At 33.7% G+C, this 72,089-nt stretch overlaps 4 protein-coding genes and 2 long non-coding RNA genes across 13 annotated transcripts; 3 read left to right on the top strand and 3 right to left on the bottom strand.

Annotated features, from left to right (window-relative positions):
* The first annotated feature begins 14,854 nt into the window (after positions 1 to 14,854).
* On the top strand, positions 14,855 to 25,693 carry LOC113690951 (putative protein FAR1-RELATED SEQUENCE 10). Its single transcript, XM_072050502.1, is given in 8 exon segments — positions 14,855 to 15,103; positions 17,754 to 17,843; positions 19,025 to 19,117; positions 19,723 to 19,745; positions 22,404 to 23,183; positions 23,186 to 23,529; positions 23,609 to 24,052; positions 24,730 to 25,693. Coding segments are annotated over 6 exon segments (2,241 nt in total). The 5' UTR covers positions 14,855 to 15,103; positions 17,754 to 17,843; positions 19,025 to 19,073; the 3' UTR covers positions 25,336 to 25,693.
* Positions 25,694 to 30,304: 4,611 nt separating this feature from the next.
* Positions 30,305 to 32,064, top strand: LOC113690014 (uncharacterized). Its single transcript, XR_003448292.2, has 3 exons — positions 30,305 to 30,481; positions 31,398 to 31,551; positions 31,731 to 32,064. It is a non-coding gene; the product is annotated as an uncharacterized lncRNA (long non-coding RNA).
* Positions 32,065 to 39,344: 7,280 nt separating this feature from the next.
* Positions 39,345 to 42,099, top strand: LOC113690412 (large ribosomal subunit protein uL10-like). The gene is made up of 5 exons (XM_027208301.2): positions 39,345 to 39,871; positions 40,130 to 40,198; positions 41,007 to 41,105; positions 41,333 to 41,725; positions 41,818 to 42,099. Exons 1-5 carry the CDS (start codon positions 39,614 to 39,616, stop codon positions 41,965 to 41,967), a joined length of 969 nt encoding a protein of 322 aa, XP_027064102.1. The 5' UTR covers positions 39,345 to 39,613; the 3' UTR covers positions 41,968 to 42,099.
* LOC113690413 (probable phosphopantothenoylcysteine decarboxylase) lies at positions 41,197 to 48,787 on the bottom strand. 7 transcript variants are annotated; one of them, XR_011814949.1, is made up of 7 exons: positions 48,624 to 48,785; positions 46,476 to 46,727; positions 45,651 to 45,995; positions 44,607 to 44,926; positions 42,519 to 42,637; positions 42,065 to 42,203; positions 41,197 to 41,914 (listed from the first exon to the last, which is right to left on the bottom strand). XR_011814949.1 is itself a non-coding variant. In XM_027208309.2 (5 exons), the coding sequence occupies exons 2-4, from the start codon at positions 46,509 to 46,511 to the stop codon at positions 44,636 to 44,638; spliced, it is 672 nt and encodes a 223-aa protein (XP_027064110.1). In that variant the 5' UTR covers positions 46,512 to 46,727; positions 48,624 to 48,787; the 3' UTR covers positions 42,601 to 44,089; positions 44,607 to 44,635. The 7 variants fall into 7 exon arrangements, 2 of the variants coding, with proteins under 2 accessions (XP_027064110.1, XP_027064111.1); XR_011814947.1 differs by having other exon boundaries at positions 41,197 to 42,203; XR_011814948.1 differs by lacking the exon at positions 42,065 to 42,203.
* Positions 48,788 to 49,937: 1,150 nt separating this feature from the next.
* Positions 49,938 to 55,695, bottom strand: LOC113690415 (constitutive photomorphogenesis protein 10-like). Of its 2 annotated transcripts, none has more exons than XM_027208315.2 (5): positions 55,536 to 55,695; positions 52,484 to 52,787; positions 51,374 to 51,447; positions 50,488 to 50,635; positions 49,938 to 50,381 (listed from the first exon to the last, which is right to left on the bottom strand). In XM_027208315.2, the coding sequence occupies exons 2-5, from the start codon at positions 52,749 to 52,751 to the stop codon at positions 50,284 to 50,286; spliced, it is 588 nt and encodes a 195-aa protein (XP_027064116.1). In that variant the 5' UTR covers positions 52,752 to 52,787; positions 55,536 to 55,695; the 3' UTR covers positions 49,938 to 50,283. The 2 variants fall into 2 exon arrangements, with proteins under 2 accessions (XP_027064116.1, XP_027064117.1); XM_027208316.2 differs by having other exon boundaries at positions 50,531 to 50,635.
* A 2,733-nt stretch (positions 55,696 to 58,428) lies between these two features.
* LOC113688875 (uncharacterized) lies at positions 58,429 to 62,461 on the bottom strand. The gene is made up of 3 exons (XR_003448135.2): positions 62,236 to 62,461; positions 60,369 to 60,448; positions 58,429 to 59,019 (listed from the first exon to the last, which is right to left on the bottom strand). It is a non-coding gene; the product is annotated as an uncharacterized lncRNA (long non-coding RNA).
* Between the last annotated feature and the right edge of the window lie 9,628 nt (positions 62,462 to 72,089).

Genomic DNA, 72,089 nt, shown 5'->3' with positions numbered 1-72,089 from the left:
CCACATTGAGAAGTAATCTACTGTAGGCAAGATGAAAATATGTCCACCAAAAGATTTTGAAAGCGGTCCAATTATATCTAATTTCTAAGTATCGAATGGCTAAGAAAGCCACAGTTGGGTGCAATGAATCAGGAGGTTGATGAATGAAATTGCATGAAATTGACAAGTTTGACATCTTTTAACAAAGTCAATACAATTTTTTGCCATCATTGGTCAGTAGTATCCTATTTTTTTAATGCAAAAGTGTAATTTAGGAATATGTTGATGAGCACCACTATCCCAGAGTGTGCTTTCTCCATTACTTGCATAATTTCATCTTCTACAAGACATCATAGAAACACTCCATCAAATGATCTTCGATAAAGTATTTTCATGTAGTAAATGAAATGTTGCGCTCGACGACATACGTCAACTCTTTTCTTGAGATCTTTTGATAATTTTTTATGATTACAATAATCAATAATGGGATATGCTATTCCTCCTTTTCAATCTCTTGGACAGAAATATGATAGATATTTTCTTCCTTACCATTATCTTTTTTGCCAAACATCAAAGGTGTAATTCAATTTTGACATATTGAAATTTAATTTCAATGAGAAGGTAAAGTGAGTACGGAAGCCAATATTATCGAAGAGTCAGCTTGTTAGTTAAATCTTCTCGAGATATGTTCTATGGCAACAATGCATAAGCATCACATGAGTTGTTTTGCATAATTATAATATGAGATCAATTCAGACTTCTTAACATTATAAACACCAAGAAAATGATTTACCAATAATTTGAAATCATCGTAAATTCTAAGATGTAACTATTTCTTGTCTATAGTCATTTCAAGTTCAAGAATTAATGTTTGATATTTGGCCACATTGTTTGAGCATTGACATGTCAAAGTAAAAGAATACGGCAATTTGTCGGCTTGAAAAATATAAAAGATGACTCTCGCACCGGCTTTATCACGATAAGCAGGTCTATCGAAATGTATCAACCATGAAAATTCAACCATAAACACTTTTTCATCAAAAAATTTATCAATCAACTCCCACCCAACATGTATGAGATAATTAGCTAAGAAATCAGCCAATACTTATCCTTTGACGACCTTTATATGTATATAAACAATTTCAAATTGTTGAAATTGAAGTATCATCTTGTAAGATGGTCAGACAACACAGATCTTGTCATGATATATTTAATGGAATTAGTCTTGGATATGAGTCGAATAGTATGTGTTTGGAAGTAATGCTTCAATTTATGGATAACAAATATGAGTGCCAAACATAATTTTTAATATGTGAATAACTCAACTCATTTGATGCCATTATCCAACTCAAGTAATACAGTACATTCTCCTTATATTCATTATTTTCTTGAGTAAGTAAGACCCCAACTGATAGTTCTTGAGCGAAAATATACATAATTAATGGCTTCCAAAAGTTGGCACAACTAACACAAGAGAATTCATGAGATAAATTTTAATATTTACAAAAGTATTTTTACACACTTCATTCCATTTGAAAGACACCCATTTTTTATTGGACGACTAAACGATTGACATCGTCCGATCAAATTAGAAATAAACCTCTAGATGTAAGCCAATTTTTCTTGAAAACTGTTTAATTCATAGATGTTACGTGATTCGGGAATATTTACAATGACTTCAATTTTAGATTGATCAACCTCTATTCCACATTAATAAACGATAAAATCGAGAAACTTGTCAAAAGCGACTCCAAATGCACATTTTAAAGGATTGATTTTCAGTTGATATTTTCAAAGGCGTTGAAAAACTGTTCAAAAGTCTTAGATGTGATTTTCTCGCATCTTTGATTTGAGCATGAGATCGTCAACGCAGTACTCCACATTTCGATAAAGCATATTATCAAAAAAATTTTGCATTGCTCTTTGGTATGTTGCTCTGACATTTTTCAACAAAAATGGCATCACTTTATAGTAATAAATTTTTTTGAGATTGCGAAAAGCAGTGAATTCGTTTTTGACTATCATGCGTATTTGATTATAGTCAGGGACCTATTCAGGAAAGATAGTGCTTCATGACCCGTTGTAGCACCTACTGTCAACTTTGTGATGGGTAGTAAAAAATAATCTTTCAAATAAGTTTCATTTAAATCTCAAAAATCTATGCACACTTGAATTTGTCCATTTTCCATTTTCACATGGTCGATACTTGAAATCCATATTGGGTATTTTATTTCTTGTATGGATCTAGTTTCAATCAATTTTATTTATCTTATTCTCTATCAAAACAATTAACTCAGGTCGAAAGCCTCTTTGAACTTGCTTGATGAGTTTTATGTTTCGCTTGACAGATAAATTATAAACAGCGATCCTTGGATCTAAATTAAGCATTTTTGAGTAATTCCAAACAAAGACATTCTTGAAGTCAAGTAGCAAATAGATATAATTCTTTTCTTGTTCAAGAGTCATCCAAAAATTTATGTAGATTGGGTGAGGATCATCACTTGTGCCGAAATTAATCACTTTTAGCACATCAGCTACAGCTTTTACTCCGTGATCAAATTCGGAGAGAGCATCACTCACATTTTCTTCTTCTTTAGGATTTTTGATCGTAATATGATGATAGGAAGCGTGCTTTCTTGATCTTGCTCTAAAAAATGATCTTGATTCTTGTATTAAACAAGTCTCCATAGTGTATGAAGAAATTGGAGACTCATTTTTTCGAAACATTTTTCTTTATCAGAGCAGGACTTTCTTCTTCCTTGACAGCTTGCTACCCTTGTTTTTGGTTGCCTAATCTCTCATGGATAGGTCGTTTCAAATTTTTTGGTTGTGGGTTAAGTCTGTCAAATATAGAAATATGCTTCGGCTTATTTTCTAATCTATCAAAGATAGATCTCTTTTAACTTGTAATCTCATTTTCTTCCTTCATATAATTACAATTTACCTTTTGATCGCTAGACGAACATGTGAAGATGGTTGATAGCCAAGACCCATTGACAAATTTTCAATATTATAATCTCTTTCTTTTAACATTTGTACATAAAAGTCAGTCCATGAGCTTTCTTACCAGTCACCTCAGAAAGGAGTTTGCCCAATACATTCTTCTCATTTGGGTTATACCCAATTTTAGTAAGAAATTTATATGCATTTAAATCAAAATTTTCTTGAGTCTATGTTACTGGTAATGAGTGATGTTCTACTACATATTCCCTTTTAGGAATGACTAATCCTTTCTCCCTTTTAACAGTTTCTATTTTGTTGAGTGGAACATTTCAATGTATCACATCTGACAAAAAGAAATTGGCCTTTTTTTCTCTTTGATTTTAAGACATAATGTAAAACATGTACTTTGAAATCTTAAATTTCTTTCCTCATTGATTCTTTTTTTTTACTTCTTTTTGAAAATAAAATTTGGTGTCAGCAAAGTGTCCTTCCATTTCAGTAAAGGACTTATCATCAGAAATAACTTTCATGACTATATCATTTCGATAATATTTTAAAACATTAATGAAAAGTAGATGGTATAATTTCATCTCATAAATTTATAATCTTCCCAAGAGCATGTTGTAAGAGATTTTGGTATCAATAATATGAAATAACGCACTTACAGACAACTCGCCAATAAATAATTCAAACTTTATGAGACGAATTGCTCTTTACCTCCCTTAGTTAAATCCTTGAATCATGAGGCAGTTTTGGGAGAGATTATCATTTTAAATCTTAAACTTTTATATAGCATGCACGACCATGATGTTGATAGCAGATCCTCCATCAATAACTGTTTGATTTATCTTCTGCTCTCGAATATATCCACTAATAAATAAGGATAGATTGTTGGTTTTGGAACCAACTATCAAATCATCATTATAAAAAATAATAGTTGTTGTACAATCTACAAGTGATTTATCATTAATTTTGCACAATCTAGAATCGATATGATATACCTTACCAGCGATGGAGAAGTTGGTGCTCTCAAACCAAGAACGTGTTGGAAAGTCTTTTTGGCAGAATTTATATTTTTGGACCGAAAGAACAGGAAGCGGGCTATGAATGTATATTGTGATGCTGAAATTCAAGCACTGCAAGTCGATATGATATACCTTATCAGTGACAGAGAAGTTGGTGCTCTCGAACCAGAAACGCATTGGAAAAACATCAAGGAAGGAGTACTATCGATCGTGGCATTTCCTCTGAGCTACTTGTTCCGGATGCATAGGATGCTACCTCCTCCGAAATTCTTCAGATATGCAATAATTCGGATGGAGTTGATAGGGAATGGTTGACCCCTGGGGCAGCAAGACAAAATTCTTGTGGATCGCATGATCAGAAATGACATTCCCAATGTTAATGTTCTAATAAATGATCTACTGGAATTAGCTGATATTGGTAGGCGCTTTCTCATGATCTACCATTTGATCGGCAAGGAACACTACCGAATTTTGAGTCAGAGCCCGAATGTTCAGAGTTTTCAAAATTTTCAGGACCAGCATTTTCAAGATTTTCTTTCCACTGTGTCCACAGTTTTTGTTATACACACTTGCCGATTTTGAGTTGACGGAGTTGTTTGCGAGCTATTTTTCTGGGTTAACTATTGGTTTTCCAAATGAATATAGTGCTGACAACATAGCTAACAAATTGTACAAAGTCCCATAAAAGTATGAAGTCGTAGACAAGCTGTAAAAAGTCATATACAATATCATCAATTCTATCAATTTTGTTAACTTCCAATAACATAGAAATGTGTTAATCGTTTTCCTTTCAAAAATGTAGGGATATTGCAAGGTTTTGAGGATTTTTAAAAATTCTCCATCCAATTTTATTGACTTTGGTAGGATGGTAGGATATTGCAGGGTTATTTTTTTGTATGGATATTGTAGGGTTATGATGATATCTGTTTTGAACTCATCTTAAATCTGTTGAATTATAGTTGGTTATCTATTTTTTATTTGATTTAAAAAAAAGACTTGTACCAAATATAAGCATGTCGTCCACATATAAACTAATTATCACATACTGTTCATTTATAAGTTTAGTATATACACATTTATCCACTTCTATAGATGAAAATCTATCTCTTATCAAAATTTGATTAAATTTCTTATGCCGCTGTTTAAAAGCATGTTTTAGATCATAAAGAGATTTAACTAATTTACAAATCTTATTTTCTTGTCTAGATGTACGTGATAAAATTTCAAATTTGCAAAAAAATTATAAAACAAGAAAAATATATGACAAATAAGAATTATATGAATCGTAAGAAAAGATGTGACTTACAATCTCAGGGATTTTCTCAAACTTGTAGAGAGATTCCTTCGATTTTTCTTTTCAAATGCTAGGCTAAGGGTTTTGCAACTTATTCTTGGATCAACAGCTAATTTCTTTAAATCTTGTTATGGAAGATTTGAAGAGCTTGACAAAGTTAATAGAAGATACTTAAAGATTCAAGTCTTAATATATAGAAGAGTTGAAGAACTTGAAGAAGCAGGCCTTTATAGCTTGGAGTTTCAAAAGACTTGAATGTATGAGATGTGTGGTGTCTAGTTTTGATAGAGAATCCCCCTATTTATAGTTGTAGTATGAGGTAGAGGTTGAGAACTTATGCACCTCCTTGTTTCCCTTGCAAGACATACAGTCATATAAGAACTGTGTCACTTGAATATTATCTCCTTATTTTGTAAAGAGATAATACTTATATGTATTTCCTTGATTGGCCAATTGGAAATTGGCCAATTGGAAAAGAATTGTGACATGGCGCAATTTCATTGGATGAACCTTTGCAGTATATAAAACATATATAAAGACTAAATAATTCTAAATATTATCTCTTTAATAAGAGATAAATATTGAGATATTTAATATTCTCAGTCACGAGACATGTGATATGGCACGATTTAATTGGTAGAAATGTTTCAACTCTTTTAATTGGTTGGAACACCTCATCTTGAAATATGGCAGAATACTATTGACTATTTAATAGCCAACCTTCAAAATGTACATAACATATGGCAATATCCAATTGAATAACAATAAACTATATAAATAATTTATAGACCAATGAAAATATTTAGAATTAATTAAAATTCCATTATCTACACCAGGCACAACACATCTCTCAGATTAAATCATATAATTTTTTCTTCTAAGTCACCATTTAAAGAAAGTTGTTTTGAAATCCATATAATGAACAAAGAGTTTGTGGATAGAATTGAAAGTAAATAGAATATGAATGAAAGAAATTCTTGTTACCGATGCAAATGTGTCAAAATAGTTAACAATTATATTTGAGAAAATTCTTTTGCTACTAAACGAGTGTTGTTTTTCTATAGAGCCATCAGGATTGTGTTTTCTTTTAAAAATTCATTTGCAATCAATAAGTTTTCCACTAGGAGGTAAATCTACTAAAGTCTATGTTTTGTTTTTTATAATAGAATCAATTTTATTTTTAATTGCTTCTTTCCAAATTTTCCCTTCAGAAGAAGAAATAGCATCAAAATAAATTAAAGGATCATTATCAATAAAAAAAATGTTGAAAATCATTTCCACAAGAAAATTCTTTTCTCTGCCTTTTACTCCTCTTCAATTCTTCATTAGAGGTTATTTCTTTATTTATTTCAACAGGTGCATGAGATATTTTATTTGACAATGAAAAAATATGTTTAAAGAACCCAACATTCTTTGTCTCAATAATTGTGTTACAATCAAACACATCGAGGAAAGTGGACACAAAATATTGGACAGAGGATCCCATCTGTCTCGGAGACGTCTCGGCTAAGTTCTTGGTGATTCATTATTTCGAAATCATCTCATCCCGGTATCGAATCGGGAAGCCCCGTTCTAGTGACGACTCGGCCGAGTCTTTGAACCAAGGACTACCAGTTAGTGGCGGTGGCTGGCCCGAGAGAGTGGAACATAACTGATTTTTGCAGGCGTACAAATGTGTGCCCTTTATTTTCGGTATATTATTTGCATGGCTTGGCTTGGCTATAAAAGTCCAGCAAATTTGTTCATTTCTTCATTCTCTCTTGCTTACGCTCAACAAAAACTTATGGCTTTCAAGCGTGTATTCTGTCTTTCCAAACTCTTCCTTCCTCCCGGAGTGATGTCCTGTCATTCCGGTACTAGGAGACGCTGGTACAAAGCCACCACGGCACCCCGCTCTTTCACGTGGCTGCATTATGGGCTCAAAACTTTGATCAGACGTCAAGATGGGCCAACTTGCGTACCAATTGCCGTCTGTGGTGCATTGGAAATGACATACCTGATCCATCGCAGGCAGAAGATTCTGCTCTCTGAACATGAACTTATCAAGTACAGTGTCGTTGGCTCCTCCTCATTGGTTCTGGCATGGGTTTCAAAGTATGGAGTAAGCCTCCGGAACGACTATCTCCAAGGAAAACAGGAATTTTATAAAATTGAGGGAAAAGTAGTGAATGCTTTGCACACAATGGTAATAGTTGGATGGGCGTTGAATGACAAAAATGAAGTGTAATTCATGGTGCTCAATTCTTGGGGACCTAACTGGGGCAAGAACGGATATGGCTGGATTCATCAATCGTGCATAGAACTTGTTAAGAGTGCCTATACTCTATCCTGATTGCAGAGTCATTGCTTGAGTGGTGTATAATATGACTTTCATGATATGTGCTATAGGTTTAATTCCTTAGAAGGAAGTTGGTTGTATGGCTATCGTTCTTTGCTTATGAGCAGTGATGGAGTCAGGATTTTTTTAAAAAAAAAATTTTAGAACAATCAAAATTTTCTTAATATGCTATATTCAAAATTTTTAAAAAAAAAATCAAACACATCACTTCTTAAAACAAGAAACCTATATGCAACACTATATTTAGTATATCCAATAAATATACAATCAAAAGTTTTAGAAGCTAATTTTCTTTTTTTAGATTTAAACAATAATACTTTAGCAAGACATCCCCACACTTTTACATATTTTAAATTTGGTTTATAATGTTTTCATAACTCATAAGGTGTTTTACCAGTTTTTGTACGTGACATACAAATAATATAGTTTCTCCCCACAAATTATCAAGAGCATGAGAGCTAACTAACATGGAGTTCATCATTTCTTTTAGTATTATGTTTTTCCTTTTAGCTACTCCATTAGATTCTGGTGAATAAGAAAGTGTTATTTCATGTATTATGCCTTCATGCTCACAAAATTGATATAAAACTAAATATTCACCTCCTCTATTAGATCCAATTCTTTTTATCTTCTTATTAAGTTGATTTCTACTTCAAACTTATAAGATAAAAAGGCATTGTGAGTACCATCTTTATTTCTAAGTAAGTAAAGTTTGGTGTATCTAGAATAATTATCTATAAAAATAATATAATATATTTTGTCATTCTAGTCATAGTTTGTTTTACATCACCTAAATCTGTGTGAATTAAATTTAATAATTCAGTTTCTCTTTGGACAGATATACAACTTTCTTTGTTATTTTAGTTTCTGCATATATTTCACATTTAGCCATGTTATTATTAATATAAGAAATTAGGCCACATGATTACATTTTCTTGATATTTCAATATTAACCTGTCCTAATCTAGCATGCCATAAAGAAATTGAATCAACGATAAAAGTAGAAGAAGAAAGATTTTCATTGATCACATAGGAAATGTTAAGTGCAAAGAGTCCTTGATTGTAATAACCTTTGCCCACAAACACATTATTTTTTATCATTACAATTTTGTCAGATTCAAATCACACTTTCACCTTAACTTTTCCTAACAAAGCTATGGAAATCAGATTTGTCCGAATGTTTGGCATATGTAGCACATTATTAAGGGCTAAATTTTTTTCCGAAATGAGTTTTAAGAGCACTTTCTCCTTATCCAGAACTTTAGTAATTCGCGAGTCTCCAAAGTAGACCACCTTTTCATCATCCCCCTATTGGAGTATAGGAGGTAAATGCTTCTTGATTTGCACATATGTACTGAGCAGCCCCAGAGCATATCATCCATTCTTTCACAATGACTGTAGTGTTTACTTGAGAGATGACTGCAACAATTATTTCATCTCCTTCGACTATAGCTTTGTCACCTTTCTTTTTATATTTACACTAAGTAGCACGATGTCCTGACTTTTCAAAAACATAGCAAATGCTTTTTTTTTTTTCTTAAAGTTGGGATTATTAGGCTTGTGATTTTAAGACTTATTTGTGTATCTCTTATTGTTGCTTTGTACTAGGTTAGATTTGAGGGTCATCTCCTTGACTTTGACAGCTCTTAATTCCTTCCTGTTGGAATCTTCAGTGAGGGTGTATTTCACAATTTCCTCAATGGTGTAATTCTTCTACTTGTGCTTCAGGTTATTTTTGTAGTTGATCCATGATTTGGGTAACTTTTCAATTAGCATGCTTATAGCAAATTTCGAGGGCAGACTGATATCTTCATTTTTCAATTCTTCAAGCAATATTTGGTACTCTGTGATTTGAGCCTTCATTTCCTTGTCGTCAGTCATCTGTACTTTCCTATGACAAATTTTTGTTTGGTTGCGTCTTCAATAGTAAACTTTGTTATCAGAGTTTCCCAGTTAGTTTTGGCTTCCTTGCAGTTAAAGCACACATCAAACTATTTATTAGAAAGCATTTGTAAAATAGTATGTCAACATACCTTGTTGGCATATTGCCATAACTCTTATGACTTGGCATCCACAGTTGTAGCAGGTTGAGCATCAGCAGTGCATAGGCAACTCCATAGATGTCGATCAATGAGTGTACACATTCTTGCCACTTTGTAAAGTTTTCATTAGCAAAACCTTCAATTTTGAAGACATCCGAAAAAGGCTTAGTGAATGGGAATGCGACTGCAACTGATGCTAGTGACAGCTGCGATGTGCTAACATTATCCAAGGTTATAGTTTCTTAGATTGTTGGGAAATAATCTGAACAATATTAAAGCAATAATAATAATGAAATGGACTGAAAATTGAGTGGTGCAAAATAGCATTGTCCTAATAAACTATTACTAGTGGTTGAAATATTTCTCCAGAATTAAACAATCCTTTTTCTTATTAATAAGCAGAAACTGGAACAACAGTTGTAACAATCTAGCAAAAGAGTAGAAGAAAGAATTTGGAGAGGGATAACTGCAGTAAAATAGAAGAAAAGAAAAGAATGTAGAGGTAGTGCACTTTCTAAACTAGAAGAGCCTAGTATTTATAAGCTCCAAAAAGTAAGAAACATTGCAGTCTTGATTTTTTGTAGCATTCAGTTGCAGATAAAATTTTATGCATTGGAGGAAAATGTGTAGGAAATTTGTTGCTGATATAGTTTGTGGAAAGAGTTAAAAGTCTATCCATTGAAGTAAAATAAATAGTTGCAAGAAAGAGTCAAAACTCTATCTATTCAGGTAGGATAAATTGTTGCAAAACAAAATAATTTAAAATGAAACTGGACCATCCTTAACCCCATGCGTAGGAGGGGTGCAAATCCACCAGTTTACATTGGATTGACCCAACTCAACTTCCCTCTTGTGTGCGCTAGGCATACTAATTCTCGACACCTCACAAGCCCAGTAAGAAGTTAAGCTTTATAAAATGATTGGAAGTCTCTTTGGTTTTTCAATATGGGATAAAATCTTTTGAAAGACACAACTATTTATAACAAATTTTCATTGTTAATAGAGCTTATTTCTTGAGTAAATTATTTAGCACTTTTGCCATTACAATCACGATTAGTTGGCCATTAGTTGTGATTATCTAAAGGTATTATTTGATAAATAGCCATGGTAATTCAATACTAGTTCTTGGAAGTGTTAAATCTAAAAAGTTAATTCACAAATGTATGGTTATACCTTTGTGGCTTTGGTAACTTGTTTTACGTAATTTTATTGAGTTTAATGAATTTGTAGCTAGTTACCTATCATGTTAATAGGTGTGGGATATTTATAGGTATGGTTGATATATCAACAAAAGCATGTGAAAATTGCACCATAACTAGTCAAGATAATGAACTCATTTAATCGGTTATTTTGTTTGCATGAGTAGATAGGAATTGCATAATCCTAGGCACATTTTCTTGTCAATTTTACTACTTTTATTACATGTTAGTAGGATAAATTTACTTGTTTTATTTGTGGATTTTAAATAATAGAAGAGTCCAAATACCACCGGTAGTTAATAATGTTTCCTATGGAATCGACACCTAATATTCTCTATAACGATCTGCATATTTGCAGAAAACGGGATATTTAGATTTTAAAAATTTGATGTGAAGTAAAAGTCTCGTCACCAAAAATGAAAACCAAAGAGACATCTCTCTAATTAACTTTTAACACCATCAATTCTTTCAAATTCGGCTAACTAAATTAACTATATAAAATATTTAACAAGCTTGTCCCCGCGAATGGACCAATCATTAATCAAAATTTCAAACTTATAACCAAATGGATCCACATAATCAATATATTTTTCTTTTTTCCTTTTCTCCCTTTCTTCCTTTTTTTTCTTATGAATTCCGCTGCACTTGAGCTTTTTCAAATTTTGACAAGAGGAATGTACTTAATGCTTAACTATTCAAACCTTTTGATGCGAACTCCAATATCTCTTAAATAGAGGAGCCAGTTACTCAACTTTTACCGCTCAAGAATCATATACTCATAATTACCATCACTGTTTGACACGAAAGTCAACTTGTATCCAATGAAGACCCCCGATTACTGGACAACAACAACTAGCAGGGTATAGTCAAATTGATAAACTGAGCATATAAGTACAAAAAAAAAAACACACACACACACACAAGGCTAATTTAGATCCCATTAATACTGAGAACTAAGATTAACAATCAGTCCAAATTGACAAGAAAAATGCTTCCATCTCAAAATCACTTTTGTTTTTCTCAAAGCACAAATGCACAATAATATCATTTGATATGAAAGGCATAGTTAACATCAAGTTCAGATTGAGAAGAAGAAAATAGAAACAACCATTTTGGTGTTTTGGGGAGAGGGGGGAGGGGAGGGAGGGGGGTTGTAGACTGATAATAGAACATGAGGGATTTGAACTTGGAGGAGAGCAAGAAAAGATTAGGATGAGAAAACTGAAAAGCGATAGGCGCAAGAAGAATGGAGATGAGGGTATCACTTGTGGCTGCAGGAAGGAGAGAACCTGGAGGTTGGAGGGCGAGGGAGGGAATGGTCTATTTTTTTTTATCAATAAAACTATTGGGTCCTATTCAAAATATTAAAAATCGATAAAACAGGCATTTGTAAGTATGAGGTCACATATGTTTGTAACGTTAGAGTAATTCAAAAAAAATTTCACTTTTCTTCTTTGACACACTACCCACCACCATCACTCATCACCCTTCACTACCACTGCCACCACCCTCCCTTGTCCACCACCACCATCCTTCTCTCTCCTTATCTCTCTTTCCTCTCTCTTCTTCTCCTTTCTCCCTTCTCCTCGCTCTTTTTCTCTTTCTCATCTCCTTCCATCCTCCTCTCCTCCCCTTACCCACTACCCCCTTCCCTCCCTTCCTTTGCCCCCTAGACCCACCTTCTCTTCCATTGGCCGCGACATTGCTAGTCGCAACCAGAAATGGAGTTTAGGGGGTAGGGGAAGAGAGGGGAAGAAGGATGAATGAGAAGGAAAGAGTAGGAAGATGGAGGCGAAAAGAAGGGCTGGTGGCAGTGGGTGGTGTAAATATTTTCAAAAATACCCTAAAAGAGTTATGAATTCTAAGAATATCCCAAAATGCAATACAAAATTCCCCTAAAAATACACTTTAAAACACTCAAAAGTATTTATAGTAAAGTTATATATGTTTATATATATATATATAGTTATAGTAAAATTTTTGAAAAATACCCCAAAAATAGCTAATCCAAGTAAAGCCTAAGCAACCAACTCCCTCTAGAGGAGTTGGCCACCACATTAATTGTGGGGTGTGAGGTCAAGGGTTCAAACCTTACCTGATGGTGGTTCAGTCCCCGTCAGATTCCCCCGACTCAGTTGGGCCACCCCGTAAAGTAGGTTCCCCCCGGTAGGAGGTGAGAGGAAGAAGATTTTATTTGGGTAGGGCCCATTCAATTTAGAAGGACACATGTAAAGGTAACTTTGGTATTTTATGAAAAAATGTTCTGACGAAAAATACTTGCTCTAACAATACCGTTGGCCAAGGTTGATTGATTAGGGGAGGACATTTAAATGTACCTATGGATCAAAGACAAAACCTTAAGTTCAAGACTCACCCCATCTCAATATTGAGACATTTTTTTTAGATTCCAATTTTTTAGAGATAGAAGTAAGGATTATATCCAGATAATATGCTAGTGGATGAATTTATATATGTATTATTTCAATTCAAAATATACCCTTGTTGAATGTGAGTGAGATTTAGAAAAGTTATTTTTTAAATAGTAAAATTGAAAAATACGTGTTATTACCTTTAAAATGACTTTTATATTAGAAAATCCAAAAATGAAAGCATGCTATTAACACTAAGGTGGATGAGTACAATATCTAAGACGATTAAACATCATGACAATTCTATTATGATTCTTATTTATCTAAACATCATGATGCTATCGTAATTATTATTCATCTAAATCTAAATCTAAGTCCAAACTTTATGATTCAATTGTAATTTTTAAAATAAGAGAAGGTCTAAGTGAAATTATGGAAAACCTCAGGGGGAGGGATGTTTCTAAAATTATCCTTTCTCAAAATTTAGGGTTATTATCACTTTATCCCCTTAACGTTCGATGCCACTATCAATTTCCTCCTTAATGTTATCTTTTAGTCACTTTACCCCTAAGACTAGCGGTCAAACTTAACGGAGTTTATTAATTAAAGTAAAAAGACAAGTTTAGCCTTTAAAGTTACTATCACTTTACCCCCCTATTTACCCCTAACTAGCGGTCAAACTTAACGGAGTTTATTAATTAAAGTAAAAAGACAAGTTTAGCCCTTAAAGTTACTATCACTTTACCCCTATAAACTATAACCTCATTATTAATTTATCCCATAGAGTTATTTTTTAGGCAATTTATCCCACCATTAAACCAATTTAGCAAGTTGAAAAATTTTAGAAGAAAGTACCCTCCTTTTTATATAATAAAAATAATTAAAAAATTTAGAGTGACTCTTCTCCTCTTTAGTATAAAAAAAATCAAAGTATTAATCTCTTTCTTTTTTGCAATCTTATTAATATTTAAAAAAATAAAAAGATCGGGAGGGGAAGGGAGGGGGGAGAGAGAGATAGAGAGAGAGAGCTCAATTCTTTTTAAAAAAAACAAATAAGAAAGAATTAAATACTTTTATTATTTAAAATTATTTTATTTTATTGTTTACTACTAGATTTCAATTCTAATCCCAATAACCATAAATTAATACGATAATGTTAGACTTTTTATTTTTTTCTTTGCAAAATCTAATTTTCTGTCTCCTACTTTCCTATCTCTTTTTCTTTTCTTAATATTAATAAGTGTAAAAAAAGAAATTTGAGAAAACTCTTTTATTTTTATATATTTGGATCTCTTAAAGTGAAAAAAAAGAAGAATAATCATTCCAACTTTTTTATTTTTAATTTTATATATAAGGGTAAATATATTTAAATTTTTTTTATCATACTAGTTAGATTAACGATGAAGTAAAATGTTTATAAAATAATATTAGAAATTAAAGTGATTATATCACTATAATTTAAAGAAATAAAGTAGTAATAACAATGTAATAATGCTATAGAATAAAAGGGTTATTTTGTTCAAAATTTCTTAACGTGTTGAGTTGAATTATTTATAGGGGTAAAGTAACTAAAAAATAACGTTAGGGGGTAAACTGATAGTAGCGATATAGTTGAAGGGGGTAAAGTGATAATAACCCCAAAATTTAATTTAATTCAAGAACTTACTTTTAAGCCGCACCGTCTCTCTGCCTCCGTCCTTACTCCTACCAAAACTCCGGCCATCCGCTGCTGCCGACCGTTGCTTCTGCACTTCATTCTACTTAGAAACAATCTTTGCTCTTTCAACATTTTTACGCCCTTGTCGGAACAGTTGAATACATCCCACCTGCAACTAGTTTGATTACAATAAAAGCTAAAATTCAGGCTACTCTCAGGCCAAGTGAATCAAGAAATTGATCTTAATCCTGAAGGCGGTCCGTGATTTTCTCTTTTTTTTCTGCAAAAATCAAATTTGTTAGGTAAAATTTCATACTCTACATTACTTCTAAAATTTTAAATTCAATAAAAATTTTGGTTCTTGGTTTTTTTTTCTGTTCTTTAGCATGTATGTTGATTGGATTAGCTTTTGCCTCTTAATTATGTGCTCTTCAGCTAATGAATAAGTTGTGCTCCTCAAGCCCCCCACCCCTTCTTTTAAGGATTTGGTTGTGGAAGTAGAACTCTTCTTTTTTTTTTTTTTTGGGTTCAGTGATTGGTTGTCTTTGGGTTCTCTTCGAATCTTTTTTTTCCTTGTATTTTAGCATCTGCATAATTTGTGTAGGGTAATTTGGCTTATTTGATTATAGAATTAAAACCCCATTTGTAAAATTTGTGTATTATTATTATTATTTTTTCTCTTTCTCCGGTAATAAGAATCTAATGAAAAGTAGCTGGTTCATGTTACATCAATAACAGGCTTCGAAAAAGTGAGTTTGGTTGGAATAATTGATCATTTCTCTGATTATTCATCGATTATGTCATTTCTTTTGGTGATGCTTTCTTATGCAGTTATTATGATAAATCTCCATCTAATGATTCACGATATGTTATTTGTGTTAACTTTTCATCAGGTTGAGTTTTGGGCCATTGTAACTACTTTGTTCACACATGTCTATGCTTTGTATATTGTGCAGTGTCGATATAGCCATGGATTAGCGTCACTTGAATTGGATTACTGGTTGTTGGATTTTTGCTTGACAAATTAGATTTTTTTTAACACATTTACTGTTTTAAGATTTCAGGCCCGTCCTTGATTTCTTTTCTGTCATAATTTGGATTAAGAGGTAAAGGATATAGCAGTTAGTTTCAGTTCTATGCTTCTGAGAGTTTGTGTGAACAAGTAATGCTCAGAGGGTAGAAAAGAAAGTGAGTGAAAAATTATAATGATGTGGCCTATACTTGGTAAAAAGTCAGCCAGTCTGCCCTGTTTTAATCGGCATGAGATAATCTGAATTTCTGTATGTTCGATAATTTGCTTCTAGGTGTGTTTATTTTACTGTACTTGTTTGTGCTCTTCTGACGATTTTTCTTCACCTTCTAACTTGTCATTTGTTCCCAACAAGCAAACTAAAGAATGCATTTTTCATGTTCAGAATGTAATGCAGTTTCTTGTGATGTCTTTTAAATCCATCATGACTGATATAAGCATGCAAACTGCACTTCCTGGTATCCGCTGTAGAGACAGCATAATGATGAAATTTGAACTACTTTATGTTCTTATATGCATTCTTTACACCTATCTTGATGTTATTTGAGACATTTTTTATTTTAACCATTCCTTGTTTTTTCACCCTCCCTTTTGGATTTAGTCAGATATTGATCAGAATGGTGTTATTTAGTTGAATTACTTGAGGATGTTGGATGAATCAGAACTTAAACAGCAATGTTCTGCCTATAAAACCGCCACTCTGATATGCGTTCGTGTAAACAACATATTTGACTAGATGAAAAAAAAAATACTGAATGTATTCTTTTAAACCTAGAAAACAGGCATAGTTGTATACACACAGCAATCACTTGTCAAGAATATTGAGACAATTGTAAGTATTTAAGATGGATGGGAATGACTAAGTGTGGCATTCTGCTGTTAGTGTACTGGTCAAATAATGGAGCTTAGTTAGCCATTGGGTTGTTCGGTGTCCACTTGTCGAGAATATTGAGAGAATTGTAAGTATTTAAGATGGATAGGAATGACTAAGAATGGCATTCTGCTGTTAGTGTACTGGTCAAATAATGGAGCTTAGTTAGCCATTGGGTTGTTCGGTGTCCCTATCAGGGCATAAGAGACATTGCCATTTTGATATTCTTAATGTCCAGCAAAAACTCTATATTCTGTGAAGGGTTTGCTGGAATTGCATATCTAAAAGGTGGGGGAAAAAATTGGAGAGACTTTCCATGTTTAGGAAAAAGCTTGAAAAGAACACAGATTATTTGATTAGTTTGGAAGAATGAATTGTTCTTACAATCAGTGATAATTTGTTCTTTGTGGATTCTGTATTTTTGTCACATTTTTCTAGTTGAAAAAGGATATAGCACTTTCCTTTTAAACTGGATTTCTCCTGGCATGAGGTTACAGTAAATATGGTTGCAACAAGAACATGGATAGCTTCAGGTCTTATATACGTAGCTGAATCCTGGAATTTTACAGCACAAGTATCACAACTATTTTTCCTTCTTTTTTTTTCCCACTTTGATAAGGTTGGAGTAACATATGAAACTTGTATTCATTTTTGGAAATGTCATCAAGTAGCAAATGTTTTTCTTGCCGCTTGCCTAGGGAGTTTGTGTTGGAAATGTTTTTTCTTGCTGCCTCCCTTGGGAGTTTGTTTATGTTTTCTTATTTACTTAATTCCCGTACTCTCCATTGTTTCTTTTTGTCTCCTTGGTCACCTATGTAGATACCTAATGGGTATTGAAACATGAAAAGTAACTTTTGTTTTCAAACCTTCTTATTCTGGATGGTGTTTGGTAATCATTTACTTTTTTCTCTCACAAGTCCGTCTATCTTGTTTACTGAGTGGTAACCAATCTCCAATCTTTCAAATTTGTTTGTTAGCTAATGTCAGATACTATTTGTCTTGGCAGTTGGCACAGAGTTAAGGAACTCTCAAAGTTATAAAGCTGGAGCTAACTCGCCCTATGGGAGATCCATTTGAAATGGAAAAATCATATAAGGTGTGCTACTCTAGGCTTCCTTTCTTACATCAGCCAACTGCCTTCACTTCTTACATCAAGAACTAACCATAAAAAGTTCAATTTGCAATGGTAGACTTTTGTTAAGAGTTCAAACATGAGAAAAGTGTTTTTTTTTACCAGATATTCTTGGCAAAAAAGGTGATTTATCATTAATAGAAACAAAAGCCAACTAACAAATGATTCGAAAACAAATGTTGGAGCAAAAACAGGAAAAAACATGTTGAGTAATTGTTAGTGTTATTCATGCTTGTATGCTTTTTGAAAGTAAAAGCACCATGTTATGTATCTGCAATGTGCTTTTATTTTTTTCCTTGTTTTTTCTATGATAAGCAGATAACTTTAGGTAGGGTAATAGGTAAAAATGGTTTTTTATATTATAAAGCCGCAACATAATAATCTGGTTAATGGAGTCTTAAATTAATAGCAGAAATTCATATATAGTGGCACAATGGATGGCTTCAAGAAAGACTTCATATTGTTGTTTGATCATCATACGTGTTTTGAGGTGTAGAATATAAAGTGGGGAAAAGATGAGTGGGGAATTATAGTTCATGTGTATTTCTCGTGCAAGATTTCTTCAATCAGTCCTGTTATCCTTTTGCTGTGGAATGGATATTCGTCATAGCGATTTCTTTTATGATTGCATCTGTGGCAATGCATTAGAGCTTTCAATATAAGATATTCCTGCTCTAGTTGGATTCATAGATTTAGTTTCACAACTTCCCAATTTCGCAATTTCTCATTCAAATATTTGCTGTGCCCTAAGCTCCTAGCCCTATACTGACCTGACTTCAGAGTTCAAGTGTAATTTTTTTTTCTTTTTAGGTTTTCCTTCAGTTTGTTGATTTTTTTTTTGGTGATTATAGTTATTTAGCTTTGTGTATTCTTGGATTTGCATGTGCTTATTAGTTTGAAATGTGGTTTTGTAATTCAGGGATAATGCTACAGTTTTGATAAGGGCAACCTCTCATTTATTTGCTCAATTCCCCAAGAAACAAAAGGTTGAAATTGAAAAACAGTTATGCTGCCTATGCACACAAATTTTGATGCTTCTGTGTTAATTAAGGCAGGTCTTTTTTGGCTATAATGTTGTCTGATTGTTATGCATGAAGAAGAGAAAGATGAGTGGGGACTGGGGAATTATAGTTAAATTGATGCAGGTGTACAAGTCCCTTTCTTCAATCAGTTATCTCTTCCCCTTGCTGTGGAATGGCTATGCCTCAATTGTTCTTTCATACAGATTTCTTGTACGAGTAAGTTTGTTGCCATGCCTTAGAATTTTTCATATAAAAGATTTCTGATTTAGTTTATTCTCACAGATTTAGTTCCTAGTTCTGTAGGTGTTTTCGATTCAACTGTTTCTTCCGTTTCATCTGCTTAATTAGGGCCCTTATTTTAGGAGTTTTTTTCCGCTTTTCAACTAGGTACTAATTATGTTTTGCTTTAACTTCATACATGGTCTTAGTGAGTTTGAACAATTATTGTTACTATTATGCCCTCACCGATGCTTATTTAACAGTTCTTAATTTTCTGTTTGCTAGTTATTTCTCCTTTTTCTTCTTTTCTTTTTTATTTGATTGTCGAGTTCAATGAAGCAGTAGTTCTGTCAGCACTTTAATGCCTTTCCAACCCTTAAGATGCCACCATGTATTTTTTTTTCTCTTATCGTATTTTTCTGGTTATTTCGTCCATTTTGCATCTCTTATTGATTCTTTTGATTTTGCAATATTTATGTTTTTTCTTTTTTTATTTCATGCATTCAGTTGTATTATAATTTTGAGCATTAAATTTCATTTCTATCAATTTTGTTTAGAGATTAAATTTTAGTAACTTTATTCTTTTTGTGATTGTTGTGCAGATCATTGGGCCTCCTATCACAAGGTATGGTTGAAGTGTTTGTGGCTTTTGCCTTGAGATTAAGTCTCTTTACGTGTATGCGCAAGTTTTATATGTATCCCTTTTTTGCTATGTACACTAGGTTGCTATTTGGTTGTACAAGTTCCTTGAGATGACATCATGCAATTGAGGTATTTAGTTTTTTCTTTATTTTCGTTTATGTAGAAGTTGACATTGTACAATTATTGAATCAAATTCCCTGCAATTCTATGCCAGCTTGAAAGTTTCTTGCCTTTTCTTTAGAACAATGCGTAATTGTATCTTCTTTGTTGTGTTTGTTTCCCATTTATGCCTTTACACTTACCATTAATTTGTGATCCTTATTAGTGTGCTTCTTTATTGTTTCTTGACAACGTTCTACTTCTAATTGTGAGATTTAGGATGTCTGATAAATGTTATGAAATGGCTGCTCAAAACAATTTAGGCAACGAAAGTCGAGGGAGAGCTATACTATGTTACTAGCAGAAGAGAGAGAATTTCATCCCGCAAAACATAGAGAAGCTTATCTGATGAGAAAAGCTCTCTATTCCCCCACCTCCTTTCCCCATAGTGAGGGGAAATGCTGGAGGAACAAGGGAGGGCAGGAGGGGAATGGGGAGGTTAGGGGGAAGCAGGTGGCGGGGGAGGGTGGAAGTGGGTCGGTGAGGGGGAAGGGAGGGGTAAAGGATGTACCCGTATGTGTACAATTTACCATCCTAACCGATGCACCAATTTGTTGCCTCCCCCACCCTACCCCCCCCCCCCCCCCTTTTTAATTAATTATTCAATTTAATGTGACTTTTGTTGAGTTTATCATCTTAAATGCATATCAGGTACCCTTTAGATAAATAGTCCATTCTAGTTATATTCCCTTTTATCTTTATTTTCATGTGTGTGAAAAGGGAAGGATAACTGTAGAGAAAATTAATGCTTTTTGGAATTGGCCAAAAATTTTTGGTAGAAAAATTTTATTGATATTGCAAGAAATAATTGCTTAAAAGCAAATTTTCAAGGTCAATTGGACAAGATAAGTTGGTTGGTCAAGGACAATAGTAAGGTTTATCCATTCAATTATGATATTTCCCTCTCCTATTGAAGAAATATTATGGGTGTGTTTGGATATGTGGTTCTTTGGAAAAGATTGTTTGTATTATTTGGCACATATGTTTTTAATGTTTATTTCAGTTAAATTTTTATCTCACATAGATCATACCATGAAAGCGCTATAGTATCATTATGCAGAACAAATTTCAAAAATCTTAATTTAAAGGAACCCTATACCAAATTTATCAAAGCTATATCAGTAACTGTAAATTGTATGCAATAGTCCCATTTTGATCCTTATTTGTTTCAGTTTTTGTCAATGTAGTCCTTAGCTTATCTATACTTGACGAATTAAGTCATTTCAATGATTTCATGTGGGCTCAAGAGTACATAATAGTAAGGTTTGAATAGGTAATGAGCTTAATTGGCCTATTTGAAACATTACAGGATTTAAAGAAGACACTGTATTAGGTAAGAGACTAAAATAAACTATATTTTTCAACTATATTTTCTTATTTTTTATACAATAACAAATGGCAACACCTATCCTACTCTAACTGGGGAGTGAGGGTGGACCCAATTGGTTATAAAAGGGGCTAGAGGGAAGGCATCGATCTAGATCAAGGGTAGTGCTATTTCACACCATTTAGATTGTTTTCTTTTTCCTTTTTTTTTTTAAATTGCAGTATGCAATGCTTTGAGCATTTAACCTACAGCCCAGGAATTCTAAATTTAACTTGTTGACCAATTTTACGTGAAAGCTCAATTTTGCTTACGAGCTTACGAGCTTGCAAGCCAAATACAAAGGTGTTCTAGTAGCTTTACTTAAACCATATTGGAAGTCAAGCGACCACTTGGCATGGTCAAGCATGAATTTCTCAGTGAGCAGCTCTTTCTTTTGCAGCCGTCCTTAGCTTATTTATCCATTGTCTGCTGCTGATTGGGTTAAATTGTCTAAAGGCCCAAAATGGGCTTACAAGTTCTATTGCCGAAACTTGGAGAACCCAAAGCCGAAAGGTGAAACATAAAGCAATTAGAAGATTTGAAAACTAGATCAACTAACCAAAGGAGGGTTGCTCAGAGGATTTACGCTAATGATCGTCATCATTATCTTCAGATAATTTCCATCTTCTACGCATCCCTGTTATGCTTAATCCACCTTAATATATTTCAGTGCACAGTCCTTTTTCTCTTCAGTATTTCTGAATATTTATTATTTTTGGGTTCAGTTAATTATCTGTTAATCTTGGGAATATCTTTTTTTGGTAATTAGAGCTATATAAAATAGGTTCGATGGGTCTATTGACACGACATTACGGTTGTCATTTTAGAAGGAATGATATAAAGAAAACTGGAGTGGTAATTAAGTGCTTTTTCTTTGAATTATTGCCGTTGTACCGTAATTGAAATGTTTATGTTTGCAATTCTTTTTTGTTTTTTTTTTTAAATATTTTATAGTTGTCTGAAACAACTTTGGCTTTGTTACATGCTGAACTCTCTGCAATTTTGTGTAGTCAATTGAAATAATTTTGGCTTTCTTACATGTTGAGCTCTCTGCAAATGAGCAACTGGCGGTTTAACTTCCATGCTAAAGTAATTTTACTTGTGGTATTGTGCTAGGAATCAAGAAATTTGACTTCTCAAGATTCGGGGGTTTAAGGGCTCAAGTGGCAGACTTGGGACTTCAGATATTATATTTATATAGAGATTTCTCTCTAACTATGGCCGTGAAGACATTGAATAATATATGGATTCGACGGCAGCAATGCCCTTGTGGAGATTGGAAGTGCTATATTAAGTACGAAGGAGATGACCAACCGACAGTTGGATTGCATTCTATGAAGAATGAAACGACAATTTCTTCGTCAAATGAAGTTGTTTTCACTCCTTATGTTGGCCAGATATTTCGAAGTGATGATGAAGCTTTTGAATATTATAGCAACTTTGCTCGAAAGAATGGATTCTCAATTAGGAAAGCCCGTTCAACAGAAAGCCAAAATTTAGGGATTTATAGAAGGGATTTTGTTTGTTACCGTTCAGGATTTAATCAACCTAGGAAGAAAGCCAATGTGGAGCATCCAAGGGATCGAAAATCAGTACGATGTGGTTGTGATGCAAAAATGTACCTAACAAAGGAGGTTGTAAATGGCCAAGCTCAATGGTATGTCTCTCAGTTCAGTAATGTTCATAACCACGAACTGTTGGAAGATGATCAGGTGCGCCTACTTCCTGCCTATAGAAAAATTCAAGAGGCAGATCAAGAGCGCATCCTTCTACTCTCTAAAGCTGGATTTCCCGTGAATCGAATATTAAAGGTGCTGGAGTTAGAAAAGGGTGTTCAACCAGGTCAATTGCCTTTTATCGAAAAAGATGTAAGGAATTTTGTCAGGACATGTAAAAAACAGTTCAAGAAAATGATGCTATGCTGTCTGAGAAGAGGGAGAATGATCTCCAGGAGCTTCTTGAGGCTTGTAAAGCTATGGCACAGAAGAATGATGGATTTGTCTACAATTATAGTACCGAGGAAAATGGAAAAGTAGAAAACATTGCATGGGCTTATGGAGACTCTGTCCGTGCATTTTCAGTTTTTGGTGATGTTGTTACATTTGACACCACTTATCGTTCAATCACTTACAATCTGCTACTTGGGATTTGGTTTGGCATTAGCAATCATGGGAGAGCAATTTTTCTCGGCTGTGCTCTATTACAAGATGAAACATCGCAGTCATTCTCTTGGGCCTTACAGGTTTGTATTGAAACCTTGATCTTTCATATGCTGCTTCATACCCCACACTTACTGTTACTGTTGTCTCTTAATTGCACAGGTATTTATTCAATTTATGAGAGGAGGGCAGCCTCAGACTATCCTTACTGATATAGATTCAGGACTCAGAGATTCTATAGCCATGGAGATGCCAAATACCAAGCACATTATATGTGTATGGCAGGTTCTCTCAAAATTATCTAGTTGGTTCTCTTTGTCACTTGGTTCACAATATGCAGAATTCAGACCTCGGTTTGATATGTTGTGTCATCTGGAAAATGTAGAGGACTTTGAGCATCAGTGGAATCACGTGGTTGGTCAGTTTGGACTTGGTTCAGACAAGCATATTGCGTTGCTCTTTTCTTACCGTACATCATGGCCATTTTGCTACACCCGAAATTTCTTTCTGGCTCGTAGCTTAACTTCTGAGTATTTGAAATCTGTGGAGTCATTCTTGAAGAATATATTGAGCATGCAAACATGCCTGCAGTCCTTCTTTGAGCAGGTTCATTTCCTAATGACTTTTCATTTTCAGCTTTCCCACTGTGTTTTTGTTTGTCCTGCAATATTTGCGATTCCCCCAGAGTTGGAGGATAATTTAGTTAGTATTTGAAAAGGTAGAAAGCTGCAATTAAGCAGTAAATGAGGCTGAAAATAGATAGATCTGCCATAACTCGAAATACAAAGCATTAAAACAAGAAAGAACATTTGTAACTCTAGTAAATACTCCTAGAAACCACTGGGCCTAAAACCAAATGCAAGGCTGTATCATACAACCCCTCAAGGAGGCTCCCAAGTGTCTATGGGAAAGCTCTCTCTCTCTCTCTCTCAAACTGATGCATACTTTGGCTAGAATTTGTATCTTACCTAAGAGTACAGTTCCTTGCCTCACTCTAATACTAATTCAAATCAGAAGAAGGATTTTTCAATTTATTCCAGCAGAAAGCAATACATTAAAAATAACTACTGTTAGAATCCTGGAAAAGACTAAATTATCAAAATACCCTTTTCTGATACAAATTTAGCAAATTGTAAATCAGTTCCTACTACTCAGTATTGAGTTCTAGGTACCAAAGAGGCTTCTCATTACTGAAGGTTGTGCAAAATTATTGAGCGAACGCTCTTGGAAACTTTATAATTCTAAATTTCTTTAAGCTTTTCATCAACTACTGAATTTTGCAGGTTGGTATCGCTGCCAGCTTTGGATATCAGAACCAGGATGAGATGCTGTATCTGCCCATGAAAACTGGCCTGCCACTTGAAGAACATGCAAGGAGTATTCTAACTCCTTATGCCTTTAATGTGGCACAGAATGAAATTATGCTATCTATGCAGTATTCTCTTACTGAAATGGCTAATGGTTCATATCTTGTGAGGCACTATAAGAAAATGGAAAGAGAATGCCTTGTTTTCTGGATGCCTGAAGACGAGCAAGTTCACTGCTCATGCAAGGAATTTGAACATTCTGGGATTTTGTGCAGACATTCCCTGCGTGTGCTCATCGTAAAGAACTACTTTCAGATTCCAGAAAAATATTTTCCAATACGATGGCAACTGCAGAGCTCCTTAGTTCCTTTGGATGATCAAATCATTGAAAGCCGCGGCAATGAGCTGTCTGAGGCCTTTCATTCCCTTACTTCAAGCCTGTTCTGTGAAGCATCAATCTCTAAGGAGCGTTACAATCATGTTCATAGAGTGCTAACAGAACTCCTTGAACATGTACAGAGTATGCCGGTTATGAGTGAAGTTGCATTGAATTTAGCACCTAATAATACCAGTGAACCTTAGGCTGACATAATCTGGTGGTTAGTGAAAAGTCAATTGGAAACTTTCTTTGGGGGGCCTGGCTACTGATTTAGATGTTGAACGCATCAATGTGGTTAGGAGCCTTTTTGTAGGAATGAAGAAAGTTCCTGATTTTTACTTTTGATCTCTGCAAATTAGCCCATGCTCTAGATGCTAAAACTAGAGCTGGGGGGATAAAGTTGGGCTCTGTATCTGTAGCAGTTAAAAGTCCATTCTTCTGCACAAAATTTTCATGTACTTCTTTACATTGTTCATTTAAGTGCATATAAACATGCCAATTCTTTTAATGCCATGTAATACTCCATTCTGAGATTAGAAATCTAAAAATCTCTTAACAACAGGTTCAAATGTTTTATTTTTCATAAATGATTTTTTATTCCTGTCAGCTTTAGGGTTTCCTTGGTTTGTTTTTAACTTTTGCTTATCATAGGTTTGAAGTTGACAATGTCAATCATCAGTAGGCGATTTATATGTATATGTATACGTATATGTACGTATGTATGTATGTATACACACAAGATGATGTTTCATCAACCACTATCAATTGTAAATAGGATTAAGAATATCTTTTTAATTGTCAATTTGATCAAATAGGCAACAAGAAGACTGGTTCCAGATTAACAAAAATAACTATCCATTGCAGTGGAAGAGTTGGGATTTTTTGTTGGGGAGGGGTGGGGGCAGGCTTTTTTTTATATATAGAATATTATAAGTGCAATGTGTAATTTTAAAATTATGGTTTCTATGCTTTTTTATTTTGAACATTTAAGTATCCAATCTTGATATCTTATTGCAACTTAAAGTAAAAAATTTAAAATCACATTTCTATATGAACAATCTCCTTTGTATCACTATATTATTTTAACAAAACAAAAGAAAAAAAAAAACCTAATTGTATGAAACACAACAAGGAAGCTACATTAGCCATGTATTAGCATGTATTAACAAAAACCTAATATGCATTAGCCATGTATTAACATAACTACTCAATTCTCTATCTTCTCATTCGTACACTTTTTAAGAGGAAAAATTATAGTTAGACTATTCTCTAATATCAAATTTTAAAAAGCAATTATGTCTCACCATGCCACTCGAAAATACACTGATAATATTGCTACTTAGATGTATATGTTGGTTTTTAAGTATTTAAAAAAGTAATTTTGAAAATATACAAATTTACTAGTTTCAACTTCACATATAACAAATCATATATATGTAGAACTAGGTACTTAAATATCAAATTTGGCAGATAGAAAATGAAAACTAAAATAAACTAAACCAATTAAAAAAATGTGCGTAGTTTAGCTTTAAACAAATTTTTCTTGACATAATAGACAAAGTTTTAATAAGTCAACAAGTAATGCTAATACCGCTAATAACAAGTTCAACTTCGTGGATTAACTAACCAAATAGCAAGGTGAAATATGCTTAAAAGATGAGTATAGCAAATGTTAGGTGAATGGGGGGCAATAACATTTTATTAACATCTAGAGGCAAGAGAAAGAATTTTAATGAAAATTCTCAAAATTCTCTAAGGGCTAAAAGAAATTTTTCAAAACTTGGGGAGCAGCTGCCTCCTGCCCCGCCTACTGTATCCTCTTTCGATCCATTGTTAATTAGAAACTGAAAAGTTAACAGTCGTTTGGGCTGTTGGTCACCATCAAGACTTTAAACCTTATTTTTCACCAAAACACTTGTCACTATATGTGGCTTGTTATTTTCAGTGACTTGTCGGTTAGCCTTCCCCTTCTCCTCCCCCTATAATAAGATAGATTAGACTATAAAAATGTTATCATTGCGATAAAAAAAAATTAGAAACTAAAAGGAGCCTCTTCTTGTGCAATGCCACAAGCCAGCAAAGGTTCTTGCATAAATTATGTATAGAACAAGATCAAAGAAGATATTGAATATTGTGCAATTCTTCCAAAAAGAATATGTTATATTTATACCTCATACAAGCAAAAACTAACATTGGTGTTGTTAGTACAAAATATTTTTTAAGGATATTTCTTGTGAAAGAAAATGCTTTATTTCTTTAGTAAATCGATTTTGGATGAGTTGAAATTGGAAGACTATAAAAAAACTTCTTGGAAGTCGAATCAAAATTTTTTTAACAAAAAGCAAGGATATATCTAATGCAACTAAAAGAGAAAATTTAAATCAATGTGGGAAAAAAAAAAAACTCTTGTCGTCAAGGGATGGCAGTATGGAGTAAGGACCAAGGGGACAACTAGCCCTCCTCCCTCCAAATCTCAACATATTCCTTTTAGCCCCTAGAAATTTTGAAGATTTTCATTGAAAGTCCTTCTTTCAGCTCCTAAGATTGTAACAAAATTATTCTCTAGAATAATATTTTTGACCTTGGTATTTAGTTAATTGAGGTCCTCTCACAAAAAAAAATGAGAGGACTGCAATAGGCCACGTATAATGGGAGCAACAGCAAAGGAAAACGACGTTGTTTTAGTGAGTGAATAGGAAAAAAAATAAAAAAACATCTGAGGGGCTAACGGGCTCCGTTAAAATACCTCAGCTGTTCCGTTCCAAAAATTCCCGCTCAAATTAATGAGGCACGACTCTTCATCTGAAATGTTCAAATGAAATAGAATTTTGGTCTCCCTCCAAAAACATATCTTGTGAACATTCATTCACAATTCCAGAGTATCAGCAAAATAATATCCCTACCCCAAATTGGGAAGTTTCAGATGAGAGGTTTTTGGAGAAAGTGTATAGTGTTGCAGAAGTAACTGTTGCGGGACAAAAATTTTCATGAAGGCTGCAACAAGACGGAAGTTGGTGAGATCTAAAGCAGAGATAGACTCAATCGAATTGGACTAAACCCCAAAGGTAAGAATATTGCAAACTCATTGCACTATTTGGCTTGTTTTACGACAGAAGGGGGATGAATTTACTTGCATGATTTTGTTTGTACAACTCGTTTTAAGACAATGTGACATGAATAATGAAATTGAAATTCTGGCGAAAACTCCTAAACAAGGAAATCATATGGGTAGCATAAATTAGATACATTGAGAGCCAACTTAAAGAATGTATGCACAGGGAACTTATGCATGCCAAGTGTTTGTAAATTTGACTCAATTGATGAATTAAAGTTCTCACCTTTTAAAATCTGGTTGCATAGTATACATATATCTTGGCTAAAAGAGGTTGAGTGGGGTGGCTTGCGTAGCAAAAACTATCAGGGTAGTTGATAAGTACATTTGTACACGTTGTAACACTAGAATAACATTTGTAATACTAGAATAACACGTTGTAACATTTGTACACGTTGTAACACTAGAATAACACTAGAGTAACACTAGAAAACTATCACGGTGTAATATCATTTGTACACGTTGTAACACTAGAATAACAGCGAGTAATTATACTACCTTTAACAGCAGTAACCGTCCATGCCCCTTCTCCACTAATTACATAGTCCATGATACTATATTGGATCAGTCTAGTAACATGATACGTAAGCCTTATATTGCAATCCAATTCTGAACAAAAACACCATCTACAACTAGTTGTTTAGATGGTGAGAATTGCAATGCACAAAACTATACACAAGTAGTTCTAAGATTAGTCAAACAGCACCATAAGTGGCAGGAAATATAAATCAGATGCACATTGCACCACTTATCAAAAAATTGTCCACAAAAGCTAACATTGCTTCAGTATTGCTAGGAGCTAAGAAGACTAGTACCTAAACTACTTCAGATACCACAAGCAAGGATTGCAGGGAACCTTTAGCACTCTCAAAACATCATAGAGAAACTGCTGGTTATAGTGTTAGAGGCCACTATTGCAGCAGTATTAATGCTAACAGAAGTTTCGGCTTGAGATCCACCATTTAGAGTAGCTTGAGCATTTGGTACAAAGGGAATTATACCTTGCTTGTTTACAGCAGCATTGGTTTTCATTGAAGACCTTCCTCTCTGCATCAGAAAAGAACAAATTTAAACTTTTTTGCTGCAAAACTTTAAATTACTCCAGTAGTGCACTAGTTCTGAATTTTGCAGCAGCAATGTATGACATTATAATGCTTACCCTCTTACACAATCGAATTGGACAAGGTGATCGACGAGATACAAGGTGAGTATCTTACATTAAATCGAATTGGACAAGGTGAGTATCTTACACAATCGAATTGGACAAGGTGAGTATCTTACACAAGGTGATCTACGAGATACAATCAGTTTACAGAAATGTACATCATGTTAGGTGTTAGTTACTTGACTATGTATATATATAAAAGAGAGATTAGATATAATGCAGAAAAAAGTAATTACATGAGTTGGAATGTATTATACAAACTTTGGTATAGTTGATATTAAAATTTCTCTATTGAGGGTACACGTTGTTAGTGGATATGGAGTAGTGCTATATGTTATGTACGCTTACATGGTCATAAATTTACAGAAGTTAGTCCATCGTTTAAATTTGTAATTGGTTGTTAGCCCTTACACACTGTCACATGCATACACATAATGTAAGAATGAATTTAATATATAGTTGTTAATTGGTTACATAGAGTTCATATAGGCATACAAATTGGGGTTTGATTAGCTATACTCTGTATATAATTGTTAACACATTATATCGTATTCACCTTATTTTGCAGCATGTCATGGGCAAAGATAGCGTCTTTTGACAAATTAATGGATATCAATCAATACTGGTGAAGCAAAGACATTAGGTATGTTTAGCCTATTTTACGATATGTTTAAGGAAATAAAGATTTTTATTTCACAAATTGGTGAAAATTAGTTACATTTGGGGTGTGTTTGTTTGAATGTAAAATGTTTTCCTGAAAATGTTTTCCAAATTTTCCTGTGTTTGGTAATCATTTTATCTTGGAAAAAGATTTATGCGGGGAATATATTTTACTTCACTTGGTGGAAAATAACTTCATCTTTTGACTTACTGAAGTTATTTTCCTTCATTAAAACGAGCGGCTCTTGCACTTCACAATAGAGCTCCCTACCCACATTCTAACAAAAACAAACAAAGACTTTGCGGCTAAAGATACAGAGAGTGGGCAATGAAGATTGGAGAGACTCAGAAATCACCAACAATATGATCATTTCTGATGGCAGCCATCTCCAACTCTGGCAAGGTGCCTTGGGTGAGATTCTTATTTAGGGCTTTGTCTTGAATATCTGTTTATTTTTTCCAAAAAAATCTGATAAAATCGGTTGTTCCAATCTAGGATTCTATCGATTTTTTTTTAAATTTTGTTGCTATAATTCTTGAGAATTGTGGCACTAGTTTCACAGAGGAATTTGGATTTTTTTTTAAAGATGTTTCTTTTATCTTTAGTTTTCAGTTTTCTTTTTCTATAATTATATGAAGCTCTAGGAGTTCTGGTAAAATTTATTGCTTCACTCCCATTTTCTGACGATTCTTATTGAGGTAAGGGCTTGAGCTTGCATGATTGTTTTTGTATCAATTGATTGATAGATTAAGAAACTTCAGTAGTTTTTTTGTAAATTATCAATCAATTGGTGTCCTTAGAGTTTGATTTTGTCTTTCTATTGAGAAATTTGTTGTTAAATGTATATGGCTGTTATTGATTTCTCTGAGTGATATGAATACTGAATGTTGGAATTTCTTGTCTAGAGAATTTAAATTTTAGGATTTATGTTTTGGGATTGGGGTAAAGGTTAAGTTGTTAAGACGTTCGCAAGGTGAGGTTCTCTAGTATCTTAAATATTCATTCAGTTGCGCATATACTCTTCTGGGATTAGGGAGAAGAAAGAAGAGAAAGGAGAGAGCGTGTGTGTCGAAAGGTAAACAATAGAAAGGAATGAAATGCTCATCATTTTGAGTCAAATCAAAGAGTTTGTTTTCTTTTCTAATCATCTAGATACTTCTGTTTTCCTTTCTTTATGGCCACTATGTTAGTGCTTCATTTTTGCGCATCTTGCATATGTATTACTTATTTATTTTAAATTGTGAATGAAACAATCAAGTGAAGATTAAGTTTGTGTGCTAATATTATGTTACTCTGATGCTTTTTTCCCCTTGTTTTAATTTTGTAGAGACATACATAAATAGTGGATTATCCTAAAAGAGACTGCAATGGAATTTTGCCGGACTTGTGGGATGTTATTGCAGTATGAATTGCCGCATATGGACCGCCCTGCCAGATTCTTTTGTCCAACATGCCCATATGTATGTCACATAGATAGTAAGGTAAGTCATTATAAATCCTTGTTGAGGGTTTATTTACTGGCTATTCACAATGTCCATTGTGTCATTGCTAAGTTATCAACGCATGTAGCAGGTTAAAATAAAAAGAAAGCATCAGTTAGTTAAGAAAGAACTAGATCCTATCACGTATTAAGATATTTATTTTTCCTGTTGTGTTTCAGCATCACCTTGGAGGTGATCTACAAGTGGAAAAAAGGAGGGCTGACTGAGTACCTTGCCACTTGCCTTGGCCTTGGGAATTTGTAGGTGCAGGCCAACTGGATTTGTTCAAAGCTCTGGTCACTAAATTTTTTCCTGTAAAACGTTCACATGAACATTGGTGACGTGTTGTATAGATGTTTCCTTTTGTATCCATGATTTACTACCTAGGCAACTGATATTTTTGGGACCATTTTCCATTTGGAGATGTGATTTTCCTTTTTGTTGAGCAATATTTTATATTTTGGCTTATATTTGCCTTTGTATGTATTGAATTGTTCCAGATTTTTGATCCAACTGAGGCCAACAACATTTAAAGCAGGGATTTGAATCACTCTAGGCTTGATTAGGGTGCTTGTATGTACCAATGGTTCTAACTCTGTACCATGAATAAGATTTTTGATTATGGAGCTGAAATCTTGGTTTATATTCCAATATAGGATTCTCTGCATTTAGGTTCTTCTCCCTTTTCAAAGGAACAACATAATGACATGATACTATACCAATAAAGAATAGTGTTCAGCTAGGTTTTTGTTTGGTTTTTAACTCTTCTTTCCCAACCAATTCATTAGTATCATTAATAATTCCATTTAAGAATTCATGGTGTAATATGAATAAATATTTTATAGAAATGATAATATGATTATAATGGATAGAAACTAAAATTAACTTCTAACGAAATGAATGTTTTAAGAGTAGAAAAATATTTGCAACATATCAACAAACATATTAGAAAATATTTTCATTGATAAACCAAACATTGGAAAATTATGAAAAAAGGAATTTGGAAAATATTTTCACTTAATAACCAAACACTGGAAAATTATGGAGAAAGAAGTGATTTTTCAGGAAAATGACTTCAATGGAAAATATTTTCCCTTGTCCCTAGGAAAATATTTTCCATTTTGATCCAACCAAACGGACCCTTAGTTACTTATAAGTTACATACACGCTGATTGAATAAAAATTTAATTAGTCATCTATCACTAATAGTCAAACTGATATGTATTGAACAAAGTAAATAGCCTTTACAATTTACATGAGCAGTGGCAAGATGGCACGGAAAAGGATAAAAAAGAATCCAAATGAAAAGGAAGAAATATAAAAAGTGGGAACTATTGACCTTGCAGAACCAATCCCACCATTTATAATTAGAAAGAAAAAGAAGAAATCAACTTGAGAAGAAGAAATGGAGCAAGTGAAACTCAGTTAACAGCATTGTATAACTCTTGTAATTTATTTTTATAGATTTTTGTTAGCACAATATTTGTAAATTTTCAATTTCGATTTATACAAAATGTTATGTAGTGATAGGTAAGAATCCTTGTAGATATCATTGTAATCATCGTAGATTTTTGTTCAATTTGTAGATTTGTTTGAAGCATTGTATATATCCATTAGAATTGTTGTCCATAATGTTATAACTAGAGTATTCATTTGGTTTATTTTTATATGCATCACAGTTAATAAACTTAAGGATATTTGTTCAAAGATCAATTAAATGATAGAAGTATGCCAAAATTGATATTCCAACCACGTTTTTAAGGTTTTTAGTTTGGGGTTTGATAAAAACAGAAACGAGTGACACTATGATTGAGTGTAACAAATTTACTGATGGGCAATTACTACTTTTTGAGATTATAATATATTGACAACTAAAATTTTACCTAAAGCTACTATTTCCATAATAGTGGTATATGACTAGTTAAATTTGTGTTTAATCAACATGTATGTAACTTATAAATAACTAAATGTAACTAGTTTTCACCAATTTGTAAAACAAAAATTTTTATTTCCTAAAACATATCATAAAATGGACTAAACCGTTTGTAAGATGATAGCAACAAAAAGTCAATAAATACTAACATGGGGTACAACATCGGGATGTTACTAATTAGCAATAGAAATTTTGTTTTACCAATTCATAGAATCGAAGTTACTACTTTGGATATATTGTAAAACAAATTGAGCTAACAATAAAAAAAATTAACAACAAATACTACTTAAATACTAACTAGATGTACAATACTGATAAATAGAATCTAAAATTAGCAATTTAACTTTTTTTCCTCTAGTACATTGTAAAATAGATTGAACATGTGATAATGCATTAAGAACTAAATGTAAGTACATTCTAGTGAGTGTTATGAGTCTAGCATAATGAAACTATCTAATTATCCAATATAATTTCTTTGCTCCACCAGCATTGATTGAAATCCATTGATTTGTCAAAGAAGCTATCTTTGCCCTTCACATGCTACAAAATAAGGAGAAAAAGATATAATGTGTTAACAATTACATACACGGTATAGCTAATCAAACCCCAATTTGTATGCTTATATGAACTCTATGTAACCAGCAAACAATTATATGGTAAATTCATTCTTACATTATGTATATGTACGTGACAATGTGTAAGAGTTAACAACCAATTACAAATTTAAATAATAGACTAACTTTTTATAAATTTATGACCATGTAAGTATACATAACATATAGCACTACTCCGTACCTACAAACAACGTGTACACTTCACAAAAAAATACTAATAGCATTATACCAAAGTTTCTAAAATACATTCCAACTCAGGTGACTACTTTTTATTGCACTATATCTAATCTCACTGTTACAGATATACATAGTCAAGTAACAAACACCTAACATGATGTACATTTTTATAAACTGATTGTACCTCATAGATCACCCCGTGTAAGATACTCACAGACAAACTAGTATTACTCATACAAGTAAAATTATGCATCAATTGTAGAGAGATGCACAAGTTGATCAAATGGCTAATAACCATTCCAAAGTTATGCATACCATTGCACTACCTTTCATAGATATACACAGTCAAATAACTAACATCTGATATGATGTACATTTTTGTAAATTGATTGTACTGATAGATCATCCCATGTAATTTGCTTATAGACAAATTAGTATTAGTCATACAAATATAATTACACGCCCACTGTAGCCTGCAAAGAGATGCACAGGTGGATTAAAGCACCAATAATCATTCCAAATATATGCATACCATTGCACTATGCATGTGGTTGCGATATACATGTGGACAAATAACTGCAAATTAGCAATATCAATAAACAAAATCTAAAATTAGCAATTTAACCTTTCTTTCCCCTAGTACATTATAAAATAGATTGAACATGTGGTAATGCACTAAGAACTAAGTGTAAATATATTCTAATGAGTGTTATGAGTTTGGCAAAATAAAAAAAAAAACTATCTAATTATCCAATCTAACTTCTTTGCTCTACCACCTTTGATTGATATCCATTAATTTGTGAAAAGAAGCTATATTTATCCTTGGTATGCTGTAAAATAAATTGAACAAGATATAATGTATTAACAATTGCATGCAGGGTATAACATATTAGATCCCAATTTGTACGCTTATATCGATTCTATATAACCAGCGAACAACTATATAGTAAATTCATTGGGTTAATATCAGAAACCTCCCCTGAGGTTTCTTCTAATCACATCTAGTACCCCCCATATTTTTGAAATCACACTTAGCACCCCTGGCAATAGGATGTGACAGGTTGTCCTAATCAAAAGGTGAGAAATTACCCAAAAACCACCAACACCAGGCAAAGTTTTAAGCGGGGAAATGCTGGAAAAAAATAATGAATAAGAAAAATTATTGGAAACCAGAAAATAACAAAAATGCCATTGTTTTGGCGCACAATTTGCCTATAAACACCTTACACGGGGTGATTTATGAGGTACAATCAGTTTACAAATATGTACACTATGTTAGATCTTAGTTACTTGATTATGTATATCTATAAAAGGTAGTGTAATGGTACGCATAATTTGGAATTGTTATTTAGCCCTTTGATCAATTTATGCATCTACTATATTTATGCATCTCCCTATAGTAGATGTGTAATTTTGCTTGTATGAGTAGTCCTTGCTTATTTATGAGTACTTTACAAGGGGTGATGTATGATGTACGATCAGTTTACAAAAATGTACATTATGTTAGATGTTAGTTACTTGACTGTGTATATCTATAAAAGGTAGTGCATGTATACGCATAAATTTCGAATGGTTATTTAGCCCTTTGATCAATTTGTGCATCTCCCTATAGTAGATATGTAATTTTACTTGTATGAGTAGTTCTTGCTTATCTGTGAGTACTTTACACAGGGTGATTTATGAGGTACAATCAGTTTACAAAAATATACATCACGTTAGGTGTTAGTTACTTGACTATGTATACATGTAAAAGGGACCAAATTTGTCCTGATAATCACAAAATATTAGCTAACTTGTGGGAGCTAGATAATTATATGCTCAATTTTGAAGTTGTTACATTGCAGGGTGCTCTAAGGAGAGGAAAGCTTGGTAGAGGTATAGCTAACACGGGATTGGCAGGGGCTGTGCTTTGGGTAACTAAGTTCAATCTGATCATCTGATCATGTACCAAAGTATATACGTTGCACATATTATTAACTTGTTTATCATGTCTTCTGTGATCTAGGATCAGGTACAAGGAAATGTGCCAGTGGTTGTTTCAAGTCAGGGGAGTAATCCAAGTTTTCGCCAACAAGATGCAGCTGTCAATGTGCAAGTTAATTTGCAAGCTAGCACAAGCACTTCTACTAAGAGGGTAAGCATTATAATGTCATACATTGCTGCTGCAAAATTCAGAACTAGTGCACTACTGGAGTAATTTAAAGTTTTGCAGCAAAAAAGTTTAAATTTGTTCTTTTCTGATGCAAAGAGGAAGGTCTTCAATGAAAACCAATGCTGCTGTAAACAAGCAAGGTATAATTCCCTTTATACCAAATACTCAAGCTACTCTAAATGGTGGATCTCAAGCCGAAACTTCTGTTAGCATTAATACTGCTGCAATAGTGGCCTCTAACACTATAACCAGCAGTTTCTCTATGATGTTTTGAGAGTGCTAAAGGTTCCCCGCAATCCTTGCTTGTGGTATCTGAAGTAGTTTAGGTACTAGTCTTCTTAGCTCCCAGCAATACTGAAGCAATGTTAGCTTTTGTGGACAATTTTTTGATAAGTGGTGCAATGTGCATCTGATTTATATTTCCTGCCACTTATGGTGCTGTTTGACTAATCTTAGAACTACTTGTGTATAGTTTTGTGCATTGCAATTCTCACCATCTAAACAACTAGTTGTAGATGGTGTTTTTGTTCAGAATTGGATTGCAATATAAGGCTTACGTATCATGTTACTAGACTGATCCAATGTAGTATCATGGACTATGTAATTAGTGGAGAAGGGGCAGGAACGGTTACTGCTGTTAAAGGTAGTATAATTACTCGCTGTTATTCTAGTGTTACAACGTGTACAAATGATATTACACCGTGATAGTTTTCTAGTGTTACTCTAGTGTTATTCTAGTGTTACAACGTGTTATTCTAGTATTACAAATGTTATTCTAGTGTTACAACGTGTACAAATGTACTTATCAACTACCCTGATAGTTTTTGCTACGCAAGCCACCCCACTCAACCTCTTTTAGCCAAGATATATGTATACTATGCAACCAGATTTTAAAAGGTGAGAACTTTAATTCATCAATTGAGTCAAATTTACAAACACTTGGCATGCATAAGTTCCCTGTGCATACATTCTTTAAGTTGGCTCTCAATGTATCTAATTTATGCTACCCATATGATTTCCTTGTTTAGGAGTTTTCGCCAGAATTTCAATTTCATTATTCATGTCACATTGTCTTAAAACGAGTTGTACAAACAAAATCATGCAAGTAAATTCATCCCCCTTCTGTCGTAAAACAAGCCAAATAGTGCAATGAGTTTGCAATATTCTTACCTTTGGGGTTTAGTCCAATTCGATTGAGTCTATCTCTGCTTTAGATCTCACCAACTTCCGTCTTGTTGCAGCCTTCATGAAAATTTTTGTCCCGCAACAGTTACTTCTGCAACACTATACACTTTCTCCAAAAACCTCTCATCTGAAACTTCCCAATTTGGGGTAGGGATATTATTTTGCTGATACTCTGGAATTGTGAATGAATGTTCACAAGATATGTTTTTGGAGGGAGACCAAAATTCTATTTCATTTGAACATTTCAGATGAAGAGTCGTGCCTCATTAATTTGAGCGGGAATTTTTGGAACGGAACAGTTGAGGTATTTTAACGGAGCCCGTTAGCCCCTCAGATGTTTTTTTATTTTTTTTCCTATTCACTCACTAAAACAACGTCGTTTTCCTTTGCTGTTGCTCCCATTATACGTGGCCTATTGCAGTCCTCTCATTTTTTTTTTGTGAGAGGACCGCTCAGGGACGGTCCTTCTGAGGACCGTCCCTGCCCCGTATCCCATGTATATTGTCTCATGTTCATCTAATACGTAGATTAGGTCATAGTCTAGTAACTAAAGTTGACATATCAGGCCATAAAGATCTTTGATTCAAATTTCCCTTCCCTCTTCCCACTTCTTAAATTGCATCACTCTTCTATTGAAAAAAAATTGAAAAAAAAATTAATATTTGTTACTTGTACATTTGACATCGAAGCGCTTGTATCCTCTATACTTGATGGGAAAATGCAGAAATGAAGATATGGTACATCGGTAATTCAACATACATAACATGTTCAGTGCCGGCAAAGCTTATGCTCTTCGCATCGAATCATGGAAAAGTACTTTTTCAAAACTTCGTTTCAAGTTTTCACTTTTAATACCATCGGATCCCAAGGTATTCTTTTATGAGCCCACTTACAAAAATTATGATATTATTAAGCTGAAATCAAGCAAATATGCCATCTTTTAACTGATTTCTGTCGCTAGTTATATGTCATTTAATATAGAATTTTTTTTCATTTACATAATCTGAAAAAGTCATATAAAAGGATGGTTTTTACTAAACCCATAACAATCATTTTTTTTAACCTCCCATCCCTCAATTGCGATGTACTCCCTCCCTTTTTTTATAATTGACGTTTAAGAAATTTGTTCTAATATACTTTTATCTGTCGTTTTATTATTCCCATACAGTATTAATTATTTTTTCATAATTTTACCCTTTTATCTCTCTTTTCCAATACAGGGTTCTTAATTACTACTCCTAGTAATTATTGTTTCTCTCTTTGTAACAACCCTAGTAATTATCTGCCCCTCCATATTCTTTCTTGATTGGTGTGCAATTAATGAGGGTACAAAAGGAAAGTAGTTTATAGATTTAAGCAATGAAAAACTTTTCTTAATTGGTGTGCAAAACCTTAAACGTCAGTTATAAAAAAAAGGGAGGGAGTATAATATTCGAATCCTAATCTTAGAGAAAATTTTAAAGGTTCTCCTCGATCACTAGGTCAATTCCAATAATTCCGTGATGATCTTGAACGCTAATCCTGGGAAAAATTTCAAAGATCTTCCTGAACACCAAGCCAACTCCAAGAGTTCCGTGACAATTACTTAACTTGGAGGCATTAACATTTTGAACCCAAACATAAATATCGACTCTTTTTCTTCCTTTTTAACATAAAAATTTGAGTTCCGTCGGCTCCAATACACTAACTGCTAACTAGTACAAATTCGAAACGTGTCCCAACAATACTTTACACCTTCGGTACTTAGTATTCTGAGTTTTCGTTGCGTCTTCAAGTTCACTTCTTCACTTCACTTGTACAGTTGTGCTCCATTTTTCCACGTCTCGAAACCGCCAAGCTCTCGGCTTATCGACACTTGGGCTTTTCTTTACCTCTCTAAAATCATTTCTTCAATCGTCTTCTTGTCATTTTTCCTCGTATCCACTTTAGATCAAACCCCAGAACAAGAAAAACAAATCTGATTGTGTGTTTTTTTTTCTTTCGGGTTTTTACTATCAAAAGATGGTGGTGAAACATAGTAAGGCCGAGAAGAAGATCGCTTACGATCAAAAACTGTGCAAATTGTTGGATGAATACAGTCAGATACTCATCGTCGGAGCAGACAATGTTGGATCAAATCAGCTGCAGAATATCCGCAGAGGCTTACGTGCAGAGTCGGTTATTCTCATGGGGAAGAATACCATGATGAAGAGGTCCATAAGGGTTCATGCAGAAAATACTGGCAACAAAAATTTCCTTAGTCTCATACCCCTTCTTGTTGTAAGTATACTCCTTAGGAATCTGCATCTGAATTTTCTAAGCCTGCTTTTTTAAATTTTATTTTAAAGTTATATAAGTATGGTGTAGTCAAATGCTTTATTTGTAGGACATCTTGAATGGGTTTTTTTTTTTTTTTTTTGGTGATTTATTGAAAGAATTGTTTTCATGCATAATTTTCAAATGAGAATTTTTTTTCCCGTGTTTATTTTTTGTTTAATCTGATAGGAATTGAATTTTGTTTTTTTTTTTTTCGTTCAGGGAAACGTGGGATTGATCTTCACGAAGGGTGATTTGAAGGAAATAAGCGAGGAGGTTTCAAAATACAAGGTAATTGTAGCTTTTGAACTGTGTGGACAAAATTCTTCCTTTTTTTTTTTTTTTGGCATTGATTGTTTTTATTATTATTGATGATTGAATGCATGTGCATGGAAACATGAAATGTTTGCTCAGCTTGTATAGACACTTACTGTTTTAAGAATACAAGATAAATAAATAAATAAATAAATATATATATGCATGTGTGTGCGTGTGTGTGAGTTTCTTTTTTTCTTTTTTTTTTTTCTGTAACAACTTTCTTGACGGGCTATAAAGCAACTATAATGCTAAAGAAAACATACGACTTTTCTATATGCTATTTGTTTACTTATTGAAACAGGAGATTTTGCACCTACAGCGATAAATCAAGAACCTACAGAGAATATCACATAAACCTTTATGTAGGATCTTTTATCTCTGGTTTAAGTAATTAAGATGATCAAGTAATACAATCTAATGATAATATAACTATGATTTACACTTGCAGAGATCAAAAAATCAAGCAAGGTCGAAATAACTATGAATTTTCTTTTTTTTTTTTTTTGACATTTTTCTTACGAAAGTAAGAATTTCGACAAATGAACCTAAACCCCGGGATTACCGTCAAAAGTCGGCAACTCTTGACAGCTCCCAGGAGACTTATCTATCCAAACCCTTCCCCCCCCCCTCCCCCCAAGGCCGATGCTCGATAACTTTTTTTTTTGAAGTCGAAATAATTATGTTCAAGCTTTTGATATGAGCCACAGGGAATTTATGTTTTCTGTGGTTTTCTTTGGTAATGTTCCCATATTTGCTAATTTTACTAGTTTGTGTGAATCAGGTTGGTGCCCCTGCTCGTGTAGGTTTAATTGCTCCAGACGATGTTGTTGTTCCTCCAGGGAATACCGGACTTGACCCATCGCAGACATCCTTCTTCCAGGTGCTTAATCATTTTCCAAGTATCAGGAGGCATTCATAATCTCTGATTTTGGCCAGAATTCTAGTGATCTTTCTTGAAGCATGGAGGCATATTTGATGCATAGGGTTTAAGGGTTCATCTCATTACTAAACTCGTCAAATTGAAATTTGCAACCCTGTTCTGATCATCCACAGGGAAATTTGAATGCATACAAATAAATGTTTACTCTCACATGTGGATGTGTCCAGGTTCTCAATATCCCCACTAAGATTAACAAGGGAACTGTTGAAATTATTACTGCCGTGGAGCTGATTAAGAAGGGGGATAAAGTTGGTTCCTCTGAGTCAGCTCTGCTTTCAAAGCTTGGGGTTAGGCCATTCTCTTATGGCCTTATTGTCCAGGCCGTTTATGAGAATGGATCAGTCTTTAGCCCTGAAGTGCTAGATTTGACAGAAGATGATCTAGCTGTGAAGTTCTTGGTGGGACTTTCTATGGCAACTTCTCTTTCTCTGGAAATTTCATACCCAGCCTTGTCAGCTGCACCTCACATGTTGATAAATGGGTACAAAAATGCCCTGGCCATTGCAGTCGAGACTGAATACTCTTTCCCTCAGGCTGATGAGGTCAAGGAGTACCTCAAGGTATGTAACTTAATTTCTCATACAAGTCAACTTAATCTAATCAAAAGCATAACTGAAATCGAATTCATCTTTGGACATGGTACAAATTGTAGGATCCCAGCAAGTTTGCTGCTGCAGTAAGTGCTGCTCCAGCTCCTGCCCCGGGAGATGGTGGTGCTGCTGCTGCCAATGAAGAAAAGAAACCAGAGCCTGTTGAAGAGGAGGAAGAAGATGAAGATTTGGGTCTTAGTCTTTTTGACTAGATTTAATTTAGATTGATTGCCTGCTACATATCTTCTAGTTCTTTCTTGCTTTTTTTGTTTTGCACCAGTGGAATAATCCTGAGTTTTAGTACCCTACCAATAATTTTTGATAATATATCTGCATTTGCATGACTTCTTTTTGTTAGACTTGTTCTGTTGTTCGTGATAATGTTGAGGTTTATCAGCTGATCAACGAGTTATCCAGTTTATGCATCATTAATGCAAAATAACTGATCCTGCCAAAAAAAAAAAAAGATGACAGGTGACTTCGTTATACCCAAAATCACAGATTACAGCTTGTTTTTGTGCTAAACATGACATGATTTACTGCATAACCCCACATTTTTCTTTGTTATGCACAAAAAGTGTTGCTCAACGATCTTTCTTTTCTTATGTTCGCTGATTCATATTGATAAATTTGCTACGAGTCTATAAACAAACCAAAGAGCATCAGATAAGGAAAGAAAGCCTTGAGCCCTGATGACTCCAGAAAAAAAAAAAATTTAAAACATGAATATACTGCTCCAGCATTCACTGAAAAGTACCTTTACCTTTTAGAAAATCTTACTCGTTTCATGAGATTCAAAGATCTTCAAGCTTAGATTTAAAGCATTTCCCATCAGGCCATGCATCTTTCATTATCCTCGTCATCGTTGTTGGCCATATATACCTTCAGCCACCATATAGATCCAAAAACAAGTTAATTTGACAGGGTTCTTGGAATAACAAAAACAACTATATCTAAGACATTGTCTGGCCACTGACGAAAGATTGACTAGATTGTCGACAGTAGCAGCTGCATGATCAATGTAATTTAGCATGTAGAACAGACAGTCATTGAAGTTGATAAAGAACTCAACTCTGGATCTTTATCTTGCAAATCGCAAGCAAGCAGAGTCAGTCTAATTAGTAACGAGTAATTTAACACAAATTAACTTATCCAAGAGAAAGAGAGGAAAACCATCTCAAAAGATGCTCTCTTCTTTGCCTATACAAACATGCACAGAAAATAAATGAGAGGCTCAAATGTCTAGAATAAGAAACTTTTCCGCGCTAAGTTTAGCATCCCAAAGTTCTTATCAAAATGAGGAATTTTCAACGAATGAAAAGAGGCATCGTTATGCTAAAATTGCCTTCCTCTTGTGTGTTTTGATTTCCAAAAATGGTTACATCCCCAGTAACCTCTTTACTCTTCTCGAAAACCAGAAGTTATGCAGCAACTCCTACTTCTGATAGTAGCTACAAGTACGATAAATACTAAAAGATTTACACTTTCACTGAATCAAAGATTCAACGCATCTGATGAGGCATATTATTGAGCACAGGAGGTTGAAAGAAATTGCTTATTATTAAAGACCAATTTAAGTCCTAAGTGCATAATTTCCAACTACCAGCATCCCAGTTCAAACTTCAAGAATTCAACAACCTGTTTATATTGCAGCAGTTCTAAAAAAATTATGATGCGTCAGAGAAGGCAAAATCTAGTGAAAGAAAAAAAATGTGCTCTACGTATATCACTCAGAAAAACAGACAAAGACATCCATGAATATACAGGCAAAGGCTGCCTGTAAATTCTATCCTTTTCTTATGTCTCCTTCCTTACACTAGGTTCAAACTACTCGACTTAAATTATGCAGGTGATTCACATTGATAAATTGACAGAGAAAAGACTCGACAATTCAATAGAAGGAAAACACAGAGGAATTCATCATTCCAGGGTCCCGATCCCAGCAAAAATAGAAGAAAGTGTTGAGGAACAATTCTCAAGAATAACAATACCGAAGTTACAGGATTACAAACTATGCAAAAAATGGTTCACATAGATCATACACCATCAAAAATAAGTGAAATGCAAATCAAACTAAGAGCTAATTTTACCTAGAGTGGACACTAATCCATTAACAAAAGAATACATAGAAAAGGGTACTTTAAAGAAACGCATAATTGCAGAAGCTAAATGGAAAAACTGGATCCATTTCACAAGCATGTGGCTAAAATATTATTCATAGATTTGACAAAATGTCAAACACAAATAGATTTGAAGCAGACAGGAAAAGAAAGCAGCTTCCCTTCCTGATGAAACAGATTGACATTGTGGAACAGGGATGATAGACTATTGGAGCTGTAGAACAAAAGTGAAGTTCAAACATAAGACGAGGAATACAATTGCATGCTACAAATATCTTTTACATAATGCAGTTCCAAGAGCAGTATACGCAACACATTTAGCGTTCAAATTCTTATTTGACTGAAACTCTCTTTAAGTATCTCCCCTTATTTTTTGGCAGGTCTCACATTTATCTGCCTCCATATGGAATGAATATTAGTCACACAATTTTCAATAGATCTCCAAGGAACTGTCGGACACTTGGTACTAATTATTTTTGTTTTGCATCAACCAACTGAGCAGCTCATACAGAGCGAATCAGGAAATGCAAGCTTTGTCCAATAAAAATTTCAATCAACTCTAAGAAGAAACCCATTTTTAAGTTGGTTTTCTATGGTGTATGACAGAAGACATATTTAAGCATAATACAAAATCTGGACAACAAGATTAGTGATCAGTACAAAAATCACATATAATGCATGTTGGATGGGTAACATGTGTGCACTGCATATCAAATTGTTTTGGTCACAACCTTGTGATATGGTGTTCATTGACTGCCATTCATTGACTGCCATTGCTTGATTGACCCCTGGATTCTAAGAAGAGCCTTACGGTTGAGAAGATGAGCGAAGGTTCAGCCATTGCACCATTCCCATAGTCTCCACAAGCTAGCCTCTTGGTTACAGGTGGAATAAGATTGATCCCCAGGTCATCAATTAACATAAGATGCCGTTCTGTAAAAGGGTTGTTCCACATTAATGTGTTCATGGCTGGAGCTACAAAAAGTGGCTTACTATAATCCCATGCTCGCACAATGCAGGTAAGCAAATTATCACACAATCCTCCTGCAATCTACAATTAAGCTAAGATATCAGGACTGTGTCTGACCTTAATGGAAATGGGTGAGTCTACTTCAAAGAATGTGAGAGATAGTATGAAACCACATATCATTAAATTCTGTAAAACTGTTCCTCGGTCTAACTTCACACAATTTGTTGCAAGATGTCTGAGTATGGGTATCAAATCAAGTGTACTTATGATTCAATAGTAGTCCCTCAGTTCTGTAGGTTATGAAAATGCCCATACACATGAAAAAAATTCCTCAAAGAGAACTTCTGTCTTGATCACAGATTTATGAAGCATAAAGGGTGAAAAACTTTGATGGAAAGTGATCTTATTAACACTTCTCAATCAATAAAATAAAACTGAAGAGCCATAGATTTGAAAACATATGGCCAAAAGTAATACGGCTTTGCAAATGATGTACCATTAATATTGCTTCCTCAGTTCTGATCATTCCTTTTCGTTTTTCTTTAATTTTAATCAATAAAAGGATTTTTAGAATTTGCGTACATCTAAAACAATCAAATTACAAGCAGGTCCTCAAGGTGTTAATAAGCAAACTTCTCTCTTTTGCAATTATTTCATAATTCTAGTATCTATACCCTTGTTTAAGCACAAACTTTGATGATATCTCACAAGTTTAAGCATACAGGTACACAAATAACATTAAAGCAAATATGAAAAAAATTCACCCAGCAGTTAAATCAATGGCAATCTGATAAACTCTATTTACCTTCCCAAGTGTGTTGGCAGACAAAGGTGCAATGACCATAATATCAGCCCACCTACAGAGCTCAATGTGTAGCACATCATCTCCTAGCTTATTCCATGATGACCATTCCTCCTCATCTGTGTAAAGAGTCACATCCTTAGGAAGTGCAGCTTTATCTATGAAATGCATAGAAGCTTTTGTAGCAACTGCTTTAACTTCTGCCCATTCAATAAAGCAATGACAAAGGTTTGCAAACTTTATTGCAGCCACACTTCCACTTGCAGCGAGTAGGATTCGAGGTTTCCTCAAAGAAGTATTACTCACAACTTCCATATCCAATTTCAGTGATTCAGCAATTTCCATAACCTGCCAGACAAATAAAAGGAAATTAACACATATTCAAACAATAAAAGGAAGACAAAAAATAGAACTAAACATTCATGCTTGAGTTCAATTAAACCCCATTTCAATTGATTAACAAAATCTGGTAGTAACATACTCTGAGTGAAAATCAATCAAAACCCCAATTCAGCTCTGAAATTATCAGTTATCCAACTAAGAAACGCAATCAATTAAACCAAGAAAAGATATACAGACTTAATTAACGAAAAAAAAAAGACTCAAAGCGAAATACATATTAAAACAGCATCCAGAGGAGGATGAGATGAATCCAACAAAAAGTTAAATGGAATGTAAAAATCTCTGCTTGATTGATATATGTAGACATATATAGGTAGCAGGCTAGCTGATTGACATACTGGTGCAGGACGCTGCAGATTCAGTAACTGGGTGAAGGAATGACGATGTGTTCCGGCAAAAGAGGGGTGGCACAGGAAGACAACTTACTTTTTCTTTTTCTGTATTTTGGTAAGCGCCATGCATAGCTTTGAAATAAACGTGTACAGAGCTAAGAATTTACAGTCATCCTGGAAAGTGCTAATCCCCTTAAATTATCTAACAGTCAAAGAGGGGCTTGAATTAAAAACGATAAGCCCACAATCACTACTGCTGCTTTTCCTAGCTAAGCTGTCCGCAAGGCGATTGGCTTCTCTGGAATTATGCACCAAATATACCTGGTGGAATTCAACTAGCAGCTCCCTGCAATCAGATGAAATAGGAACAAGATCATGAAAACCAATAATGTATGTTTTTTTTGAGAAAGGGAGAGGATAATAGTGGAGTCAACTTCAACTTCAAGTAGAAAGAAATGCAGACAGGGATCCAAACAAGAATATCATGTTCACGGACTTGGTGGAGTTAAAAGGGCTAAGCAAATAGAATTTGTGGGCAGCAGCAAGGCAAAACTTAACAAGGTCTCCAGGAGAATCTATTGCCTGAAGATGAGATTGTTTCTTTGATTCCAAAGACGCCAGCAAGCAAAGCCGAAGAGAGTTACCCAGAGGATGTTGTTGTAAAGGATAGATGTGCACTTTTACCCACTTTCTTGAGCCATTCCTGAAGTGGGGTGTAAGGCAGCAAAAGTTCTGGGGAAGCCCAACAGCATTCCATAAATTCTGGGCTTCTTTACAGGCTCTAGCGACATGATTAATGCCTTCTTTTAAGTACATGCATCTAGTACAGAGATCATCTTGAAGAATCCCGCATTTAAGCAGGTAGGATCTGGTGGCCTCCCTAAGCAGGCTAACCGCATTTGTTTGGAGAAATGATACTCCAAATCCAAGAAGAAGATATATACTGGTCACTGGGTGGATTTTCTTGGGTAAGACACTGGGAATTGCAGAGATGTTGCCCCATCTCATAAGCAGACTTGAATGCAAAGAGACCATCATTTGAATTTTCCCATGTTAGCAGATCATGTTTGGGGAGAGAGAGTTTATCTGGGAATAGCTTGTATTTCTAAGGAAATAAGTTGAGGAAGAGAGAAGGAAAGCTTGTCCAAGCACCAAGAGTTATTAGCCCCAAACAAATCAGCAACTAGGAGGTTTTCTTCTCCTTTATTTACAGGCTCCTATATGAGACTTCTTAGAGTACCCGAAGGAAGCCATTTATCAAACCAAATTCTAATAGTGAGGCCATTTTTGACTCTCCATCTACTCCATCAATTGAAAATTTGGAGATCCTCTTCTAAAAGTTTTTGTTTGTAGAGCCCTGACAATGGAAAGAGTAAGACATCTGTTTCTAAAGTATTTTTATCTCAAGAAGGTTTGCCACTTTGTTGAGGAGACTTGATTGTTTGAGGCCAAGTCCTTCACAGTGCTTTGGCTGAGTGACATTACTCCAGCTTACAAGATGGAGCTTTTTCTTGTCTTGTGCAGAAACCCAAAGGAATCTTCTCTGTTCCTTGTCAATTTCAAGACAGAATTCTTGGGGAATGGGAACACTGAGTATAGTGACTATATCACTACAAGAAACATTATCATCACTGACAACCAGCTTTTGCCACAGAACATGAAAAAGCCATCAACTATTACCTTAACCAACAATTTCAGGGTCATCAGTAGATGTAAACCGTGACAACATCACAGCAGCAAAATAAAAAAGTTCCTATTCTTAGCACCCAATCTTAAATCTGTTCTTTAACCCCTTTTTCCACACTCGATCTGTACTAAATATAATCCTTTTTATCCTGTGATGGGCTATGCTTTTGTTTCCTAAAAGTCAATGCAAAACCAAAAACAAGTACACATGTAATTTGCATATAAACAGCAGTAATTGAATTGCAAGCTCGGTATATAAAGAAGTATCAAATTCCACACGTTGTTTGCTACAAATAAATCCACATACTCAACCGACTAATTACAGAAAATTCACAGAGAAAATCGAGAAAATTGATGATCTGAATTGGGGTACAGGACTTAATTGCACACACAACTCCAAAAAAAACCCCAAAAAGAAAGAAATAATTGCACCCATAACTCTAACAATTGCCAAAAAAAAATCGTCCAGAAATTTTCAGCCAAAAAAATGGGAAATTGGGCATGAAGACTTGGGGAAACATTAGGGAGAAAAAGGAAGAGAAATGAGAAAATCTACCTTTTATTGCAAAGAATTGCAGCAGAAAATTTCCCGTTCAGTAACCGGAGAGGCAAGGTGAGCGGGAAAGACCGGGAGAGTAAAAGGACAGAGCCGCAGTGCTTTGAACAAAAATTTTTGGCTAATTCAGCCCGCGCCACATTTTTTTATTCTTTTTCCCCTTTAGTTTGAACAATTTAACTTTTTTGGTTCACCAAATCCCCCTTTTGGATAATTAGATTATTTGCGATAATTTTTTAAAAAATACTGTAATACTTTTTTTTATATGATGTATGTAAAATAAAGAGGAGGTTGAAAAATAGGCTGACGATAAAAATAAATAATTTTGGCAAATAATCTATATCCAAACAATTTTTGTACAGTTTTTACTCAAAAAAATTCTGTCAATTTCTTGTTTAATTTTATTTGAAGTGTAAATTTAGAGAAAATGGCATAAATTGAGATTCAATATTTTAAAATTCTCTATTCAGCCAATCCGTTCCTCCCTTCACTCTACCTATCGCGGTTATCGCTTGTTCACGAATAGCATCTCCAGCTAAATCAGATACCGATCCCACAGCATCCAAATCCCACCGGAGAAGCCAACCGCTTCAGCACTAGCTATATTTGAGAAATGAAATGCTCTCAAAGGTCCAATCTGCTTTATGCTTCAAGCCGTGGTCTTAATCAAAATTAGAATATAGGGCCATAGGGGTCAGGAGTTCTGAGCGTTTCCCTTAGATTTCTTTTGAACTTTTTATTTACAGCACCTCTACTCTTCTAGCAGATTATTCGGCATCAGTTAAAGGAAATAAGACAATGGCAGCAGCTTAAGAGCTTAGGCCATTCAGCCTTCCCTGATCAGACTCCATACCCGAGCAAAACCTCCAGTCATACTAAAGGACAAGCCTCCATCTCCTCCACTGAGTCCAAGCCGATTACAAAATTTTCCCCAGCAGCATCTAGGCTCATGTCTACTTCCGTTAGTGCCCTCAGTTCCACCTCTTCCCTGAAATTTGTTGATCCTAGAGCAAACTTCGTCCAAGTAGAAATGATTTTGCTGCTTAGCATTGCAAAAGATTGCAAAAAATAATAGGGGAAGCGTTAATAGTATGGCACAAGAACGGTAAATCAGAAGCATGTGCGATGGTTGTATCCAGTACAAGTTTTGTTTAAAATACAGAAAGTGACCCTATCCAATTTGGAGGGCCTATTTTCAGTAGCCAGGACTTCCAATGAGAACCATCAAGCAAAACCCAGAATTAGTTGTCATTGCCAAGAACTTCGACTTTTTCAGAATTATACACCCCACTGATAAAAATAACGTGTAGCAAATCGGCGACAAGATTATGCTTTAATCAAGCATTGAAGAGGAAGATCACAACTACATGCTATTACATACATACACATCAATACTACTTGTTAGCCATACTCATCAACAAAGTAATAATGGAAGAACCAAGAACTTGCTGAACTAGTTATTACTACATAAGCGCTGTGGACTGTTTCCACCCAATTAGAACTAATGTCAAACCTAGTTAAATAAACAAAAATCCAGAACCAGATAACTATGTGAGCAAGAAGACAGCTTCTAAAGACGAAACTTGAGCTCCATTTTCTCGACTGCAGAAAGTAATATGTATTCCCTAATACCAAATATTATGGGCTTAAAGACCACATTTCACCTTGCGAATCTCATTGTCCACTCCGCTGCTAGCTCATCATGCTTGGATTTGTCTGTCAAGTACAAGTGGGCAATACCAGGAACAAGGGGTTTATCTGCAACCACCAACATATAATATTTCAACACAATATTATTTTTAAGATGAAGCGTATACATTGGACCTTGCGAATAAGCTAGGGCAAAGTGGAGGGATTTACATACAGGTGTCAGGATTAGTGAATATAGATATAAGCGCGCAAAGAACCTTTGAGATTGTCAGAGCTGGACTCCAATTATCTTTCAGGATGTCCAAACTAACATTGCCAGAAGAATCAATGTTGCAGTGGTAGATGCGAGTTTTGGACACTACCTGCAATCCTGATGTTAGCAATAAGCATAATAGAAATGTCAAATAGCAGTTATTGCAGTTCACACAGTGATCACTTGCACCAGGAAATTTTAGTTGAAAATAATGGCACATGTGGAACGTAGAAGGGTAACACTTCGCAGCATTTGAATCGTAGTTCACGAATCTGAGCCAGTTGAACTAATATGGATAGGATTAGGTTTACACGTATTCCAAAAACTTTTGAAACAACGTGAGCAAACTGCCCTCATTTTGAAATAAAATTTACTGCTCGATAACATCATGAAACATAATCATAACAATATTACAATTCCCTAGGGGCCAACATTTCATGGAAACAATCTGAAGGATAAAGGTGAAAAGAAGCATTGTGGCATTTTACTCCATTCTTGGTCTGCAGATTGCATGCAAGATCTAAAATGGTTGCTTGGTAAATCAGATGATTTTCAAGACATTCAACTCAGCTATCATATGCAGAAACACTTGCAAATATCCTTGTCAACTTAATAATCTTTTTGTTGAGGAATTTTTGATGTACTGCAAATGTTCAACTCCCGAAAACAAGTGATGTAGTTAGGCATATAACCCAGATTTAAGAAAAGAATCTATCATATCGCATATTCAATCTTGAAGATCTTTTCCATGTAGAAAAAATTCTAGCTTATAGTGAAAATGAAATTAAATAAAAAAAAAAAAAAAGGAATTAGTGATCTTCAGTATTTCTGGTAGATATCAGCATACCTTTGGTGGTTTGAATGGATAATCACTAGGAAAAGTTATATCAAGAAAGAATATCCCACCATGATATGGTGTACCTACAGAAGAAAGGATATTCAATACAGAAGAAAGAAGTATATTCAGTTAAAGTATTATCTGCTCAAACACCATGGCTTAATTTTCCCACTTGGAAATAGACATTGCAAGGTTGAGTAAATTCATTTGGCACCCTCATAACTTTCAAAATTTGCAGCTTTGCACCTCCAATCTTTACATTCAAACACATTGTCCCCTAACATTTTCTTTTTCTTCTCTTAGTTCGCCCCAGTAGTTAGAGCTCATAGAGTTAATTGAAAGCCACCCAATCATCTCTTAGCATAATTCAGAACTTTGCCACTTAGCACAAAGGAGAGGATTGAAATTGTGCAAAACAAAGCACAAAGGAAGGCATAAAGTCCTATAGCTCCTCAGTTATGCAGTTTTTTCGTATCTTAATCAATTTGGGCATGCAACAAAAGGATACATGGAAACTACGAGCCCCATGTAAACTCAATCATTGCAACTTATCCAACTTTACTGACTCCATCAAGTCTTTGTGCCATATTTTCATGGTGTCCTAATATCAGGGATTACATACATAAGAAATGAAAAGCTTGATAAGCAATGTAGAAATTCTATAAAACACAAATAGGCAGTGTACTTAAGTCCATTCAATTTCAGGAAAAAAAGTCTCTTTCCACACCTTATTGAACTACAAGTTGGCTTGTTAAATTCCTCATGCTTAACAGTAAATTCTAGTACCCCTATAGTTCAGTGACATTTTCCAAAATAAGCCCTTGCAATAGAAAAATTCATGGATATTTAATGTCATTGTAGTAGGGCAGTAATTGTGTTTTGAGCACAATTTCATCAGTTCAAGTAAAGTTCCCAATCGTCTTGAAGAAGTTCATAGAACCCTCAAGCATTGACCAAAACATTAGAAAACCCACAAAAAGATGAAATCTTGTACAAGCTCAAAATACTTAATCGCACCAAAATCCATAGAAAAACCAAAATCATGCTGTAAATTTGAATGTAAATGAGTAGAATGTAAAAAGAACGAGAGGCAAAAAATGTGAAGAAATGGAAGCAAACCAGAGGGGCCAATGAGAGTAGCAACCCAGTGGTAGAGATTGTCGCCTTTTGGGCCAGCGGAGCAGTCAGGAGGTGGGTCCATATTCAGCTCCGCCATTTCCCGCTGTATTCTCTTCCCAGAGGCGGAGACCGATGTTGTTGAGGGCCAAGACCTCTTTCCTCCTCCTCCGTCAGAGCTGCCACCACCAGCTACTATTCCTCCGCCTCCTATTCTAATTCCACCTGAACTTGAGGTGGCCATACCAGCAGCACTGCCGCTTGTATTCATCAACACAATCAATAATAATTCACACCTGCCAAAATGCTGTATAATTTTGGATAAGAAAAAAAAATTAATAATATTTTTATTTTTTTAATAAATTAAATAACAAAACCAAAACTAGGAGGGGGGAGGTAAAAAAAAGGTACATAGTAAATCGCTAGTCCCCAAGATTGGGCTTTCAAGCATTTATTCAGTTATTTTTTTTCTTAGCTTGTTGGTTACTAGGAGGAGAACACCACGATTTGCGTAGTGTGATTTTCAGGCTTGTCCAGAAATGTCCAATTATTCAAATTGGGGTATTAAATATAAAAAAGTTACATAAAGATGCACCAAAATCTTTAAGCAATGAAGAGAAGCCACAATTTCAGCCTAGTTACTAAATGACAGTGTCATTTTTTGTTTTGCTAACTAATTGGACAGCAATGGCAATGTCATTAGTTTGAAAATAATATATCACCATGTAATGCAGCCTTACATTTTTTAAGTACACCAAAAATGTATTGCTCATGAATAAATTCAACAGGAATTCCTGAACACTAAAGTATGTTGGGCCAGAAATCTATATAATTGTAAAATGTAGGAATGGCTGCAGAATCGCAAGAGATAAAGGACTCAAAACGATAAGGATTGGAGAATTGTATATGCTTTCTTGTCCATGTTAAGATAAACAAGCCATTATCTCATACTTAGAATCTTCTTAACACAGCATATACCATTTAATTTTTGTACCAGCAACTCTTAGAATCACAAAAATTAAACATAAAATCTTATAAACTAAAAAAAGAGAGGGAAGAACACCCCAAAAAAAGTTATCTAAGATTAATTGAATAACAAAAAGTTAATTGAGATTAAGCATTAGAGACTCAGATTGTACATAATCTACGCACAATAATACTAGTAAGGTCCACAAGTGCAATAGCGTGGTAGTTCAATTTTTTTTATTATTTTCAATCCAACCAAATCAAACTAACTTTCACTAAACTTGATAACTCAGGCCAATCCCGTGAGAACAAAATCAACAAAAATTTAATGAAAGAACCGTACTCTAGCAAAAGAAAAAGGACAAGCAAGATATATGTAAAGACATGAGCAAAAGGACATCAATTATACCAGTTTTAATTTGTAACAAAACAGTATCTTCAGAGTTCAAACTATGTTTTATCAAATGGAATAAAAAAGTAAAGTTGACTACATTGACAAAATATATATCCAGTCTAACATGAAAACTTCATGAAGAAATGTCATTGAAGTTGGCAATATCAAACTACATCCCCTAATAAACAACCAGAAAGTTGTGAAATTTGCTTGATTGATGGCTTGATTGATGTTCTTTAAGGATCATCATCATCACAAAGACAAGCTTAAAAAATAGCTTCATTACCAGTGGCACTGGTAACTAACCAGGTTGGCATTACCAACCAGAATAAATTTCAACAAAAGGCAAACTACAAATTGCCTAAGAAAACTAATTAGTTTATTTTCCTTCCAGTCTTGAGTTGATAAACTAAAGAAAAGCAAATCTTGCAACCTATCAATAAGATTGACAAATAACCAAAAACTGAAAAACAAAAACAAGACTAACATCTCTAGATAAAGGGAATGAGCAAAACCACAAGTTGAACAGCAAATGTACAACAAATAATATGGCCAAGTTGAATTCTGCAAAGAAGTTGAGGGAGAGAGAAGGAAAGCTTGTCCAAGCACCAAGAGTTATTAGCCCCAAACAAATCAGCAACTAGGAGGTTTTCTTCTCCTTTATTTAGAGGCTCCTATATGAGACTTCTCAGAGTACCCGAAGGAAGCCATTTATCAAACCAAATTCTAATAGTGAGGCCATTTTTGACTCTCCATCTACTCCATCAATTGAAAATTTGGAGATCCTCTTCTAAAAGTTTTGTTTGTAGAGCCCTGACAATGGAAAGAGTAAGACATCTGTTTCTAAAGTATTTTTATCTCAAGAAGGTTTGCCACTTTGTTGAGGAGACTTGATTGTTTGAGGCCAAGTCCTTCACAGTGCTTTGGCTGAGTGACATTACTCCAGCTTACAAGATGGAGCTTGTTCTTGTCTTCTACAGAAACCCAAAGGAATCCTCTCTGTTCCTTGTCAATTTCAAGACAGAATTCTTGGGGAATGGGAAACCTTGAGTATAGTGACTATATCACTACAAGAAACATTATCATCACTGACAACCAGCTCTTGCCACAGAACATGAAAAAGCCATCAACTATTACCTTAACCAACAATTTCAGGGTCATCAGTAGACGTAAACCGTGACAACATCACAGCAGCAAAATAAAAAATTCCTATTCTTAGCACCCAATCTTAAATCTGTTTTTAACCCCTTTTTCCACACTCGATCTGTACTAAATATAATCCTTTTTATCCTGTGATGGGCTATGCTTTTGTTTCCTAAAAGTCAATGCAAAACCAAAAACAAGTACACATGTAATTTGCATATAAACAGCAGTAATTGAATTGCAAGCTCGGTATATAAAGAAGTATCAAATTCCACACGTTGTTTGCTACAAATAAATCCACATACTCAACCGACTAATTACAGAAAATTCACAGAGAAAATCGAGAAATTTGATTATCTGAATTGGGGTACAGGACTTAATTGCACACACAACTCAAAAAAAACCCCAAAAAGAAAGAAATAATTGCACCCATAACTCGAACAACTGCCAAAAAAAATCGTCCAGAAATTTTCAGCCAAAAAAATGGGAAATTGGGCATGAAGATTTGGGGAAACATTAGGGAGAAAAAGGAAGAGAAATGAGAAAATCTACCTTTTATTGCAAAGAATTGCAGCAAAAAATTTCCCGTTCAGTAACCGGAGAGGCAAGGTGAGCGGGAAAGACCGGGAGAGTAAAAGGACAGAGCCGCACTGCTTTGGTTTTCTTCTGTTGTCATTTTGAACAAAATTTTTTGGCTAATTCAGCCCACGCCACATTTTTTTATTCTTTTTCCCCTTTAGTTTGAACAAACTTTTTTGGTTCACCAAATCCCCCTTTTGGATAATTAGATTATTTGCGATAATTTTTTAAAAAATACTGTAACACTTTTTTTTATATGATGTATATAAAATAAAGAGGTGGTTAAAAGATATGTTGATGATAAAAATAAATAATTTTAGCAAATAATCTATATCCAAACAATTTTTGTACAGTTTTTACTCAAAAAAATTCTGTTAATTTCTTGTTTAATTTTATTTGAAGTGTAAATTTAGAGAAAATGGCATAAATTGAGATTCAATATTATTCTCTATTTTGGTTTTATTTAGCCAAATTAGTCATTCAACTTATTAAAACAGACATTCTTTTAATCGAAAAGTATATGTTTTCATTACTTGGGGGGATAAAAATACAAGTTTTATTGGTTGAGCGAGCAAAAGTATACTTTTTTATTAGCTAGCTGAGTTACTACATTGGTTAAACAAAAATCCAGTAATTAAATAAATGAATCTAAAATAGTTTTGTGATTGTTTTTGTCGCTGCTTAAAATTTTACTTATACAATAGTAATCACTATTTTTTTATTATATAAAGAATAACAATAGACATGGTAAAATTTTGTTAAACTCACAAAATACATGTAAAACCCTGCCCAGACATCAACTCGACAAGATCATTGGTCCAATGGGCCAGCAGCTGAACCATGAGTTCATTTTTTCAACCGTGGTTATATATTATAATAAAATAATAGTTTTATATGGCTTTTTCAGATTATATAAATGAAGAAAAATTCTATATTAAATGCCATACAACTAGCGGCAGAAATAAGATAAAAGATGGCATACCTCCTTGATTTTAGCCTAATAATATCATAATTTTTGTAGGCGTTGGGGATAACAGTTTTCCCAACCACGTACCACACAAATTTCACTTTCAATTTCAATCTGGGCAAGAATAGGTTGTCCTCAAGCAACTCTACTCCATTTCTGTCGCCCAATTCTTCCTCTAACATCATGTCTATTACTCCTCGATACATTTCATTTTCAATATCAAGTCCACGGGTGCTTAATCCAAGTATGTTTTCGACATCGCTCTCCTTCACCTCACTGGAATAACCATGCACCATGCACGTTCAATCTCCTTCCACCCCAGATCAAAGTTCTTACCAAGCTACTGCAAAAAGTTTGTCATCGATCTCCACAGCCTGCATATGCAACATGGGCCAATTCAAACTTTACAATTGCCTCTTTTTGCACGTCATTTATACAATCAACAACATTCTTTAGCTTTTTTCTTTACGAGAATGATAATATTTCTATAACATAATCTATCCTAATCTACAGGAAGGGAGTCTAAAGAGACTACATATAAGGGGTTAGTAGGTATAAGGATCTGACTAGATCAAAGGGGTGGTCTGACACCTCCTTTGAATTTTTGTTCATTGCAGATAAAATTTAGGGCAAATTCCACTTTAGCCCCCTGTGATTTAGCCTTTTTTTTTTTTTTTACATAACTCCCCTATGATTTCAAAAGCTATACATAACCCCCTTCATGGTTTGGATTAAAGTATCAAAGTGACGGGAATAATCATTTTTAACGGAGTCATCTAAAATGTCAAAAACACCCTTATGTAAAGTTGAAAATTATTTATTAACCAAGTGGGTTATATGTATATTTTAAAAATCATAAGGGGGTTATATGGTAAAATATTAAACCATAAGAGGGTTATATGATAAAATATAAAAATATTAAATATTAAAAATTTTTCTCTGCTATAATAATTTGCCAATATCCTGATTTTAAATCAAATTTTGAAAATATTTTTGCATTAAATAATCTATTTATTTAATAAATCTCTCTTATTTGGAATTGGATATCTAATCTATTATAACATTTTATTTAATGGTGTATAGTTAATAACTAGTTTTGGAACTTCTCTTTCTTTTTCAGCTTGATTCATTACATAAAAAGCTGCACAACTCCAAGGTGATTTTGAATGAGTTATTAATTTCTTTTCTAATAAAGTTTGTATTTCCTTTTTACAAAATTTCAAATATTCTTTATTCATTTGAATAGGTCTAGCTTTAGTAGGAATATCCTTATCTGAATATCCCTTTTCATATGGTAATTCTACTATATGTTTTTTCCTTTCCCAAAAAGCATTTGGAATGTCTGCACATACTTCTTTTTTAATTAATTCTTCTATTTTATTAATTTCTTGTTTAACTTTAGGATTTTGTAATTGTTCTTCGATCCTTATATATTTTTGTAAATTTTTTAACTCAAATATGTATTTCTTTTTGCATTGAATAGCATTGATAGTTTGATATATAGAGGATGTTTGTAATGTTCTTATTTCTTTTTGTTTTATAGGACTTATAAATGGAAATACTATTTCTTTTCCCATTATATTAATACTTAATCCTGTACTACTTACATTGAATGGATATATTTGAGTAAAAAATGGAATTCTATTCATCTATCATATGGGAACACCAGAGTCTTATGCCGGGAACACCAACTCTCAAGGCTTACCAACGGTCTCACTAAGTCTCAATGGCTTACCAACACAACATAGAAAACAGTCAAAATATAGCATAAATAGTAACTTTAATTAAAACAATTTCTGACCAGGCTTTGATACAAGAACCAACCCAGGCATGACAATGAAATAATATGGAAATAAATAATTGAAATTAGGCTTGTTAAAAGAAATTGAAGAGAGAGAGTTTTGAGCTTACTCGTAATTAAAGTTCTTTGAATGTTCTTGAATTTAGATGGGAGTGGGGCGTGGAAGCGAATATGAGGAGAGAGTTTTTATAATAGAGAAGGCTCAGATCACATAAATTGATCGATGCCTGTCTTTTGAAATTCTACATCTATTTATACATGAATTTAAATGCTCGTTTCATTGTCATTTCATTTGAATCTTATCTTCTTATCTTCGTAATCTTGAAATCTTTATCTGATTGGATGGAGCTACCTGTAGCTTTTGAAATGTTGCCAACATTCCTTTTTGCTTTTAGTAGTTGTGACGCCCCCACTTCTCTCTAAGGTGAACCAAAGGGGTATCCGTGGGACGCCTGCCCAACTCTCGCCAGGACTTACTACAATCCATCATTCAAAAGCTCGAAATACTTTAAATAGTTTCAATACATAATTAAAGTACTTCAAATATCTCACACTTTACAATTATGTAACTTTCAAACTTAAATACAACCCAACGGAAAAGGGTACAATAGCCATCCGTTATAATATAACTTAAAATTTTCAAAAGAAAACAATCTAGTACTACTCACGAGCACCATTGGTCTCGAATCCTGTAAAGAAAACCACAACGTGGGATGAGCTACACAACCCAATGAGGTTCCAAGACACTCTAACAGTTCAAATAAATCCAGTAGGTTGGGCATATCATATGCATGGTTCAAGGTTACACAATGGCATGTTATCATGGGGTGATAATCATTGTACGGTAATTTGAGACATGTATCATGGTATGAGACATTTATCATGAGACAGTTATCATGGTTCAAGACATTGGCATGTATAGTTCACGTGTGATTGGAGCTTATTACAAGTGCGAGTAATTAAGCATGTTACAGGTATGGAGCATTAACATGAAACAGGTATCATGATATGAGTACATTGGACAGGTAACAGGTAGGGAGCCTATCACAGGCATGGCTCAGAATTTCATGTTGACATTTTGTCATGAAACAATTATCATGATACAAGGTAAACATATACGGTAGGATACGGTGTTCCAGTGGAACATTGTCGGTCATCTGCACCTTATGACTTCCGGATCCCCTCAGTTTGACTGACCATCACCTTATCCCTCCAGTGGTAATACTCGAGTATATCGAAACGGTAGCCCAGGGTTCCAACCTACCCGACCGAGCCCAGTCCTGGCTCGAGTAGGTCAGTAACCAAGGGTAAGGTCCAAGTTCAGCTTAGAGCTTACAACATGCACAAGTAATCAAGTAATCGACGTACGGTAAAAATTTATCATGTTTGAAGGTCGAGTGAGATAAAGTACATACTCGCCTTAAAACAGTGGCCCACTTCATATGAGCATATAATTTATGATAATCAAGTAATCAGATGGTCAAGTAATCAAGTAAGTTGGTGATCACGTAAGCAGATATTCAAGTAAGCAAGTAACCAAATAGATTAGAAAACGTTAAGTAAACACGGTTAACGGTAAATGATAAACGGCAAACGGTAAACGGTAGTAATTACGGTTAATTGGTAGACATATGTCATTTTAATAGGCCGCCATTGACCGTTTTCCACTTTTACCACGTAAGAGTCGAGGAGATTCACTCTAACTGACTTATGCTGCCATAGCATAATTAATCATTTAAACACATCATGTAAATATGCTCTCCAAGCATTTCATATCTAGTATTTCAAGTAATCACATAAATATGCTCTTCAAGTGTTTCATATCGAATAGTTCAAATATACATACTTCAGGTATTTCATGTCGAGTAATTCAAGTATAAATATTTCAAGTATTTCATGTCGAGTAATTCAAGTATACCTTATTCAAATATGCATGAGTATGGTAAATACTTAACATATAGCACTTAACACTTAATGACCATGTGTTAAGCATGTCATAGACTTATTCCAATTACATATTCCTATATGGAACACTCACCTATTGCAACAAGAGAGTAAATACTCAAACAAGTGTCTAGGTGTCCACTTCGAGTTCCTCTTGAAGGTCCTCTTGAGCGCCTGAGCAAATAACCATTAACTATTATACACAATCACTTAGAACCCCTACTTATCAAAGAAGGTTGTACAATCTAAGGAAAATTCATGAATTGGCCCTTAATTATTAATAATCGGGGCTCAAGAGTAAAGTTTTAAAGTCTAAAGAGAGAGACTAACATTTTCCATGAAATCAAGTTCAAAATGTTCAATCGGTATCGAGAAAAGAAGGCAAGTTTTCAAAATCTCATTTTCTAAGAAATTGACAATTTCAGCTTTGGGTGTCAATTTTAGAAAAATCGTATCTTGCACTATGTAGGTCCATAATTAGAAAGCTTGATACCGTTGGAAACTTCTTCAAAATCACTAAAAGTTCCTAGAAGATACTTTTCCATGATTCCAAACGGAAGGTATTCAAAAATTGACTCAAAGTTGCTGCTTGGGACCATTAAGACAGTTTCGGGGTTGATTTTTGACCAACTTTGAAAATCCGGCAAAATTCACACAATACGAACTAGCCTCCGAAATTTAGAACTCAATTAGAGTTACAATCAAAGTTTAAAACGAAACAAACGGAACAAGAATCAAAGTTTTGAACGCCAAGATATAGCAGCTCAAAGTTGGTTAAAAATTCCTCCTCGATCAAGAATTTCTAGATTTAAACATGAACTTTGGGACTTCAGTTGGACAATGAAATAGACTCAGAATGGCACCAAAATTAGCAGTATTACACTACCATATAAAAGCTATTCCCTTGTCAAATTTCATAGGAAAATTCATTCGGCAAGTTGGTTAACAAAACCATCAAAGTTTCAAGAATTTTCAAGGCAAATCTGCCTTGTACTTCAAATTTTCTTTTCTAAAACCTTTGGCCAATAAAATGCCTAAAACATGTCTCATTTGTGATAACCAGGTCTAATAAGAATCCAAGATACATTTGGTAGGTGATTAATACCAAGAATTTCAAAACAACAAGTCCCAACCAAGGGTTAGGCCTTTACTAGCCAAAAAGAGGATTTTTACTCACTGCATCAGTTTCGAAATATGGACACAACTCACTCAATCCAACTCGGAATTGAGCATGGTTAGTGGCGTTGAAAAGATATTTTAGAAATCTAGAATTTCGTAGAAGAAACCATTTTCAAAATCTATTCACAAGCAACTCATTTTTGAGCATCAAGAAGTAATTTCTGTCCTATCTCCTGGAGAGCAACGAAACAGGGTAGTGATTTTCAAACGAATGGTGTACCTCACTCAAGTGGAACCAGAACGTGCATTTGGTACCAATGGAAAGCTGGGAATGTCTAGTTTCAAATGCCACCAACGGCACTCAATTTTGACATCGGAGTACAGAGTTATGAATGAAACAAAATGACTGCCTGGGCAATACGGGATTCATTTCCCAGTTTTGCTAACTTTGGAAATCAACTCATTTGACCAACCAAATCATGTTATTTTTCAATGAAATTTTGTACACACTCACAATAACATGTAAAAAACATAATCAAGTCATTAGAACCTCAAAATTTTGTACAAAAATGGCAGGACAAGGCAGGGGTAAAACGGTCACTTTTGCTCCAAGCACCTCCTATGATTTTCTACCAACAATACAACATTAATCCACTAATTTAAGCACTAAACCACCATTAATTTCATCATCAATCATCAAATCAGTTTTTCTATCAAAGTGGGAGTTCATAGAGCCCACTCACCAATTTTACAACAATTAAAGCTACACATGAGAATCCAAGAACTCATGAGTGTAATCTAACTTCCATAAATCAAGAATTAAGAGGTTGATCGTTCATTACCTCTCTTGATGACTAAATCATAATTTTTGGTCACTTTGAAGCTCAAGAAAACCGTGGAAATGAAGCCCCTTTTCTAGCTTAAGATGATCACCAAGTGATTAGCTAGGTGTGGTTCAATTTTGGTGGAGTTTGGTGGTGTTTTGTTGAAGAAATGAAGAGGAACTTGAAGAGCTTTGAGTTGTTTCTTTTGTTTCCTTGGCCGGCTGTTCTTGGAGCAGAAAAAGAAGGAGTTGCACGGCACTTTAGATGATGAATTGAAGGGTTTTGATCTAGTGTGATGCACCCATGAGAAGCTTAAGAATGTGTGGCCCAAAATACTCCAAAAGTCAACTCTCCTGCGTTTTGTGCTCGATTCCTCTTGCATTTGTTTCACTAGTGCACTAAACCTCTAATACACTTGTATTCATATTAATATTATTCACTCTTACTTACCCCTAACTAAGGGTATAAAGTTCCTCAATTAAATCGCGCGCGTAAAAATGCCTACCTCCAATTTAAGTGCGATAACGCGAAACTTCCGAGAAATTCTTATAACGATAGTACTAATAACTATCACTTGAGTATTTAAACATTAAAATACCTAATTTAGGTCCATTACATAAATCTCCAATATTCCAAACTTATTGTACTCTCAATCGGTCAAGATTTCCAAAGACGTATTCACTATTTTCACTAAACAAGCTCCCGGAAATTAATTTTTGAAACAAGTCACTTTAAAAATATAATGAAACTATATTTCCATGTAATTAGGTCTCAAGTGTTTAGAAATAATATTTAGAGTAAAAGGCCAAATAAATAATTAAATAAACTAGAAATAGGAGATTAAATAAGTAAATTTTGCGAGTCCTCACAGTAGTCATACGGATCTTGTGCGCATGGCCCACCAAAAGGGTCAGTTGTTTGCGTGGGTGATGACGAAGATTCCTCTGCCGAAGTAGATCCAGCTGTTGTGGATTCTTGATTTGAAATTCCTTTATCTTCTTTCGTTTGTTCCATCAAATAATTCATATATTCTTGAAGCATATCCGGATTTGTCATCATTTTTGAAAGAAGAAAATCTTGAGCCGGATTTGCTGCTTCTGTCTCTTTTCCTTTTGAAGAGGTGTTTGGCCTTTGAATACTTGAAGAGGCAGCGGCCTTTTGAAGCGGACTTTTTTCTTTTGTTTGAACTGTCACTAATTGCTGTATGATCCATTTGAGTTTTTCGCCTGTTTGAAGAAATTTGAATACTGTCTCTTGGGAGCATATTTCTTGTTTGAATTCATGCCACCATTTAACTTTGAATTCTCGAACCAAAGACATTGGTAATGGTGCTTCTAAATCTTGCATAATTTTGAAACTCCAGCAAAATATCCAAGGTACTTTGAATTATGTGTGAAATAATATTGAACGAGTATATTCATCTCCGTGAATCTTTTTTTAATAAGTCTGAAATCCCATTAACATTTTTGGAGGATATATCTCCTGTTGAGGTCCATAATATCTCCACCAATGACAGAACCAAATTGGAAAAGGATAAACAGATGTAGAATTTCAAAAGACAGGCATCGATCAATTTATGTGATATGAGCCTTCTCTATTGTAAAAACTCTCTCCTAGTTTCCAATAAAATCAAAAGCCTTCATTCATATTGGCTTCCACGCCCCACGCCCATCTAAATTCAAGAACATTCAAGAACTTTAATTACAAGTAAGCTCAAAACTCTCTCTCTTCAATATCTTTCAACAAGCCTAATTTCAATTATTTATTTCCATATTATTTCATTGTCATGCCTGGGCTGGTTCTGGTATCAGAGCAAAAAGGATTGTTGGCAACATTTCAAAAGCTACAGGTAGCTCCATCCAATCAGATAAAGATTTCAAGATTACGAAGATAAGAAGATAAGATTCAAATGGAATGACAATGAAATGAGCATTTAAATTCATGTATAAATAGATGTAGAATTTCAAAAGACAGGCATCGATCAATTTATGTGATCTGAGCCTTCTCTATTGTAAAAACTCTCTCCTAGTTTCCAATAAAATCAAAAGCCTTCATTCATATTCGCTTCCACGCCCCACGCCCATCTAAATTCAAGAACATTCAATAACTTTAATTACACGTAAGCTCAAAACTAACTATTCATTAGACATGACAGACCCATTAATAATGGATTCATTAGTCTTAGATATTCACTTACAAGGAAACGAATTTCATAAAAATTGTAAAAATTTTGCTATAATATATAAAGTATATTTTAAACTATTAGCAGAGAAAGATAGATATAAAATTGCTTTTACTACACCATTTGGACATTATGAATGGTAGTTATGCCCTTTGGATTAAAAAATACACCATCAGAATTTCAAAATATAACGAATGACATATTTAATAATCACAGTGAATTTATCATAGTTTATATTGATGATGTTTTAATATATTCAAATTCAATAGAACAGCGTTTTAAACATATTAAAATATTTCTAAATATAGTAAAGAAAAATGAATTAGTATTATCAGCACCAAAAATGAAATTATTTCAAACAGAAATAAGATTTTTAGGACATTATATAACCAAAGGAACTATTAAACCCATTCCAAGAGCTCTAGAATTTACAAGTAAATTTCCAGATGAAATTAAAGATAAAAATCAATTACAAAGATTTTTAGGATGTTTAAATTATGTAGCAGATTTCTTTCCACATCTTAAAACAGAATGTAGAATATTATTTCAGAGATTAAGAAAGGACCCCTCTCCCTGGACAGAAGAACATACTCAAAAAATAAGATATTTAAAAGCTAAGATTATAGATTTACCTTGTTTAGGTATTCCAAACCCTAATGCTAAAATGATAGTAGAAACAGATGCCTCCGAAAAGGGATATGGTGGCATACTCAAACAAAAAGCAGAAAATTCCCAGGAACAATTAGTACGATTCCATTCAGGAGCATGGAATATCACACAGCAAAAATACTCTACTATTAAAAAAAAAATTAGCCATTGTTTTATGTATTTCTAAATTTCAAGATGATTTGATAAATAAAACTTTTTTATTAAGAGTTGATTGCAAATCAGCAAAAGAAGTTTTACAAAAAGATGTTAAAAATCTTGTTTCAAAACAAATATTTGCTAGATGGCAAGCTATTTTATCTGTTTTTTATTTTGAAATAGAATATATTAAAGGTGAAAATAATTCATTACCAGATTTTCTTACTCGCGAATTTCTTCAAGGGAATGGATCGTGAGTCACACAAACAATACATTCGAAGATTACGAAGAGAAAGGGACGACCCTATTCTTCAAAGAAAAGATAAAAATATTTCCAATAGACATCATACTTATTATATTAAAAATCCACAAGGAGAAATTCAGCCTATTCCTCATCATCAAATTCAAAATCATTCCCCAGTTTATATTAGACCTAGTTTTGGGTCTGTTCAGACTCCTAAAGAAAAAGCCTTTCTTCTCAAAAAACAAATTAATTCCAATATTATTTTCAAAGATGTCCTCAAAAAAGCCGGTCATCCTCAGGAAGAGCTTCAATATTATGACCAATAAATTCAACAGCTTTGAGAGAAACTCAACAAAATTATTTCTTGACTTTAATTTTGCAGATATGGCTCGCACTCCAAAGGATTATGAAATGTCTCAAAGTAAGGTCCCTACTTCAAATAGATATAGTTTATTTCAAGATTTCCCAACTTTATCTTATGTTCAAGCAGCACAAAATCCATCCAACTCTTCAAAAACACCACAAACCCCAATTGCAAAAGAAACATCTCCTTACATTATAAAACCCTTGATTCAACATATTACTCTAACCAAATTCAAAGAAGTACCTACCTATGCCACACTTAAAACACTTACTCAGAGGATTTTCCTAGAAGGATGCTATTGGTGTCCTGATGACTCTCTCAAAAATCAATCTTATTATGAACTGATTCTAGTTGATACTGGATCAGTTGAAATTATTGCAAAACTCAATCCTTCAAATCCAAAGGAAATAGCCCATTGCAAATGTATAATTAAAAAGGTTTGCTCCCCAGGAGAATGGGCCTCTATTTATTCAAAAAAGAATTTTTCAGTACGGAGGATTCCAGAAGGATTCACATATCAGGATTACAAACAGGCCTTGTATAGAGCTTTTCTATACAGACCATTTGATCATTCATGGTTTTTTATATTCCATGAACATTGCCCAAAGGATTTTTCAATTTGGTTCTATCATTGGTGGAGATATTATGGATCTCAACAGGAGATATATCCTCCAAAAGTGTTAATGCATTAACATTAGAAAGCAAAACTGCAATATTAAATCACACTATAGAAGTTGAAGATGAGCAAGGTAACATCACTACTAAATCAGATGCAGCAGAATTCTTAATAGTCACAATTGCAATGTATTTTGTAGAAAATCCAAAAGAAGAATTGCACTCTAATAAAATGTTTTTAACCAATTTAAGATGTCCAACTCTTACAGATTACAGATGGTACAAAAATATGTTTTTAACACATGTATTAAGAAGGCCTGATTGTAATATGTCTTTCTGGAAAGAAAAATTTATCACTGGACTACCAACTTTATTTTCTCAAAGAATTATGACTAATTTACAAAAAGAAATGGGTACAGATATATTATCATTAGAAGAAGTCACTATGGGACAATTATTAGGATTTATTAAAAAAGAAGGATTAGCATTATGCACAGAATAAAAAATGCAACAGAAGTATGGATCACAAAAACAAAAAGTAGGATCATTTTGTGAAGCTTTTGGTATTCAAGGCATTAGATCACATTCTGCATTAAAAAGAAAATCTTACAAAAAATCTGATTATATTAAAAAAGGGAGAAGACAATCTTCTAGGATTTCCAATGAACCCTATTATAAGAAATTTAAGAAAAGATTTCAAAATAATAGAAATATTACTTGCTGGAAATGCGGAAGATTAGGACATAAAGCTAATAATTGCAAAGTAAAGCAAAAAATAAATGAAATATTTTCAGATAATTCAGAATTAAAGGAAAAAATATTAGCAATCATGATAAATGAGGAAGAGGTAGAATATATATCAAATGGATCTGAGGATTACAATGATGATAAAGAAATAAGTTCAGATGAATGTAATTGCAAAGATAAAAAATATATAAATGTTATAACTACAAAGGAAGATAAAGAATTTTTATTAGATCTAATAGAGAAAATAGATAATATAGAAACAAGGAAAATGTATTTAGAAAAATTAAATGGGATAATATTAGCAGAAGAAAAAATTCCAAAAATAACTGAACCCTTTAGTATTTCTAGATTATTAGATAAATATCCTATAGAAGGAATAATTAAAAAAGATACAACTCATTCTTTACAAAAGGAAATCAATGAATTAAAACAACAGGTAAAAGTTCTACAAAAAGAAGTATTAGAATTAGATACAAAAGATTTAAGTTTAGAACTAAGATTACTATATTACAAAGTCAATTAGTCTCAAGTTCAAAAATATCAATCGAACCAATTCAAAACCCCATATTGGAAATAGAAGACAGAACTGAAAATAAAGAAAAAGATTATGTAAATATCATTGATAAAATAAATTATCAAAAATGGTATGGACTAGTTACAGTCAAAGTATTAAATTTTCAAGAAACATTAATAACTTTATTCGACAGTGAAGCAAATACAAGTTGTATTAAAAGAGGAATAATTCTATTAGAATATTTAGAAAAAACCAATGAAGAACTATATGCAGCTAATGGACAACCATTAATAGTAAAATACAAATTAAAAATGGAATTATATGTAATAACAATTATTGCATAAAACATAGATTTCATATAGTAGAAAACTTAACAACTGATATGATTCTAGGAATTCCATTTTTTACTCAAATATATCCATTCAATGTAGGTAGTACAGGATTAAGTATTAATATAATGGGAAAAGAAATAGTATTTCCATTTATAAGTCCTATAAAACAAAAAGAAATAAGAACATTACAAACATCCTCTATATATCAAACTATCAATGCTATTCAATGCAAAAAGAAATACATATTTGAGTTAAAAAATTTACAAAAATATATAAGGATCGAAGAACAATTACAAAATCCTAAAGTTAAACAAGAAATTAGTAAAATAGAAGAATTAATTAAAAAAGAAGTATGTGCAGACATTCCAAATGCTTTTTGGGAAAGGAAAAAACATATAGTAGAATTACCATATGAAAAAGGATATTTAGATAAGGATATTCCTACTAAAGCTAGACCTATTCAAATGAATAAAGAATATTTGAAATTTTGTAAAAAGGAAATACAAACTTTATTAGAAAAGAAATTAATAACTCATTCAAAATCACCTTGGAGTTGTGCAGCTTTTTATGTAATGAATCAAGCTGAAAAAGAAAGAGGAGTTCCAAGACTAGTTATTAACTATAAACCATTAAATAAAATGTTACAATGGATTAGATATCCAATTCCAAATAAGAGAGATTTATTAAATAGATTATTTAATGCAAAAATATTTTCAAAATTTGATTTAAAATCAGGATATTGGCAAATTATTATAGCAGAGAAAGATAGATATAAAACTACTTTCACTACACCATTTGGACATTATGAATGGGTAGTTATGCCCTTTGGATTAAAAAATGCTCCATCAGAATTTCAAAATATAATGAATGACATATTTAATAATCACAGTGAATTCATCATAGTTTATATTGATGATGTTTTAATATATTCAAATTCAATCATATAATATTCTATCCATTTGAAAAAATAAATTTCTAATTGTCTTTCTTCTACTTCTTTCTACCATAATTCTTTTAATTTTTTCTGACATATTTGGTCTAATTTTGAAAACCATTCTCTATATTCATTATTTTCTTCATCAAGTATTTCTTCGTTTAATTTGTTAAAATCTATTTTTCTTTTTAAATTTATCATATTAATTTCTCCTGCCATTTGTGAGTGTGTGGGTGAATATTCACTTTTGTTTGTCTGTATTATTTCTGGAATAGGACTTTTAAACTTATAATTCGTATCTTGATTTTGAACTGGTTGAAAGGTTTCTGGAAAGTTTGTCATAGAATGCCTAGGAGGTTGTGTATATGAATAATATTTGTAAGAACTAGAGGGTCTTTCTCTAAATGAAGGAAATTGTAATGTTACCGTTTCATCTACTTCTTCAATAATTTGTTCTACTTCAGTTTGTTCTATATTTCTAGGTATTTGTGGATTAGCTATTTGAAATTCTTGTGGAATAGTTATTTCATTCCATTTTAATTTTTTAGGAGTGAATACATTAGATTTTTCGGCTTGTTATTCCAATAAAACTGTTTCATCTTTTGAACTAGGTACCATTATACATTTTGGTGAAATTTGAGAGGATAATAGCTTAAAATATACTTTATATATTATAGCAAAATTTTTACAATTTTTATGAAATTTGTTTCCTTGTAAGTGAATATCTAAGACTAATGAATCCATTATTAATAGGTCTGTCATGTCTAATGAATAGTTAGGTGCACAATTAAAATAAATAGGACCATTACATGTGTTAGTTTGAATTAATGCTAATAAAGAGCTTTTATATCTTTTGAGTCTTTCATCTCTTAATGCCATGAAGATTGGGGCATCCACCCCCATATGAACTAAGGGTTTTACGGCTACTTGTACCAAACCTATGTGAATATATCTATATCCATTATTAATATATTTTTGTAATGATTGGTCATTTAATAAATGTATAGTTTGAAATTGTTCATTTACAGATCGAGTCTCCTCATGTATTTTTATAGTCATTGCTACTTTGAAATCAAAAAATCCTACTTTGTAAATTTCTTCAATTTTCTGTTCAGGTATAGTCCAATTTGAACTATCTATTTCCATCTTAACTTCATTACTTAATACCAAGTCTGAATTCTTTGAATCAGATCTAGTCATCCATCGCTTTAATTTAGCTGCCATTTTTGCTAATCTCTTCTATTCATCTATCCTATGAGAACACCAAAGTCTTATGCTGGGAACACCAACTCTCTAGGCTTACCAACGGTCTCACAAGTCTCAATGGCTTACCAACACAGCATAGAAAACAGTCAAAATATAGCATAAATAGTAACTTTAATTAAAACAATTTCTGACCAGGCTCTGATACCAGAACCAGCCCAGGCATGACAATGAAATAATATGGAAATAAATAATTGAAATTAGGCTTGTTGAAAGAAATTGAAGAGAGAGAGTTTTGAACTTACTTGTAATTAAAGTTCTTGAATGTTCTTGAATTTAGATGGGCGTGGGGCATGGAAGCGAATATGAATGAAGACTTTTGATTTTATTGGAAATTAGGAGAGAGTTTTTACAATAGAGAAGGCTCAGATCACATAAATTGATCGATGACTGTCTTTTGAAATTCTACATCTATTTATACATGAATTTAAATGCTCATTTCATTGTCATTTCATTTGAATCTTATCTTCTTATTTTCGTAATCTTGAAATCTTTATCTGATTGGATGGAGCTACCTGTAGCTTTTGAAATGTTGCCAACAATCCTTTTTGCTTTTAGTAATCATACGGATCTTATGCGCATGGCCCACCAAAAGGGTCAGATGTTTGAGTGGGTGATGACGAAGATTCCTCTGTCGTAGTAGATCCAGCTGTTGTGGGTCCTTGATTTGAAATTCCTTTGTCTTCTTTCGTTTGTTCCTTCAAATAATTCAGATATTCTTGAAGTATATCCGGATTTGTCATCATTTTTGAAAGAAGAAAATCTTGAGCCAGATTTGCTGCTTCTGTCTCTTTTCCTTTTGAAGAGGTGTTTGGCCTTTGAATACTTGAAGAGGCAGCGGCCTTTTGAAGTGGACTTTTTTCTTTTGTTTGAACTGTCACTAATTGCTGCATGGTCCATTTGAGTTTTTCGCCTGTTTGAAGAAATTTGAGTACTGTCTCTTGGGAGCATATTTCTTGTTTGAATTCATCCCACCATTTAACTTTGAATTCTCGAACCAAAGACATTGGTAATGGTGCTTCTAAATCTTTCATAATTTTGAAACTCCAGCAAAATATCCAAGGTACTTTGAATTCTGTGTGAAATAATATTGAATGAGTATATTCATCTCCTTGAATCTTTTTATAATAAGTCTGAAATCCCATTAACACTTTTGAAGGATATATCTCCTGTTGAGGTCCATAATATCTCCACCAATGATAGAACCAAATTGGAAAATCCTTTGGGCAATGTTCATAGAATATAAAAAACCATGAATGATCAAATGATCTGTATAGAAAAGCTCTATACCAGGCCTGTTTGTAATCCTGATATGTGAATCCTTCTGGAATCCTTTGTACTGAAAAATTCTTTTTTGAATAAATAGAGGCCCATTCTCCTGGGGAGCAAACCTTTTTAATTATACATTTGCAATGGGCTATTTCCTTTGGATTTGAAGGATTGGGTTTTGCAATAATGTCAACTGATCCAGTATCAACTAGAATCAGTTCATAATAAGATTGATTTTTGAGGGAGTCATCAGGACACTAATAGCATCCTTCTGGGAAAATCCTCTGAGTAAGTGTTTTAAGTGTGGCATAGGTAGGTACTTCTTTGAATTTGGTTAGAGTAATATGTTGAATCAAGGGTTTTATAATGTAAGGAGATTTTTCTTTTGCAATTGGGGTTTGTGGTGTTTTTGAAGAGTTGGATGAATTTTGTGTTGCTTGAACATAAGATAAAGCTGGGAAATCTTGAAATAAACTATATCTATTTGAAGTAGGGATCTTACTTTGAGAAATTTCATAATCCTTTGGAGTGCGAGCCATATCTGCAAAATTAAAGTCAAGAAATAATTTTGTTGAGTTTCTCTCGAAGCTGTTGAATTTGTTGA

This window comes from Coffea arabica, chromosome 5c, assembly GCF_036785885.1.
Source record: "Coffea arabica cultivar ET-39 chromosome 5c, Coffea Arabica ET-39 HiFi, whole genome shotgun sequence".
Taxonomy (NCBI): Eukaryota; Viridiplantae; Streptophyta; class Magnoliopsida; order Gentianales; family Rubiaceae; genus Coffea; species Coffea arabica.
This window is presented reverse-complemented; position numbering and strand designations above follow the sequence as displayed.

Bases quoted from the DNA above. Each gene is read 5' to 3' on its own strand.
- LOC113690413 (XM_027208309.2), bottom strand. From the start codon at position 46,511: ATGCATGGCGCTTACCAAAATACAGAAAAAGAAAAA. The intron at 45,996-46,475 runs GTAAGTTGTCTT...TTTGTCTGGCAG, and splicing joins AAAATACAGAAAAAGAAAAA to GTTATGGAAATTGCTGAATC. The intron at 44,927-45,650 runs GTAAATAGAGTT...GCTTAATTGTAG, and splicing joins CTGCCAACACACTTGGGAAG to ATTGCAGGAGGATTGTGTGA.
- LOC113690412 (XM_027208301.2), top strand. From the start codon at position 39,614: ATGGTGGTGAAACATAGTAAGGCCGAGAAGAAGATCGCTTACGATCAA. The intron at 39,872-40,129 runs GTAAGTATACTC...TTTTTCGTTCAG, and splicing joins GTCTCATACCCCTTCTTGTT to GGAAACGTGGGATTGATCTT. The intron at 40,199-41,006 runs GTAATTGTAGCT...TGTGTGAATCAG, and splicing joins AGGAGGTTTCAAAATACAAG to GTTGGTGCCCCTGCTCGTGT.
- LOC113690415 (XM_027208315.2), bottom strand. From the start codon at position 52,751: ATGAATACAAGCGGCAGTGCTGCTGGTATGGCCACCTCAAGTTCAGGT. The intron at 51,448-52,483 runs GTTTGCTTCCAT...TTTCTTCTGTAG, and splicing joins TACTCTCATTGGCCCCTCTG to GTACACCATATCATGGTGGG. The intron at 50,636-51,373 runs GTATGCTGATAT...TCAGGATTGCAG, and splicing joins ATCCATTCAAACCACCAAAG to GTAGTGTCCAAAACTCGCAT.